Here is a 72089-nt window from a genome sequence, read left to right as displayed (position 1 = left end):
AGTTAGCAAGAAGCCTGCCACGGCCATACAGTTTGTAAGCAATATAAGTCTCTGTGTTTACTTGGTTGGGTCTGAGGGGCTGTGGGACTGACGGGTGACAAAGATTTGTCCTGACTGTGGGCAAGGCAGGAAAACTCTAGCTACAGTGTTAAGAGTTCATTTCTTTATACTGATGGGCAATGTTGTAGTACTAAATATATCAAAAGCCTCATTGCACTGATCTTTCAATAGGAATTATGTAATATTTGCAATATTATATTACAAACACTGTTTCCAAGAATATGCATGTGTGTGCACACACACACACACATATCTGGACATGCATCCACACATATATACATATATATTGTAGCATACGTGTAAGAGTTCCTGGTACAGACTCATGAAGAGAAGGATTATGCCATAGGGAATGTACAAGCTGGATATTTACTCAATACCTCCTTGTGACTATTTAGAGAAGAACTGGTTTGTTTTCCCTATTTTTTTTTCAGAGCAATGATTAGCTATAATCAGTGCCTCAAATTTCTCTTTGAATGATACAAATCTTTAATTACAATCACTCTTCTCCATATTAATGTAAGTACTGTTTGCATGTTTGATATTTTTCTTAGAATGTTTCTTCTATATTACTAAATCCCAGTAGTAGATCAGGATATTGGTGACTAATGGGCTCTCACTCCGGGCCTGTTGTTTTTTAAATGTGGTTTTTTTAATCAAGCTAGTAAGTCTTTTCTGGCCTCTCCCCATCAGAAAGTGAACCTGTTATTAGTAATGCTTTCACAAATTTGTTATGAGAATCAAACTATATTATACATGTACTTAAAAAAGTTCTAACACACAGAAATACATTAACCATCAGTTTTTAAGCATTTTATTTGTTAGCTTTTTATCCCTGGTGTATTCATTATAATTAGTGTTTTACACAATACTTGATTAGATTTATTATGCTAGCTGATTTCTCTGCTTATCATTGTTTCTTGCATCCTACTTCCTCATTAACATAAATTTTTAACCTCCTTCCTGAATTGTCTCCTAATCATTTCTTTGATAAGTATTTGTGAGTGGTAATTTAAAAAAAAAAACATGAACATGTTTTTCTTTTGCTTTGCTTCTGTGTTGTGATTTAGCTCTGCCTGGAATTTCAGATGGAATTTTTTTTTCCATATTTGCTTTCATCTTTAGTGTACATTAAATGATATATGTATATTTTTTATATATATCAAAGTTTTGTTTTAAAATTAATTTTCTTAAGAATTATATCAGTAAATGTTTGATTTGTATACCAACTTTATATACTTGTATATTTTTTTATTATTAATTGTTTAGGTGGAAAATTTTAACTCAACCCTTGAGAGCTCAACAGGCTCCTCCCTCATTTGTGCTTCATGATCAGTGTTCTAGCAAAAGTGCTTTTGTTTATTTTCCTATGACTTTGAATGAATTTAAAATAGATTCTCTGATCTGTACTTGATTATCTAATCTATTTATCTATCTATCTATCTATCTATCCATCCATCCTTCCATCTATCATCTATCTATCTATCTATCATCTATCTATCTATCTATCTATCTATTTTTAAATCTAAAACTTTATGCTTTTAAGTAATTGTAGACAATTTTCAGGCAATATTTTCGCCATATATTCCTGTAATGTATCATAACATACAGTTGTATAGTTTTAGCAGCTAATGAAACTGAACCCCAAGGATGAATGGCATTCCTATTGGCAATACTAACAAAAATTGTATCTTCAATGAATCAACAGATACATATTTTAGTGATTATGCCAGTAAAATAAAGCCTTCATCTTTCACTTCCTAAATGCCAAGCCATATGGAAAAAGTATTTGCAAGATAAGGGGGTGAGGTGGTTAGAATGAGAATGGCCTCCATAGGCTCATATGTTTGAATGCTTGGACATCAGAGAGGGTACTACTTCAGAGGGATTGGGAGGTGTAGCCTTTTTGGAGTAGGTGTGGCCTTGTTGTAAGAAGTCTGTCACTGGGGGTGGTTTCAAGGGTCCAAGCCAGGCTCAGGGTCTCTCTTCCTGCTGCCTGTGCATCCAGATGTAGAATTCTCAGATATTCCTCTAGCACCATGTCTACCTGTGTGTTGCCTTACTTTTTGCATGGAGCACAATGGACTAAACCTCTGAAATGGTAAACAAGCCCCATTTAAATGCTTTTCTTTATAGGAGTTGCTGTGGTCATGTTGTTGCTTCATAGCAAGAGAACACAACTGAGACAAAGGGTCTTGTAAAAAAGATTTATGGAATGCTATAAGGTTCTTACTGTGTCTTAGACCAGATTGCCATACTTATAATGGGGCAAAGATTGTTCCAGATATTGATTGTGGAGAGCTTTTTGAGGGTGTCAGTGGAAACTGAGTATCTCTAAGTTTATATGTGGGTGAGGGTTCTGGTTAAGGTCTTGTTACTTCCCATTAAGGATTCAAACTGTCTTCATCTCTATTGGTCTTAATAGTGAGACACCAAAAAATGTCTATGTCCTAATCTTTAGAACTTGTAACTATCAGATATAAACATATGATAAAGTAAAGGGTCCCAAGCGATTGTATGAGCAGACCTAGTTGTGATTACATGTATCTTACAACTGAGAGGCAGAAGAAAATTTTCTTAAAAAGAACAAGGCCAAGTCAAGTGACCATAGAAATAACAGCCACAAGCTCAGAACTGCCTGAATCCACCAGATTCTGACTTGTGATTTCTGGTATTCAAAACTGTGAGAGAACATTTCAGTTATTTTTCAGTCACTAAATCAGAAGTGATTTTCTATAGTAGCTACTAGTATATGATGCACCACCGAGCAGAGGTGTTATTTTAAATATTTGAAGGTGGTATTTTCTAGTTCTGCTGGAGTCTTTCAGCAGTTCACCATTGTCTCTGGTGCTACTGCTTCCACTTGGCACTTCCGAGCTTAGAGAACAGATGGAACACCTGATGGACAGAGTCTACAACCTGGGAGCTTGAGAGTGTGGCCTTCAGATATAGGAATGTTGGATTGGCATGAACAGAGAGCATCTTTTACTCATATTGACACAAGGCAATCAGGAATTTCATTGAGTAGCTAGAAGTGTATGCTGAATGGGTATAAGAGGTAGAGAAGACAGATGGGTGCTGTAGATAAGAGAAATGGAATACCACATAGTCACAACACATCTTGCTCTGTAGTTTCCACAAGCTTTGACACTTTTAATTGACTCATGAATGTTTGGGTGTTGTTTTTTTCATAGGCACAGTGGCTACACCTGAATCTACTGCTGTGTCAACCAATAACTGCGACTCTGCAGTTACTGGCCAGCTTCTCAAGAAGTGGCCCAGCAGGACCTCTACATTTGGCAGGATCTGCCTCCTGTCACTGCCACCAAATGTTGTTTTTAACTAAATCTCTATCATTCTATTTACCAGTGAAAACTCCGGAGTCAGAGACTAGGGTGAAAACCTGCTAGCTAGAGAGATTGAGGAACAACTAGCCTATCTTCCCTCTTTGTCAGCATCTCAGAAAAGAGCATCTCTTTCACAGCTCCAAACCAAAAAGAACCACCAACCTCAACATTCCTTCCTCCTACTTCCTATGTGTGTCTCTCTCCATTTTCCAGAAGCGCTCTGAGTCTCTATGATTACTTTCTGTCAACTAGTTGCTCCACCTCCTGACCCAAGGTTAATTTTTTTTTTAAATTAACACAAATACAAACTCGGGCGGGGTTCACAGTGTGATCATAAATCACACAACATTTGGGGACTCTCATATCACTGTCTCCTCTCAAGACTCTTCATAGAGTCTCATAGTTATACTAGGACAGAAAAAAACAACTGTTTCACATACAACTGGGGGAATTGGTACAAGGGCATTTGCTATTATGTGATTATGTCTTATGTAATATCTATATTGTGTAATATATTTTTAAATGTTCTCTACTTGTTAGAGTCACAATTGAAAAATGACAATAATTACTATTCCCCTTAGAAAAACAACTCATGTCCTTAAATAGGTTGTTTTCTATGCAGCACACTTTTACCAACAAGTATAATGGGTTATATTGAAAAAAAAAATTCCTGCACCCTCTACCATGCAGATCCCAGAGGTAGAGTGACACTTCAACTCCAATTTGTGATGTTGGAAGGTCTCCTTGGCCCACTCCTATAGTTATTAGGATGCTATCCCAGATTAGCTTCAAGAGAGTACAATGTGAAGCCATCACACGAGTTATCAGCCTGACCTATGTACCTATGCAAGCTAATTTCTATGGGGAAACTGAAAGCATGTTGTCACGCTGCTTGCAGAAGCACGTTCTGGACATACATGATGAAATATGATTTTACCTTCATACTTTAATTGTGAAAGACCGCTAACTTAAATAATAGCATAGAGTTTGTCAATATATAACTGCTTCTTCTGATCAGTACTGACAACCGTCTATGTTTTAGTTTCATTTCCTATTGCTGTGATAAAAATACCGTGAGTAAATGCAACTTAAGGGAGAAAGGGTTTATTTGACTCACAATTTCATGTTATATTCCATCATTGTGAGGTAATCAAGGTAATAGGGACTTGACACACTTAGCCACATTATATCCACAGTCAAGAACAGTGAACATTGAATTAATGCATGCATGCATACGTCCCAACCACAATTAATATGGTTCTTTCCTATCACTCACTTTGAATATAGGATACAGAGAAATCAACCTTACCCCGGTTTCGTACAGGAAATCTTTCCTTGCTGGCTAGTTTACATATTGCTAGAAGGTACTAGATAGGCTGTAGGGGAGAAAAGACATTGATGGTGTTATCTAACACTAGACATTATATTCTACAATTCAAAGCAGCCTGGCAAAAGTGTATGCTTATGAAACAGTGGTGTGGCACAGGAGGGATTTTCTAATTCATATGGTGACTGTCAGACTTCATAGTCTCACAACACTGGACTTGCTGAGTTCTGGTGGAATCTACCCTCAGCACAAAGAGCCCCTCCCCCACCATTAGCTTTGCCTCAGAAAATCTCAGTGTAGCAGGTCACTCCCCTCAGGCACGTCCTTTCAGATGCTGCCCTCTCCATCTTTCTGCAATGTCATTTAAGAGAATTTTTACTTTTACATTTCCTGTCCCTCATCGTTCAACTCCTTTTTATCATTCCTTCTCTATCCATATTTCCTGTATCTTGCTATTCTTCTCTGAAGCCCTTCTCCCTGCAATGCCTCCAAGCTTTCCTGATTTCTATGATTATCCCATTGTTGTGTACTCATATCTGAAGATCTGGAGCTAGGAACTGCAGATGAGAGGGATCTGGAAGTGTCTGTTTTCCTGGACCTGACTAATTTGACTCATATTTTTTTCCATTTCCATTTGTTCACCTGCAAATTTCACTTTCTTTTACAGCTTAGTAGTATTTCCCTGTATATATGTACCACATTTTCATTATCCATTTATGAATTGAAGAACAGTTAGGTTGTTTCTATTCCTAGCTACTGCCAATAGAGTAGCAGTAAACATGACTGAGCAAGTATCTGTGGAGTAGGATGTCAAGGTATATCTCTGGGCTGCATCAAGGCATTTATCATTATTCTTCTGCAGATATATCTTTTATCATTTCATGTATCTTCTGCAGATAACTTGAAAAGCACACATTCATTGAATTTTTAATTTAAATGACCAATTCTTAGTTTCAAAGCATTGTACTTTCCCCCAGTATTTGTTCATCCTTTAAGAGCATCTAAAACATCCTTTTCGGTCAAAGTTTTCTTAATTTCCATTCTGTACTGCCATACACCATGTACTTAACAATTTTTATTCTATGTATTCATTATTGTTCATTGTCCATTTCCTTTATTAAATTATGGACATTCCAACGATACTACATGTCTTGTTCAACTTTATCCGTCTTGGTATTACCTTTCTCACTTAACCACAAGTATTTCAGGCAGTCCACATATTTCTTCATGTTAAGTAAAAAATGATTTCTCTTTATATTTGCACAATATTAAGTGCAGAGTACAATTTAGTAACAAATTGCATTCCGTACTTCTTTTTACTCTGACACATTTTATAGAGATAAATCTCTAGGGTGAAATGTTTGAAAATGAAATTAGAAATTGAACCGTAACTTTGCATTTTCTAGGTTGCTAGATCTCTACTTTTGATAAATAGTCCATTGTGCTCATCAGTATTTCATCTGATCCTTGATGAGATACAAAATAATCTTTAAGCAAATACTTCACGCAAGATAGAATTTATTTTATTTAGCCAAACATTGTTAAGAATTCCTTTATAAACTTGAAAACTTGTAATATAAGTAATAATTACAAATTGTAGCTTCAAAACTTCTTAGATTACCAGGTAATATATATCAGTAAAATTGGGCTGTGCTCACTCTTTGCTTATCAGAACTGACTTTAATATTGCTTTACAACGATTGATATATTGGGGACACTGAGATTCTATTCAGTAGGTAAGAATCTCTAGATTTACATCATATACTTCTTACTTACTAAAAAATAGGTTTGGAGGTCTGGAGAGATGGCTAAGTAGCTAAGAGTGTATATTGCTCTTGCAGAGGACTTGAGTTTGGTTCCCAGAATGCACACTGGACAGCTCACCACTACCTATAACTCCAGCTTCAGTGAACCCAACCTTGGCAACTGAACACACACACACACACACACACACACACACACACACACACACACACGCACACACACACACGCACACGCACACACGCACACGCACATAAATAGAGAAAAAAGTAAAAATAAAAACAAATGTTTAAAAAACTAAAAAGCTAAAGATCAAATTATTTTCCTGTTGTTCACTGTTTATCTTTTTGAGGGCAGCTGATATCACCTGGATGACATCAAGTTAAGGATGAGAAATGTACTTGTATTCAGAGTATCTTCTCTGTCTGAAAATTCTTTTCTGAATTCAGTACTAAACATGATATGACTAGGAAGAAGTTTCCTGTGCAGTTTTAGAGAATTGGAACAGGCAGGTGCTGCTGAAAGATTATATGCAACCAATGTGTGTAAAATGTGAGACACGCATGCATTTTACACAGTCATTTGAACAAAGAATCACTGAGCATGTAGTAAAGGATAATTCAGTAAATTTACAGGAACAATGTAGGTATAAATAACAGATAACAGTTAAACTGGCTTCAAAGTAGGAATCATAGCATTCGTTCTTGGACACCAAGCTGAATGTTGACTCACAAAAAGAAAAAAAAATTAGATCTCTGAGTGGATGTTTTCATGTAAGCTGTCCCTCCAAGAGTATGGAAAATGGGAGTTGTTTCTTTCTCACAGTTTAATGATGTAACCACAGAAATGAGCTTCTGTGAAAAGGGTCTTTTCCACTGAGCAAAGAGAATTCAGGAGATGAACTCACTGCTGTTGTGGCTGCTTGTCAAACTTCACTGAGATGAGTGTGGCTGCTTATCAAAATGAAGGAGAGACGGATTTCTGAGCCCACTGCTCATTTCCTTCCTCTGGAACTGTCGCTGGTTTTCTTGGTGCTATAAATGATGCTGAAAGAATGCAGACCAGAAGCTAATGAATTTTATGCCACGCAATCACAGAAGAGCATACTTCCCACTGTCATCCTGTTTATGGAGGGCTTTTTAAAAAGTGTATTAATACAGGAAAGTCTATAGAATTCACAATGCTTGATGAAGCCTGGCAGGAAGAGGCTGTCTTTCAGAGTAGGGCATGCTCCAATTTCTGTATCTGTGTTTCAGCCGAGAGAGCTGGAAGTTATAGGGGGACTGTACACAAGGGAAGACTATTGCTAGACCATGTTTAGCATTATTTACTTAAGCATAAGCTACTGACCGGAGCTCAAATGACTTACTGCTCAGTGCAAAGATACAGTTACAGCTTTCACTCAGTCTTGCTGAAGAAGGAGGTGCCTCTTAGTTATCCAAAGGAATAAATCTCACTTTAATCATCTGGACACAAAAAGGGTTTAAACCCCAAATAGCTGTAGTTAAAGTCTGTGTTCAAGTATGATACCACACCCTGTGCATTTTGTATGGAGCCAATATCCCAGGTTTTTTTTTTTGTGTGTGATGTTATCCTAGAAACAGAAACTAAAAATGTCTCATGTATATTATTATCATTTTAACCAATACACCAGAAAAAAATTATTGGGTGACTATATGAGGACTAATAGAATAGTTATTTAAACTTAATGGGTTTTTTGGTAAATGCTGTGTTTGATTAGTATAGTAGAAGAGGCTGAAATTAAAATAACCCCTTAAAATATCAGTTTGATCTATTATTCAATTTCATTTCATTTATTTTTTTCCCTGTTTAGATTAGTGATACATAGAGAAAATAAGGCATGAGATATATGCAAGAAAATCAAAACAGGAAGAAAATTGTCCTGTCTTTGAAAAACTGTACTTTAATTGGAAAGAGTAAATAGAATGATTTTTCTTCATTTGGAAAATATGGCAAGGACGGGCAGGTGACTCATAAGGAGGGAAAGTAGATGCTGTACTGACAAATTCACCTACAGTATTTGGCTTTCAATATTTCAATTCATGAAGCAAACCACAGATGACTTTAAATGACAACTGATATTTTGAATTATTAAGTTATTAACATTGCACTATTTTTAAAGTACTTTTTTTTTGGATTCTTTTTTTTTATTAAGTAAATTTATTTTACAACATCATTTAGTTCAACATAATAGCCACAGATTCCCCTGTTCTCCCACTCTCGCCCCCCTCCCCTCCCCCACCCCACCCCCATTCCCACCTCCTCCAGATCAAGGTCTCCCCGAGGACCGGGATCGACCTGGTAGTCTCAGTCCAGCCAGGTCCAGTCCCCCCCTCCCAGACCGAGCCAAGTGTCCCTGCATAGGTCCCAGGATTCAAACAGCCAACTCATGCAACAAGCCAGGACCCGGCACCAATACACGGCTGCCTCCCAAACAGATCAAGCCAAATGACTGTCTCACCCGTTCAGGGGGCCTGATCCAGTTGGGGGCCCCTCAACCTTTGGTTCATAGATCCTGTGCTTCCATTCATTTGGTTATTTGTCCCTGTGCTTTATCCAACCCTGGCTTCAACAATTCTCGCTCATATAAATCCTCTTCTTTCTCACTAATTAGACTCCCAGTGCTCCACCAGGGCCCAGCCGTGGATGTCTGCATCCAGATTCCTCAGACCTTCCTTGGATGGGGTTTATGGCACAACTAACAGGGTGTCTGGCCATCCCATCACCGGAGTAGGTCAGTTCCTGCAGTCTCTCGACCATTGTCTTTTGTGGGGGTATCTTTGTGGATCTCCGTGGGCCTCCCTAGCTCTCTGCTTCCTCCCCTTCTCATGTGGTCTTCATTTACCATGGTCTCCTATTCGTTGTTCTCCCTCTCTTTTCTTGATCCAGCTAGGATCTCCCACTCTCTTTCCCTTGACCGTCGCTCTTCATTGTTCCCACTCATGACCAGGCTGTTCATGTAGATCTCATCCATTTCTCCGTGTCTTTTTTGGGGTCCCGTTTTCCAGGTAGCCTCACTGGTGATGTGAGTAGCAGTCCAGTCATCCTTGTTCCACATCTAGCATCTTCCTATGAGTGAGTACATACCATATTTGTCTTTCTGAGTCTGGGTCACCTCACTCAGGATGATTTTTTCTAGATCAATCCATTTGTCTGCAAACCGTATGATGTCATTGTTTTTCTCTGCTGAGTAGTATTCCATTGTGTATATGTGCCACAATTTATTTATCCATTCTTCAGTTGAAGGGCATCTAGGTTGTTTCCAGGATTTGGCTATTACAAACAATGCTGATATGAACATAGCTGAGCAAGTGCTCTTGTGGTATGATTGAGCATTTCTTGGGTATATGCCCAAAAGTGGTATAGCTGGATCTTGGGGGAGATTAATTCCCAATTTTCTAAGAAAGCACCATATTGATTTCCAAAGTGGTTGTACAAGCTTGCATTCCCACCAGCAGTGGAGGAGAGTTCCTCTAGCTCCACAACCTCTCCAGCATAAAGTGTCTTCAGTGTTTTTGATCTTAGCCATTCTGACAGGCGTAAGGTGGTATCTCAGAGTTGTTTTGATTTGCATTTCCCTGATGATTAGGGATGTTGAGCAATTCCTTAAATGTCTTTCAGCCATTTGGGTTTCCTCTGTTGAGAATTCTCTGTTTAATTCTAAAGCCCATTTCTCAATTGGACTGTTGGTCGTTTTGATGTCTAATTTCTTGAGTTCCTTATATATTCTGGATATCAGTCCTCTGTCACCTGTGGGGTTGGTGAAGATCTTTTCCCATTCGGTAGGCTGTCGCTTTGCCTTGTTGACCGTATCCTTTGCTCTACAAAAGCTTCTCAGTTTCAAGAGGTCCATTGATTGATTGTTTGTCTCAGTGTCTGCGCTACTGGTGTTATATTTAGGAAGTGATCTCCTATGCCAATGCGTTCAAGATTACTCCTACTTTCTCTTCTAGCAGGTTTAGAGTAGCTGGATTTATGTTGAGGTCTTTGATCCACTTGGACTTAAGTTTTGTGCACGGTGACAGATATGGATCTATTTGCAGCCTTCTACACGTTGATATCCAGTTATGCCAGCACCATTTGTTGAAGATGCTTTCTTTTTTCCATTGTACACTTTTGGCTTCTTTGTCAAAAATTATATGTCCATAGGTGTGTGGGTTAATGTCAGGGTCTTCAATTCGATTCCATTGGTCCACATGTCGGTTTTTATGCCAATACCAAGCTGTTTTTATTACTGTAGCTCTATAGTAGAGCTTGAAGTTAGGGATTGTGATGCATCCAGAAGTTGTTTTATTGTACAGGTTTCTTTTAGCTATTCTGGGTTTTTTGTTTTTCCATATGAAGTTGAGTATTATTCTTTCCAGGTCTGTGAAGAATTGTGTTGGTATTTTGATGGGGATTGCATTGAATCTGTAGATTGCTTTTGGTAAGATTGCCATTTTTACTATGTTAACCCTGCCTATCCATGAGCATGGGAGATCTTTCCATTTTCTGACATCTTCTTCAATTTCTTTTTTCAGGGACTTAAAGTTCTTGTCATATAGGTCCTTCACTTGCTTGGTTAGTGTTACCCCAAGGTATTTTATGTCATTTGTGGCTATTGTAAAGGGTGATGTATCTCTAATTGCCTTCTCAGCTTCTTTGTCCATTGTATATAGGAGGGCTACTGATGTTTTTTGAGTTGATCTTGTATCCTGCTATGTTGCTGAAGGTGTTTATAAGCTTTATCAATTCCTGGGTGGAATCTTTGGGGTCACTCAAGTATACTATCATGTCATCTGCAAATAGGGAAAGCTTGACTTCTTCCTTTCCAATTTGTATCCCCTTAATCTCCTTATGTTGACTTATTGCTCTGGCTAGAACTTCAAGTACTATATTGAATAAGTATGGGGAGAGTGGACAGCCTTGCCTCGTTCCTGACTTTAGTGGAATTGCTTTGAGTTTCTCTCCATTTAATTTGATGTTGGCTGTTGGTTTGCTATATATTGCCTTTATTATGTTTAGGTATGTTCCCCGTATTCCTGATCGCTCCAAGACTTTTATCATGAAGGGGTGCTGGATTTTGTCAAATGCCTTTTCTGCATCTAGTGAGATGATCATGTGGTTTTTTTCTTTGAGTTTGTTTATATGGTGTATTACGTTGATGGACTTTCGTATGTTGAACCACCCTTGCATCCCTGGGATGAAGCCTACTTGATCATGGTGGATAATTGTTCTGATGTGTTCTTGGAGTCTGTTTGCCAATATTTTATTGAGTATTTTTGCATCAATGTTCATGAGGGAGATCGGTCTGTAGTTCTCTTTCTTTGTTGTATCCTTGTTTGGTTTAGGAATCAGGGTAATTTTAGCCTCATAAAAGGAGTTTGGTAATGTTCCTTCTGTTTCTATTATGTGGAACAATTTAGAGAGTATTGGTATTAACTCTTCTTTGAAGATCTGGTAGAATTCTGCGCTGAAACCATCTGGTCCTGGGCTTTTTTTGGTTGGGAGACTTTTAATGACTGTTTCTATTTCCTTAGGGGTTATTGGGCTATTTAAATAGTTTATCTGGTCTTGATTTAGCTTAGGTATGTGGTACTTATCCAGAAAAATGTCCATTTCTTTTAGGTTTTCCAGTTTTGTGGAGTAGAGGTTTTTGAAATATGACCTTATAATTCTCTGGATTTCCTCAATGTCTGTTGTTATGTCCCCCTTTTCATTTCTGATTTTGTTGATTTGGATACTCTCTCTCTCTGTCTTTTGGTTAGTTTGGATAAGGGCTTGTCTATCTTGTTGATTTTCTCAAAGAACCAACTCTTTGTTTCATTAATTTTTTGTATTATTCTCTTAGTTTCTAATTTATTAATTTCACCTCTCACTTTGATAATTTCCTGGCGTCTATTCTTCCTGGGAGACTTTGCTTCTTCTTGTTCTAGAGCTTTCAGGTGTGCTGTTAAGTCACTAGTGTGAGATTTCTCCAACTTCTTTATGTGGGCATTTAGTGCTATGAATTTCCCTCTTAACACTGCTTTCATAGTGTCCCATAAGTTTGGGTATGTGGTGTCTTCATTTTCGTTGATCTCTAGGAAGTCTTTAATTTCTTTCTTTATTTCTTCCTTAACCCATTGGTGATTCAGTTGAGCATTATTCAGTTTCCATGAGATTGTAGGTTTTCTGTAGTTTTTGTTGTTGTTGAGATCTAACTTTAACCCATGGTGGTCTGATAGAACACAGGAGGTTATTCTAATTGTTTTGTATCTGTTGAGATTTGCTTTGTGGCCAAGTATGTGGTCGATTTTAGAGAAAGTTCCATGGGGTGCTGAGAAGAATGTATATTCTTTCTTGTTAGGATGGAATGTTCTGTAGATATCTATTAGGTCCAACTGGGTCATGACATCAGTTAAGTCCTTTATTTCTCTGTTAAGTTTCGATTTGGGAGATCTGTCCAGTGGTGAAAGTGGGGTGTTGAGATCTCCCACTATTAATGTGTGGGGTTTTATATGTGGTTTAAGCTTTAGTAATGTTTCTTTTACACATGTGGGTGCCCTTGTGTTTGGGGCATAAATGTTCAGAATTGAAACTTCATCTTGGTGGATCTTTCCTGTGATGAATATGTAATGTCCTTCTTTATCTCTTTTGATTGATTTTAGTTTGAAGTCTATTTTGTTGGATATCAGGATGGCTACCCCTGCTTGTTTCTTAAGACCATTTGATTGGAAAGTCTTTTCCCAGCCTTTTATTCTTAGGTAGTGTCTGTCTTTGAATTTGAGATGTGTTTCTTGTATGCAGCAGAAAGTTGGGTTCTGCTTTCGTATCCATTCTGTAAGTCTATGTCTTTTTATAGGTGAATTAAGTCCGTTGATATTAAGGGATATTAACGACCAGTGATTGTTCATCCCTGTTATTTTTGGTGGTTGTGTGTGTGTACTTCCCTTCTTTGGGGTTTACTGTTGTGGCTTTATCTATTGCCTGTGTTTTCGAGTGCGTATCTGACTTCTTTCGGTTGGAATTTTCCTTCTAGTGCTTTCTGTAGGGCTGGGTTTGTGGATAGGTATTGTTTAAATCTGGCTTTGTCTTCGAATGTCTTGTTCCTTCCGTCTATGATGATTGAAAGTTTTGCTGGGTATATTAGTCTGGGCTGACATCCATGGTTTCTTAGTGTCTGCATTACATCTGTCCAGGTCCTTCTGGCTTTCAAAGACTCCATTGAGAAATCGGGTGTTATTCTGATGGGTTTACCTTTATAGGTCACTTGGCCTTTTTCCTTGGCTGCTCTTAATATTCTTTCTTTATTCTGTACATTTAGTTGTTTAATTATTATGTGTCGAGGGGACTTTTTTTGGGGGTCTAGTCTGTTTGGTGTTCTATAGGCTTCTTGTATCTTCATAGGCATTTCCTTCTTTAAGTTGGGAAAGTTTTCTTCTATAATTTTGTTGAATATATTTTCTGTGCCTTTGAGTTGGTATTCTTCACCTTCTTCTATCCCTATAATTCGTAGGTTTGGTCTTTTCATGGTGTCCCAGATTTCTTGGACATTTTGGTTCATGACTTTGTTGGCTTTAGTGTTTCCTTCGACTGATGAAACTATTTCTTCTACTGTATCTTCAGTGCCAGAAATCCTCTCTTCCACCTCTTGCATTCTGTTGGTTATACTTGCATCTGAAGTTCCTGATCTTTTACTCAGGTTTTCTATTTCCAGCATTCCCTCTGTTTGTGTCTTCTTTATTTTTTCAATTTCCCTTTTCAGTTCTTGGACTGTTTCCTTTGTTTGTTTCATTGTTTTTTCATGATTTTCTTTCAGTGCTTTATTGTTTTCTTCCAGGACTTTATTGTTTTCTTCCAGGACTTTATTGTTTTCTTGGAGGGCTTTATTGTTTTCTTCTAATTTGTTTGCCCTTTCCTCTAGTTGTTTACAGCGTTCTTCCAATTTTCTTGTCTTTTTCTCTACACAAGCCTCTACCTTCTTCATGAAGTTACTCATAAGGCTACTTTCTTCTGCTTCTTCCAATTTTTGGTGTTCAGGTCTAGATGTTAGAGGCGGGCTAGGTTCTGGTGATGCTGTATTGCTCTTCATTTTGCTGTATGTACTTCTGCCTTGACGTCTGCCCATCTCCTTGTGGTTCCTTCTTCGTCTTATCAGTGTACTTGTTTCAGAAAGAGCTGACAGATTCAGGAAGACTCTCTCTCTTGTCCAAAAGGGAGTTCTCTTGTCCAACTCTCTGGTCCAGAAGGGAAGTCGGGGGCAGGCTCTGGTCCAGAATGGCAGTCGGGGCCAGGCTGGGAGCTGGGGGCCGGTCTCTAAGTCTCAGGAAGTGGCTGGAGTCTCGGGCAGTTGGGCGTGGGGTCAGGGCGCGGAGATTGCAGGGGCTGCCGGGGGGCTTGGAAAAGGGGATCCCTCCCGGTGGGGCTAGAAGGGGAGCTGTCCGGTGGTCAGAACCTGGTGCCAAGTTGGGCAGGTCTTCCCGGAGTGGCTGGTGTCCAGGGATGGGGTCCGGGTTGGACCCGGGTACTCACCTCTGGACCAGAAGGGAAGTCGGGGGCAGGCTGGGCAAAGTACTTAATACTTCTAGAACAAAGATCAATAATGTCTTTCTTTTTTAGATTAATTTTGGTATTATCAACACAAGGGCAAAACCTTTAATAGAGTTGTACATGAATATGCTACCAGAGTGCAAGGGAGTTGAGAATACTCCCTGTAAAAGCTTTCATTTCAGTGAAATATATACACCAGTCTACGTTCCTTCCTTTCCTAAGTTAATAGATTGAAAATAATATCTATGGAACTATTCATTTGGACATTTATGCACCTATTTTCCAGAATGTCCTTTAAATAGCAGAAAACAAGACACAGTCACACATGTATACATGTGATAGTACTTGCAAAATTGATTGGATATCTCTGGTTATCTTTGCAAGGAATAGCAGACGCTTAGGAACAATTATAATAACTAACTTTTATTTGATTTGCCAAATATAAATAGACTGGGTATTGTAACTGTAATTCTTGTGTGATGACTATTTTGTTATATGTAATTTTGCTGTGTGGGAGTTGAAACCCTCCTTTTTGAAAACAAAGAAAGGGGGTAAGTGCTGTGGATATCGCTCTGTATGCTGTGAATGTGTAGCTCTGATTGGTTGATAAATAAAACGCTGATTGGTCAGTAGCCAGGCAGGAAGTATAGGCAGGAAAAATAGACAAGGAGAATTCTGGGAAGAGGAAGGCTGGGTCAGGAAGGCTGGTAGAGGAGATGCCAGTCTGCTGTCCAGGCAGCAGCATGTAGTGGCACACAGGTAAAGCCATGGAACATGTGGCAACATATAGATTGACAGAAACGGGCTGTTTAAGTGTAAGAGTTAGTCAGTGGTAGGCCTGAGCTAATGGCCAAGCAGTTTTAAGTAATATAAGCCTGGGTGTATTTACTTGGGTCTGAGCAACTGCGGACTGTGAGGCTGCGGGAGCTGGACAGGACCAGGAAAACTTTCAGCTACATTTATTTTTGATTTTGATGCTGAAGATTGAATCCAGTCCTAGGAAAATACTGTTGTGAGATGATAACCATGGAGGTCAGATCCCTTTCTGTCCAGATTATTGGTCTTGTGGATAAAAGAATTTATAGAATGATATAGCAGACCAGCCATCAGAAAGTTTTATCAAACAAATGAAAGCACACATTGAGTAGGAGTTCAGGTAGCCCAATGCAGGCAGGGAGAACCACACTGGGGTCAGCTGGGGCAACCTCTTTGTGGGTTAGGAATGAGAACTGAGTGGGATTTTTTTTTTTTAACTTTTATTTTAAATTAGGTTCTGAGGCTATCCTGAGGTCTCATTAACAGAAATAATACCCCAATGACAGCTGTAGTCAAGAATCTGTCTCTTGGGACCAATATATTGGGACTGATTTTCCTTTAAATTCTTTCTTATTGGTTAAATGCCACCAGAGGAATTCTGTTTGTGGATTTGCAAGGCCTGTGTTTATTTTGGTAGCATTGTGGCTGGTTGTGGCTTTAAAGATTCAGGAAGAAAATGGCTCTTCCTTCCTTACTGACTAGGAGGAATAGGATATTCAAATGGTTTGCCTCAATATGATCAAAAAAGGGAAAGGGGATATAAATAAGAAGATATGGAGACTATACTTAGCTCCCTGTGCACAAACCCTTTCTTATTGGCACCGAGTTATAGCTGTGCTTATTTCTAAGAACAACATAACAAAATGTCTAGGATTAGTTATAGTAGGCATTGGGATTGAATAAGAAAATCTTCAGCAACTTAAAGAATTAAGTTGCTTTTAAACACGAAATGACTAAAGGCATAGAAAAAATTTCCAAAACTTAAAAAAGAAAATTTAGATTTTTATGGTTTCATTATTCTATAACAAGGAACTACTTTTAAATATCATGGAAGAAGGAAGCAGTTGTCATTTGCTCTTATTATATCCCCCTTTAGACCATTGGCTTTTATGGATGAGGCTCTGGAAATGGAGACATATTTTATTTAGAGAGGTAGAATTTTAGGATTAAGAAAAAAAGGCCTCTTGATATTGAAAAACAGCAGTGAAAATGATAAAATGGAAAGTCTACATTATAATTTTAATCCATTATTTTTCTCTAATAACCACCTATGTACTATTCATTTTTTCCCTAGAAAATTAATATTGACTATTCACAGACTACCTTTATCATTTGGGGTTATTTGTTCTGAAAAATTGGTTGAAAATGCTTTGAAGTCAGCTCCTACTGATATATGAAGCATCTGCCTTGAATTGTAAAAACCCATCATTTTGGTTAAGTAAAGCTCAGTATACATCCAAGTGGCTCATTGCAAATAATGTGAAGTTTTAATTTTTTATATTTAACATCATCATGCCTTAAGTAATGTTTGGATTATGAAACTTAAAGCTTCCTCCTATATTTGGCTTAAAAATCTAAAGTTTAGTTTTGAACATTTAAGTCATGAACGCATATGAATGGATTTTGTGTGTGGAAGACTGTCGCCATTACTTGGATAGAATCTTAATCATGGGAGTTCTGAGATGCTAGTCCCTCACGCATTGCCTCTATTTGTGTGTAAAGCTTTTTACAAGCTCCCTCAGTCTGTCCCACTGAGCCCTGGTTAGTCTCCAACTTCACATCACGTCGTCTCGATTTGTCTTAGCCTGAGAAAAGAAATGCATTTGGCGTTCAAAAATTCTGGTGAGTAGAAAGTGTGAATGGCCCATGACTGTCACCTTGGCAAGAGCCGCTTGGCTGTGCAGCAGTGCAGTTGAGAACGGTTAAATGAACCAGCTAAAAGCAGGAGGCCCAAACACCTGGGTGCCTTTGCTTTACAGACCCTATCATGAGAACTAATCCAGAAGTGCCTGCTCCCACAAACCAGCATGAATCCCCATGCACCTGCAAACCTCATGACCTAAGATTACCTTCTGCCTCATCTCAATTTTAAAGTTCTACCACCACACTGGAGGTACGTGTCTAGCAAATGAAACTGGGGAACACATCACACCAAACTATAGTATAACACATCCAGCAGCACATGGTCTGCTAAGTTCTTTTTCTTCATTGGTGCCTTGAATATACTTCCTCTTTGATCTTCTATAAACATTTTTGAATAGCTTGTCAAAATTTCAACCAAATCCTATGGTGATTTTGACTGGGAATGCAGTGATTATCAATAGGGAAAGGATGAGGGTTTAAAGTAAGTGCTGGTGTTTCCACTAGTTTATCATCTGGATGGTCCTTTAATAATTGCATATTGTTCTCTGTATGGGTTTTGAAATGAAAGAACTCTCCCCAGGAACCTTACAACATTTCCTGTTGCATAAATATAGTATTTTACAAGCTTTTTCTCCTAATTGTTTATTGATGAGACATAAAAAAAATCACAATATTTTTTCCATATTAACCTTAAAACCTTCAATCTAGGTATAATTTCATCAGTTCCTTTGAATTTTAGGTAGGTCATTTGAGTCTTTTCAATTAGAACATCTTTAAATAATGAAAAATTTTAGGTTCCTTTTATTTTATTTATCTTTCATTCTTTTTTTTCTGATTTTAAACTGTGAGTTAGATATTCCATTGAGTATTTAGTTGAAGAAATCAAATCATTATTATATTTATCTTGCTTTCAAAGAAATACTTCCAACACCTCATCAATAATACTTTCTATAGACTATTAGGACAGCTGTGCTTCAGCAGGTCTAAGAAAGTTGACTTCTTGAATTTTGGTAAGAGATTTTATCTTAAACCAAGGCCTACCTTCTCTCTCTCTTTTTTCTATACCAGCTGAATTAGTAATATTTTCCCTTCCAATTACTATAATTTTTGTTAAGATCAATATTCTTGTTTCTCAAGGATAAGTATAAACTGTATCTTATATATTTTAATAGTTGAAAATGTGGGATCTTTTATGGAATGCACTGAGCATTAGTGGTGTTAGCTCTTTCAAGGCCTGGCAAAATTCAGAGGTTGGATTTTACAATTTATTGGAGTATATTCAAAATACCCCCTTGTGTTGCTCCGGGTTTCCATAATATCTGACCTTTTGCTATCCTGTTTCTCACTCTTGCCATCCTGTCTCTTACTTGGTCAGTTTTGCTATGACTTATCGATCACATTTACTCTTCAAATGTCATTTTTTATCTTGTGGTTCAGTGAATTGCTCTTCCAGCTAGCATTTCATTAATTTCTGCTCTTTGTTATTCTCTTCTACTAATCTTGAAATGTCCTTATTTTTTGAAGATCTTGAAATACATCATTAGGATATTTATTTGAGATTCTCTGAAAGTAGGCATTCATATCTATAAACTTCCATCTCAGAATACTTTCAGTTTTTAATATAAAAATTTTATTCTTTGAGAATGTCAAAGAGTATATTTTTGATCACAGTAACCCTCATTCCTCCTCTTAACTCTTCCCATATTCACACTCATTCTCCACATCTCCTCCCTTGTGTGCTCTCTCTCTCTTTTTTAAAATAACCCAGCAAATCCAGTTTGTGCTGACTGCATACTCCTATATACTCCTGGTAGTGGCTCCATCCACTGAAGTATCATCTACCTTCCAGAGGTCTTAGTCTTAAAGTTCTCTCTCTCTCTCTCTCTCTCTCTCTCTCTCTCTCTCTCTCTCTCTCTCCTCTCTCTCTCTCCCCCTCCCTCCCCTCCCCCCTCCCCTCCCCCTCCCCCTCTCCCTCTGATGAATGTGTGTTAGTTTGGATGTTGTGTGTGCATATTCCTGTATATGAATGTTCGTATGTGAGAATGTGGATGAACACATGCCATGGTGTGCATGTGGAAGACAATCCTGGGATGTTGTCCCTGTCTTTGCCCCTTGTTCACCCGTGGGGCACCAGGCTAGCTGACCCATGAAGCTTGAGGGAGGGAAATTCTGTCTTTACTTTGTCTTATAGTTACACTGGAATTACAGGTGCATGCCATTACATCTGTCTTTGTGGGTTTTGAAGATGAGAATGCCAGGCTTCATGCTTACGAGCGTTTACCTACTAACTGATCTCCCTAGCCCTTTTCTGGCCTTTGTGTCATTTGAATGCCAGTGATCTAAATTTAGGTCTTCATGATTATAAACTCTTTCTGACTAATTAAACTCTCAACTACAACTGGTTTGTTTTTATTTCATGTTGTGTAACATCGGCTTTTTAATATTCATAATATTTACATATGGGTCAGGAAAGGACTTCTGAAATGGTTGTCCTCTGAAATGATTGCTGATAGATATTACTCAGTTGCCATCTTGCTTAAGGCATTGGTTGGTTTTTGTTAAGTTGACAGAAACTAGATTTCACTTTGAAAGAGGGAAATCTGAGTAATTGCCTCCATCAGTTTGGCTTATGAGAATATCTGTGGGGAATGTTTTGATTAATACTTACTGTTGGAGGGTCCAGCCCACTACTGGTGGTGCCATCCCTAGGAAGCTGTGCCTCAGTTGTATAAGAAAGCAGGTCAAGCAAACCATGGAAAGAAAGCCAGTAAATACTATTCCTCAGTGGTCTCACTTCAGTTCCTGCCTCCAGGTTCCCACTGAAGTTCTTGTCTTGGTTTCTCTTGATGATGGGCTGTAAACTATTAGCCAAATAATCCCCTTTCTTTTCCACTTGTTTTTGGTCATGTTTATCTACCGCAACAGAAGCAAAACTAGAAGACTGTCTGTAATAGCTCTTTTCTCTTGTTTGGTTTTCTTTGCTTGGCTTAGTTTTTGCTGCTTCAGCAGTAACTCATTTTATGCACAGTTCAGAGATTTATTTTGCATTCTACCTTAAGGAGAATTTTTTTTTTCTCTTTCTGTTTTCATTCTTATTAGGTAGACTGCTCGTGGCTACTCCTGGATTTTCTTCTTAAAAGGGGATTAATAGCAGCAATTATTTTTCCTTTTTTTTTTTTTTTGGAAGACTTTTTGATGTATCAAACATTGTATCTCAGATTTTTTGCCATTATAATGATTACCTGAAGTAACTATCTCATGAAGAGGAAAGGCTCATATTGGTACAAATTTGGAGGTTCCAAGGATTGGCATGTGCACCAGCTACATTCTGATGAGGGTGACTGATAGTGGCATGTTTGACAGAAATCTATGTAGCTGCAAAAAGTCATATTGATGCCTTAGGTAGAGGAAGGAAGAGAATGAGGAATGAGTAGGCTTCACATTTCTTTTTGAGAACATGTTATATATGACCTATGAATGTACAGTAAGATTCCGCCTATATAGGTCTATAGATATTCTATATTGCAGCATCTAGGAGGCCAAGCCTTTACCATAGACACGTTGAGAAGACACATAATTTAAGCACATCTGAACCGTATACAGTGAGTAGCTTCAGTTTGAAGTTAGGTGCTGTCTTGTCCAGTGGCTAACTTCATTTGGATAATGACTTTATTAAGCTCTGTGTGTCACACCTTCAGTCTTTCTCCAGGTACCTGTAGGCAATTGTAGCCCAGTTCCAAGCTATAAAGTCTGGTAAGTTTTCCTTTCTTGCTTTGTCATTTTTTATTATCTCATACCTATACCTGGTTTGGGCCTGAAGCAAGCAAGTCTATAAATTTAGATGCATATACTACATAGTATTTTTCTACTCACAAACATATTTTCTTCATTTTCATAAAATAACTTTTCCTCACATCCTGGACTGTGTATAAATAAAATATTTTATAGCAAATGTATTTATTTATTTTTCTAATTTTTAAATATATTTTTTGAGATTAGAGTTTTATTTCATAGTCCAGGCTGGTCACAAACTCATGATAGTCTTCCATTCTCAGCATCCTCCACACTAAAATTATAGTTGTGAGCCACCACTTCCAACTTAGAACTTGCTGTTTTCAGTAGCAAGTTCAAACTACATGCACTTTCAAAATTTGAAAATGTTCTTCTTCAAAAACTCATCTCTAGCAGTATCTCATTACACAGCTCTGGCTAACCTTCTAGAGTTATCTAAATGCTGTGATTTCACACAGTAAAGGCTGTATAGATTCTAGTGTTATCACAAGAAGTGTTTCTCAATGCTAATAGAATTGAGGAAACAAAATTCAATTTTCTTTCTAAAGATTTTTCATATGAATAGAGAATTAGTGAACTTGCTGTATAATTCAATGTTACTCATACACAAGGCACAAATTACTGAGTTCTTAGATGTTACCTGATCCTTCTTGGCATCATGGCTGATCTTTATTAGTGAAGCTTTCCAGTTTCTGTCTCAGTCACAGTCTAGCTACAGTACTCTCAGTGACAATCTCCCAGCAATCTATGAGGATGACATCGCTGAAATTCTGCATGTGATTTCAGTCCTAAAACCTGCCTGTTATCTTTTCCTTTGTTGCTGATAGGTATCTAGTAAAGACATTCAGCCTTAGATCTAGGACAGTGTTAATATCTCATATGGTTTCATTTTAGATTTTTCCATCTTTCTTATGAGCCCTGGGATATAGGATATGTTTCCTCCTGGAATACATTCTGTTTGGGTGGTAATAGCTATCAAGTGAAAGAGAAGGGAATGGATTAGAAGTGGCTGGGCTATGTCAATTTAGCACGCAAGCCTTCAAGGAATATTTGCAAATTATATTCTACAGGCAATGAGTAGGTGTTACCAGACAGAGGAAATAAGTTTTTATGAGAAAATCATTTCCCAATAAAATAAAACTTTGGATTTAATCAAGATGAGACTGTTTTTTTTTTTTTTTTTTTTTTTTTTTTTTTTTTTTTTTTTTTTTTTTTTTTTCCTGACAAGCATTCTCACAAAGAATAAGTGGTACACATTAAAAATCAGTTTGGGAAATTTTCTCCAGTTCATTTCACCAAGAATAACTAAAAACCCTGAACTTTATATATATATATATATATATATATATATATATATATATATATATATATGAGGAGCTGTATTTAAAGGGTCACAGCATTAGGAAAGTTGAGAACCACTGCCCTAGAGGAAAGTCCTTTTCCAGCCTCTACAGGCTTTCTGTATGACTTGCATTTATTTTTCTCTTTCTTTGTGTGTGTGTGTGTGTGTGTGTGTGTGTGTGTGTGTGTGTGTGTGTGTGTGTGACTCTGGTCTTTCTGTTACCCTTTTACAAGAGGGTATACATTCTGTATTTACTGTGTTAGTTACTTTTCTGTTGCTGGGATAAAAACATAATCCCCAAGGGGAATTCATGGAAGAAAGAGTTGATTTTGGCTCAGGGTTCTGGAGAGTTCGAGTCTATAATGGTGGGAACACCATGGCAACAAGAGCAGGGAGCTGACACATCAGTAATTTTCAGCTGCGAACACGAACCAGAGAGCAAACTGAAATCAGGGCAAGGTTATTGATGCTCAGAAGCCACCTTCATTGGTGTGCTTTCTCCAGCAAGGGTTCACCATCTCTTAAATCTCTCCAAATAGTGTTGTTAAATGGGAACCTAGTGTTCAAATGCTGAAGTCAATGGGAACTTGTCTCATTCAAACCACCATATTGAGATAACAATCCAGTAAAACATGACATCTCAGGATCTTTAACTTAATCATACACCCCCCAAAATTCCTTTGCCATACATTGTGTTATATCCTTCCCCTTTGGGCATTGGTACATGAATATCTTTTGGCTACCATTGTTTTTCTTATCAAATATAGCATTATTTCTTTGGATTCTGTAATGCTATCTTGTTCTGTTTCTATTTCTTGACTATGTGGCCATTTTTTTTTCTCAAGCCCCTTTTCTGATTTTACTCCCCTCCTCTTTTCAATTACCAGGGCTCCTCGGGTTTTCTTCTTAGCAGTTGGGTCCATTCTCAAGGGGAAAGCTAGAAATTTCTATTACAAGTTTTATTATGTGATTGAATTTTTACACAAATTACCTAAAGACATCTCAAATATTACTGTGTGCCAACCTTTGCACCGTTTATTTAGTGTCACATTCCTGTGTCCTCTGCTAAAGTGAAGGGCCATATGTGATTCTCTCTTCTTCCCAAATCAGTAAATATACAAATTAAATTAACTTCAATTCTCCTATAAATACCCTCCCTCCCACATGCACAGACAATCTGCAAGGTAGGCCACTTTTTATTCTTGTTCCATAGATTTTGACAGCAGACTACAAAACAGTCTTTACCCTAGGACTGCTCCCGACTAAGCCATTCTCCACATGGCAGCTAGACGAAAAGCCCCAAAGCATCTATATCCTTCCTTTGTAAACAGCAAACTGAATCCCATCACACCTATCCAAAGCTTCCCAGTCTCTTTGTGGATGTCTGGATAAAATGAGAGCATTTTCCAAACACAGCAGAAAGTTCCTGCACACTGAGATAGAGCGGACCCTGGCTTCCGCTTCAGCCTGCCTCTCAGTTGCTTTCCACATCCAGGGGTGTCCTTCCTCCTTCCTTGGGCTTTCCTGTAGGCAGTTTCTGTGATTCTCTGCTTGGAAGTTTTTTTTTTTTTTTCCTCTTAGCATCTTAGCTAACTCCTGTTCTCTTTGCAGATTCCTATCCTCTCCCTGAATTCAGGTTAAATGTACCTATAATACCTTCTGTAACTCATTGAAGCAGGTGTGCTCTCACTCTAGTCTGGTTGAAGCCTCTCCCTATCTTAGAAGTAGGGGTGTCAGCACCAATGAATGACATTTGCTGTGAAGGCTGCCAACATGAAGATGTTAATTCTTTCATAAGTAAATTATTTAATATGAGAATAACCATGAATCAGGCTTAAAGCCTGAAGGTATATGAACTTGGTTAGTGTTAGATTCCTCTCCCAGATACTCCCTGGGAATTTCATAAGCAAGACTATTAATTCTGTTTGCAATGGAGATATCCTAACTTCCTGCATCCTTGTGATCTAGCATTTGAATTGATAAATTTAAATCTTATTGGGTGCTGATCAATAATCATACTGTAATCTCAATTAAATTTCTCAGCAACCAATTGAAGATAATAACCTCTACCTGTGACTATTGCAAAGGCAATGAAATGGGACACTCCTTTGAGAAAGCCACATCCACTCTCTGGAATGAGTCTCTTTTTCTGAGCATCTCTCTTGCATTTAACCCTTTGCCTATGATATATATTAAAATCTCTTTTAATAAACTCATGCTTAGCTTTCTACTGGCTTGTCTTTAAATTATTATTTTTTTGCATCAAAGCTAAGAATTGTCTGGTGGCCTGTGTGGAGGTCTCTGATAAAATCTATTTAGGAAGCATCAGGGACCATCATAGAGCTGTCTGTCCACCTCTGCCACTGTTGACATATTTACAGTGGTGTAGAATGAGAATGGCCGCCATAGCCTCAAATATCTGAAAGTCCTCTAAAAATGTAAGCCAGCTCCCAATGAAATGCTTTCTTCTACATGTTGCCTTCTTCATGGTGTCTCTTCATAGCAGTGGGACATTAACTAAGACAGCTGTTGAGTATCAGCCCCCCTCATTCTCTAACTGCCATCACCAGCACTAAACTACAAGCACTTTGAGGGAAGACACAGTGTTTATATCACAGATTCCTATTAATTATTTAATGAAAGATGATAGAAAAAGTATAATATTTTGTTGAACAGAAATTGAGTGTGAAGGGTTGCAAACTGTATTTTTCTTTGAACAACAGAAATATCCCTTGGAGAATACCTCATGTTTTCTTAATAAGAGATGAAGAAAGAAGAGAAATAGCAGTCTCTATGTAATATCTGTTGGTAACATACTTAAAAATTGTCTTCAGTAAAACAAAATATGAAATGATGTGATTTATTGGTAATATATATTGATCCCTTATTGAGCCACTGATATGTTTAACAGATAATTTCTTGATATTTTTATAGTACCACTTAAAATTATTTATTATTGCAAACAAAATCCCATAATGCTTTCAGAATTGACATTTTGACTTTTTGACTTTGTCAATGCGACTACATGTAAGCTGAGTGTTAAACACTCATTGAACTTAGTTTTAATTAATTTCTGTAGGAGTAGGGCCATCACAATAACCACTGATTCTTTAATGACAAAATATCCTGATAGAAGTAATTCAAGAAAGAGATGGTCAGCTCTCTCTGTGGGTTCTTCCCTCAAAGGCTCCTAGCAGTAAGATCAGGACCCTATCCCTGGCACTTAGCTGGCTTTTGGAAACCTGTTCCCCATGCTGGATTACCTTGCCCAGCCTTTATGCAGGGGGAGGAGTTTGGTCCTACCTCAACTTGATGTGCCCTACTGTGATGAAGCCCATGGGAGGCCTGCCCCTTTCTGAATGGAGATGAAGGAGGAATGGGTAGATGGGGAGGGGGTACATGGCAGTTGGGTGGAGGTAATGGGAAGAGCGGAGGAAGGGGAAACTGTAGTTGGTATGTAAAATAAAGAAAAAAATTTTAATTTTAAAAAAAAGAATAATGTGCCTGCTTTCTGAAAAAGTAGTTGCTCCTACTTCCTCTTCTTCTGAAAATTACATTGTCAGTGATATGCAGATCTGAACAGTATAAAAAAAGAGACGATTTATTTTAAATTACAGATCTGGGGTATAGGCTATCATGGCAGAGAAGTCAAAGAATTAAGAGCCTTTGGTCAAATTGCACCCACAATTAGGAGGCAGAAAACAATGAATGCCTATATAGATCCCTTTCTCTTCTTTATCCAGTCCAAGATTTTTGCCCAAGAGATGGTCTTGTCCACACTTAAAATGTGAAATAGCCCAATAAACATGAATTTCTCACAGACATTCTCAAGGGCTAACCTGAATCTAAAGACATTCACAGGTCTTCCTGAAGGCCTCAGTGATTCTAGACTGTGTTCTGTTGACCATCAACACTAACTGTTACAGTATCCTTAGTCCACAAGTCTTCAACATATAGTGAAATATCTGAGCAAAATGTGAGTGTTTTCAATAATCAGAAAATAGTGTGCATGTTCAAACTGTTCAGTCATAAACATCTGTGTTTTTAAGTTCTTGATTTTCCTTGATTTGGAGTTTAGAATGAAAGATACTAAGTTACTAATTCAAAACAAGAAACTGTAGAAAAATATGCTGCAATGTAGAAATAGTTCAAAAACAGTAATTATTTTTACAACCATATAATACGCACACAAACACACACATACCCCAACTGCTTTAAGATGACTTATGTACTTCTTTGTATAATCACATATCCTTTTCCTACACTGTCAGAATTTGATCGTTTCCATGAGGCAATAAAGAAATACAGAACTCCTGTCAATCCAAAAACATTTGCTTCAGGGGAATTATAGACACCTCAAAACTTTCCTTACTAAGGACTTTTAAAAATGTAAATATGAAACAAGACGAAGAGTGGTGTCAGTCACTGGCTTTTGATTACATATTTAAACCAACATTCTTCACATAAGTTGAATGATGCTCTTAAGAATGTTATTTTTTTATGACAATCACCCAACCTTATAAATATTCAAGCCAGAAATAGAATTTGGTAGACACAGATAAGAAGACAATGAATAGGCCAGAATTAGAATTTGGTATACACAGATAAGAAGAAAATGAATAGGAGAATTCAAGACAGAAAAAGTCCTATGAAACTACAAGGCAGAGAGAAATTAATTTGACTTGATAGCACAGAGAAAAAACATCATAGTTTTAATCAAAACCTATGCTATCAATCTTAAAGAAGTAGCTTCCAGTTTTAAAAATAGTTTACTCAACTATAAAAAAAAGTTTTTTCTTTCTTTCTTTTTTTTTTTTTTTTTTTCTTTTTTTTTTTTTTTTTTGCCTAGAGATTCACTAGTGATGACAGTTTCCCATTACAGTGAGTATTGCATTTCTGACATATTTTGAGTCAAAGTATCAAGGAGAGAAGAAATGAGGATGGTGATTTCTCCCTGAGAGGCAGTGAGAACTTTGTACATTTCAGTGGTAATAGTCAAGGACGTGAGTTCTTCCAGCTTTGCTTATAGCCATGAGAAAGCAATGGAATTAATGACAGCCCTTATGAGCAAGTGTTGGTCACCTCATTACCATCTAGGGTTCAACTTTAACATCTGGACTATTTGCATCTATGATTATTTTGCAGGTAAACATATGTTGAATTACAAAATAATTAACAATGCATCAAAAATAGATGGGAAACAAAAAACAAATGCTTAAAAGGTAATAGATGTTAAAAGATTTAATAATGGTGCATTGAGCAGGCTCTGTTTGGTGATATTTTGCTTAAATATCAAAGTTTTCTCCTAGTTTGAAATGCTCAGGACAAATATCTTTGAAATGTCACTGATGACAGCCTTGTAAAACGGTGTGAACCTATCGTCCTTGAGAAATGTTAAACATTGATGGCTCTCAAGAAAGTGAATGCAATTCTCTTGAATTTAATAGGATACTTGTTGATTTTTTTCTTTTACCTAAATGCTTCACCACAGAAAGGCCACACATTTTTCAAATGAAAGCAAGTAGGAGTAGCATTCCAGATTGACTCTGAAAAGAGAAAGAAGTGGCAAATCAAGATACCTGCACAAACAACAAAAACAGTCAGACACTAGTGACCAGATGACCAGAAATAGGAGACAATTAGAGGACAAAGTTGAGAACAGACAGGCATGAAAGTTGACTAGTCATTGTCTTAGAAAACATGAGGGATTATATGGTTATGTTTGACAGCTATGAAACCAACACTTTTTTTTGCTTGATATTATTATATAAACTTATTTTGCTTGGTTTTATATACACTTATTTTTTTGTTGAAAATAAATTTTAAACAATATGTTCTCATCAGGGCTGCTCACCACTCCTCCCAAATCCTCCCCACCTCCCCATTATTGTGCCTTCCTTCTCTCTCTCTAGAAACCAAAAACAGCTCCCTCAGACACAGACACCTCTTGCACTTATTGGAGGGATAGATAATTAGCTGCCAGTGCAAAAATACATATAACAACATAAAGAGCAATATGGCACCACCAGAACTTAGTGGTTCTACAACAGCAAGACATGAATATCATAACGTAGAAGAAACAGAAGAAAGCGACCTTAAATATAACTTTATGAAGATGATAGAGGTCTTTAAATATAAAACAAAAAATTTCCTTAAATAACTTGAGGAGAAGACAAATAAAAAATTAATGAATACCTTAAAGAAATCCAAGAAAATCAAGAAAAAAATAATTAAACAGGTGAAGGAAGCAGTTCAAGACCTGAAATTGAAATAGAAAAAATGAAGAAGACACAAACAGAGGGAATGCTGGAAATAGAAAATCTGAATAAACAAACAGGAACTACAGACACAAGCATAACCAACAGAATACAAGAGATGGAAGAGAGACTCTCTGGCATGGAAGATACAGTAGAGGAAGTAGATTCACCAGTCAAAGAAAACACTAAAGCCAAAAAAGTCATACCACAAAATTTCCAGGAAATCTGGGACACCATGGTGTAGTAGATGGTGGTTTGAGCCATGCCCTGAAGCACCACCCCAAGTAACATTTACACTTGCCTATGGCCTTGAGGTATATGCTTCTGGGACATGGCTGCACGGAGACCCTTAAGACCTGGGATGCACTTAAGCCGCTCTTTCTTGGCTACTTCGTGGTTTGGATGCTGAGATCTTCACAAAGCCACTCAGTGTGGGACATAGCTCAGCTTTTCCAGATCCTACGATAAATCTCCTGTGGTTGTGAGTTTACTCCCATATAAAGTCCTTTGATCATTAAGCTGATTTCATGGGTTGCTAGCGATTTAATTCCAATATTTGGCTGCCCAATGTGGAGCAAGAGTTTCCATTAAAACTTGAGAGAATTTAAACTGAGCTTCTAAAATTGACCTTCCTACTTCAGGTCTCATGCAAGACTGTGGTACAGAGACACATCCACTGGCTGGGGCAAGCTTCAGTGCCAACAAGGCAGACTCCCACTGTCTCTGATGAGCCAGGCTGTGAGACAAAGAGGCTTCTTTCAGTTAATGACTATGGGACTGGGAGCACAGCCACAGACTTAAAAACACAGTAGAGTCATACTATTTAATACCGCTTCCCAGAATTAAGGAGGTAAGTGCAATTCAGTACCTGTGCCATGTTGAAAAACCAAGTGGGCCGGAGTCAGCAGCCAAGGCTGCTGCTTTTTGTCCTAGCCATGCAGTTTAAGAATTTAACTTCTCTCCTGGTCAGAGAAGAGTTATAGATACACAAAAGACAGATTCAGATGGAATAAACCTCTAAACGGTTTGCAATATGTGTAAAAAGGTATGTAGGTCTGAAAGAGAGAGGAAAAGGAGGACAGACAGTTGTATAAAGAAATCGATAGTTTTGAAAAATAAAGTCTTTAAAGAGACAGTAAAAGTAATATAAAAATTAAGCCACGGAAAGATGGAAATTACACAGAGAGTTTGATTATATTGTCTTTGGGATTTTTAACTGCAGAAAGACATTTGTTTGTAAAGGCTGCTAAGTTAAAACTTGTATATTAAATATTAAATTACACACACACACACACACACACACACACACACACACATATATTAAAGGTACCTTGACTTTAAAATTTATATCCAAGGATACATTGCTTTGGAAAAGAAGTTTTGCTTTTGTTTCCACAGAAGATGAGAACCTGTGGATTGCTTCCAGTCTAATATTGTTTGATCAAACAAGACCTCCTGAAAGGCCTCTGTTGACAGCCATGGCCCAGATGATCTAACGTCCAAAATCAGCTTCAAAACAAATGGATGAGATGATCCATTTTCACAGACTACTACAGCCAAAGTTTACCTATAATTCTTAATTTTCTCAGAATCTCCATAAGATTACCAACACCCCCAATCAGCAGTAAGTAGTAGGAAAAGTTATGCCCAAATTTCCAAAATACTGTTTATAAATATTTATTTTTATTTAAAGAGGGTTGATTATAAATGCACTCACTTTCTAAAGAAGAAAAGGGGATAGTATAGGTATGATAGGATAAAAGGGTAGATTATTAAATCTACTTTTAAAGAGCAACAACTTGTTTAAAATGTTTTATATTGCTGTGGATTTTAGTTTATTGATACAAATTTAAAGTTAATTTTGTTATAGTGTATTTATATTTCTACTTTTGTTTAAAATGTGATTAAGGTATTATGGTATTATGTTTGTAAAGCTCATTTGAAATTGTAATACATAATTAAATATAGATTAATAATTAGTCATCTATGATAATCATACTTAGAATCATATTAGTTAAGTTTTCTAGGTACACATAGATATATTTCAATTAGTTAGGTAATCTTCAAACACTTCAAAGACTTACAGAATATGGCATTTAAAATGTATTAAAAAACATAGACTTTGTGAACAGTGAGACATGCCTGCTCCTGGCAGCACTGATTTACTTCAAAGAAGATGATGGGCATTGAAGAAACTCCATATGGAGTTTGATTTCCTTCTGGCAAAAGTTAGCCATTTGGGCAAGAAACTGTTCTTGCCTGGACTGCTTGAAAGAAATGTATCGACTGGGCATGCAGGACCCATGAAAAAATGACCACTAAATTTTGCCAAAACAAGGCGAGATGGTCCTTCATGTTCCTGCTTTGCAGAGGAGACTGCCAGACATTCTGCAGGAAACAGGGAGAAGTGACTGAGAAACTCTAGGCCTATAGGCTGAAGATAGATGCCTCAATATTACAGAGGAACTTTGGTTGACTGTCCATGCAGCCAGCTGTCTTTGTCATTCTAGATTTTTAGAAGTTTCTTACAATGCTCTTCCTATTTGCTTAGGTAATAGTATATCCTTCTGGGGTCTTTGATGGAGTTGAAAACTAGATAGTTATAATTATAATTTTCCTTGGTAAAATTCCTTATGTTTTGCAGTGTGGCACGCTTTAATCCAGCATCGGGAGGCAGAGGCAGGTGGATCTCTGTGAGTTCGAGCAGCCTGGGCTACCAATGAGTTCCAGGAAAAGGCACAAAGCTACACAGAGAAACCCTGTCTCGAAAAACAAAAAAAAAAAAATTCCTTATGTTAAAAGATAAATTAGATATAAAACTTTAGACTCAAAAATATAGGATAGATGACAAAATATTTTCTTTAATTTTGCCAAATATAGACTACATATTGTAACTGTAATTCTTGCTTGATAACTATTTGTTGTATATAATTTCACTATATTAAAGCTAAAACCTTCCTTTTTGATTAGATAGAAAAGGGAAAGTGCTGGGGAATGTCCTTCTGTATGCTATGAATATGTGTTGTTCCCATTGGTTAATAAATAAACTGCTTTGATCTATGGCAAGGCAGTTTAGAGGTGGGCACAAAATGATAGAAGAGAGACAGGAAAGAGAAAGGCAGAGTGAGGGAGACTCCAGACTGCCTTCCTATGAGCAACATGTAATGGGATGTAGGTAAAGCCATGGATCACATGGTAATACATAGATTAATAGTTATGAGTTGAGTTAACTCTAAGAGCTAGCCAGCAAGAGGCCTGCCATAGGCCATATAGTTGATAATTAATATTAAGTCTCTGAATGAGGCTTATTTTATAAGTGGCTTTGGGACTGTGGGGCTGGATAGGACCTGAGAAAACTTATGGCTACAACCACAAAAAGGCCAAACCTAAGAAGAATAGGGATAGAAGAAGGAGAAGAATACCAACTCAAAGGCACAGAAAATATATTCAACAAAATCATAGAAGAAAAGTTTCCCAAATTAAAGAAGGAAATATGTATGAAGATACAAGAAAGTTATAGAACACCAAATAGACTAGAAAAAGTCCCTTTGCTACAAAATAATCAAAACACTAAACATGCACAATAAAGAAAGAATATTAAGTGCAGAAAAGGAAAAAGGTTAAGTGACTTATAAAGTCAGACCCATCAGAATAACACCTGACTTCTCAATGGAGACTCTGAAAGCCAGAAGTTCCTGGACAGACATAATGCAGACACTAAGAGACCATGGATGCCAGCCCAGACTACTATACCTAGCATCCACCATAGATGGAATGCCCAAGACATTCCAAGACAAAACCAGATTTAAACAATATGTATCCACAAATCCAGCCCTACAGAAAACACTAGAAGGAAAACTCCAACCTAAGGAAGTTAGGTGCACCACAAAAACATAGGCAATAGATAACCCCACAGCAGTAAATCTCAAAGAAGGAAAACACACACATATTACCACCAAAAGATAACAGGAATTAACAATCACTGGTCATTAATATCTCTTAATATCAATGGATGCAATTCATTTATAAAAAGACACAGGCTAATAGAATGGATATGAAAACAGGATCCATCCTTCTGCTGCATACAAGAAACATACCTCAACTTCAAAGAAAGACACTACCTCAGATTAAAAGGCTGGGAAAAGACTTTCTAATCAAATGGACTTAAGAAGCAAGCTGGCGTAGCTATCCTAATATCTAACAAAATAGACTTCAAACTAAAATCAATCAAAAGAGCTTTTGGGAAGGACATTACATATTCATCACAGGAAAAATCCACCAAAATGAAGTCTCAACTATGAACATTTATGTCCCAAATTCAAGGACACAAACATATGTAAAAGAAATATTACTAAAGCTTAAACTACACATCAAATCCCACACACTAATAGCGGGAGACTTCAACACCCTACTCTCACCAGTGGACAGGTCTGCCAGACAGAAACTTAATAGAGAAATAAGGGATCTAACAGATGTTATGACTCAAATGGACTTAATAGATATCTACAGAACATTCCACCCTAACACAAAAGAATATACCTTCTTCTCAGCACCCCATGGAATCTTCTCTAAAACCAACCACATATTCGGTTACAAAGCAGATCTCATCAGATACAAAAAAAAAAAAAAAATTGGAATAACCTCCAGTATTTTATCAGACTACCAGGGCTTAAAGTTAGATATCAACAACAACAAAAATTACCAAAAGCTTATAATCTCATGAAAGCTGAATAATTCTCAAGTGAATCACCAATGAGTCAAGGAAGAAATAAAGACAGAAATGAAAGCCTTCCTAGAATTCAATGAAAATGAATGTACAATATACCCAAATTTAGGGGACACCATGAAAGCAATGCTAAGAGGGAAATTCATAGCACTAAATGCCCACATAATGCGACTTAACAGCACACCTGACATTTCTAAAACAAGAAGAAGCAAAGTAACCCAGGAGGAATAGATGCCAGGAAATAATCAAATTGTGGGCTGAAATCAATAAAGTAGAAACATAGAGAACAATAAAAAGAATCAATGAAGCAAAGAGTTCGTTCTTTGAGAAAATCAACAAGATAGACAAGTCCTTATCCAAACTAACCAAACGCAAAGAGAGAACATCCAAATTAATAAAATCAGAAATGAAAAAGGAGACATAATAACAGTCAATGAGGAAATCCAGAGAATCATCAGGTCATACCTCAAAAACCTGTACTCTACAAAACTGGAAAATCTAAAAAAAATGGACAATTTTCTGGATAGGTGCCACATACCAAAATTAAATCAGGACCAGACAAACAATTTAAATAGACTTACAACTCCTAAGGAAATAGAAATAGTCATTAAAAGTCTCATAATAAAAAAAAGCCCAGGACTAGATTGTTTCAGTGCAAAATTCAACCAGAATTTCAAAGAAGAGCTAATATCAATACTCTTTAAACTGTTCCACACAATCAGAACATAAGTAATACTGCCAAACTCTTTTTATGAAGCTACAATTACCCTGATACCCAAAACACAAAGATGATAGTATATATAAGTGACCTCAAAAATTCTACCAGGGAACTCCTACAGCAGATAAACACCTTCAGCAATGTGGCAGGATACAAGATTAACTTAAAAAAAATCAGTAGCCCTCCTATATACAAATGATAAATGGCATGAGAAAGAAATTAGAGAAACATCACCATTTACAATAGCCACAAATAATATAAAATAACCTGGATAACTCTAACTAAGCAAGTGAAAGAACTGTGTGACAAGAACTTTAAGTCTTTAAAGAAAGAAACTGAAGAAGATATCAGAAAATGGAAAGATCTCTCACGTTCATGGATATGTAGATTCATAATAAAAATGGCAATCTTACCAAAAGTAATCTACTGATCCAATGCATTCCCCATTAAGATTCCAACACAATTATTCACAGACCTCAAAAAAACAATATTCAATTTCATATGGAAAAACAAAACAACATCAAAAAATACCAGGAAAGCCAAAACAATCCTGTATAATAAAACAATCTCCGGAGGCATCACCATCCCTGACCTCAAACTCAACCATAGAGCTATAGTAATAAAAACAGCTTGGTATTGACATAAAAACCAACGTGTGGACCAATGGAATTAAATTAAATTAAATTAAATAAATTAATAAATTAAATAAATTAAAGGTCCTTACATTAATCCGCACACATATGAACACCTAATTTTTGACTAAGAAGCCAAGACTGTACAATGGAAAAAGGAAAGCATCTTCCACAAATGGTGCTGACATAACCGGATTTCAATATGTAGAATATGCAAGTAGATCCATATTTATCACTATGCACAAAACTCAAGTCCAAGTGGATCAAAGACCTCAACATAAATCTAGTTACACTGAACCCGATAGAAGAGAAAGTAGGAAGTAGCCTTGGATGCATTGGCACAGGAGACTATTTCTTAAACATAACACTAGTAGTATAGACACTGAGAGCAACAATTAGTAAATGGGATCTCCTGAAACCGAGAAGTTTCTGTAAGGCAAAGGACATGATAAAGAAGACAAAAATGACAGCCTACAGAATGGGAAAGATCTTTGTTGCTGGGGGGCTTCTCTCCAGGTTCCCCAAGCCCCGGAGTCCCACAATCCACATATAAAATAATCACTCAGACGCTTATATCACTTATAAACTGTATGGCATACAGGTTCTTGCTAACTGTTCTTTTATTTAATTAACCATTTTTATAAATTTATACCTTGCCACATGGCCGGTGGCTTACCAGAGTCTTTACATGCTGCTTGTCCTGGGTGCTGAAGTGTCTCCTCAGCTCCACTTCCCAGAATTCTCCTCTCCTTGTCCACCTACTTCCTGCCTGGCAACCTACTTCCTGCCTGGTCACTGGCTATCAGTGTTTTATTTATATAGAGCAATATCCACAGCAGATCTTCACCAACCCCACATCAGACAGAGGGCTAATCTCCAAAATATGTAAAAACTCAAGAAACTAGACTTCAAAATAATGAACAATCCAATTAAAACATAGGCTACAAGAGCTAAACATAGAATTCTCAACAGAAGAATCTCAAATGGCCAAAAGACTTTTAAGGAATTGCTCAACATCCTTAGTCATCAGGGAAATGCAAATCAAAATGACTCTGAGATACCATGTATACCTGTCAGAATGGCTATGATCAAAAACACTGATGACGGCTTATGTTGGGGAGGATGTGGAGCAAGGGGAAAACGCCTCTACTACTGGTGGGAGTGCAAACTTGTACAGATAGTTTAGAGAATCAATCTTCCTCAAAACCCAGGTATACCACTCTTGGGCATATACCCAAGGAATGCTCAATCATACCACAAAGACACTTGCTCAACTATGTTCATAGCAGCATTATTCATAATAGCCAGAACCTGGAAATGACCTAGATGCTCCTCAACTGAAAAATGGATAAAGAAAATGAGGTATATTTACACAATGGAGTATTACTTAGTGGTAAAAAAAACAATGACATCATGAAATTTGCAGGCAAATGGAGGAACTAGAAAATATCATCCTGAGTGAAGTAACTCAGACTCAGAAGAACAAACATGGTGTGCACTCACTCATAAGTGGCACTGGATGTAAAACAAAGGATAACCAGACTACAACCCAGAGCTCCAGAGAAGCTTTGTAACAAGTAAGAATCTAAGAGGAAAACATGGATTGTCCTTGGAAGGGGAAATAGATTAGACTTCCTGAATAAACTAGGGGTGAGGAAGGACAATTGAGGGTAGGGCATGGGGTATAGGATCATGGGGGAATGGGAGAGTCAGCTGGAACAGATGTGGTGAGGGAAATATTGTGATAGAGGGAGACTTTGTGATAGAGGGAGACATCATGGGGATAGGAGAAATCTGGTATGAGGGAAGTTCCCAGGAATCCACAGTGATGACCCCAGCTTAGACTACTGTAAGTGGTGGAGGGAGGGCCTGAGCTGGTCTACCCTGGTGAACAGATTGGAGAATGCCCTAACTCATCATAGACACTTCATCCAATAACTGATAGAAGCAGATGCAGAGAGCCATAGCCAAGCACCAGGGTGAGCTCCAGATGTCCAGTTGAAGACAGGGAAGAGGGAATTTGTGAGCAAGGGGCATCAAGACCATGATGAGGAAACTTACAGACACAACCAAACCAAGCCAATGAGAACTCATGAACTTTGGACCAACAGCTGTGGAGCCTGTATGGGACTGGACTGGGCCCTCTGAATGGGGGAGATAGTGTATAGCTTGGTCTGTTTGAGGGGCCCCTGACAGTGGGAATAGGATTTATTGCTGGTCCATGAATGGACTTTTTGGAGCCCTTTGCCTACAGTAGAACACTTTGTACAGCCTTGATGCTAGGGGAGATGCTTGGACCTGTCTCAGCTGAATATGCTGGGCTTTGCTGACTCTCCATAGGAGGCCATACCTTTTTGGAAGATGGGCTGGGAGTGTGCTGGAGGAGGGGGGAACACTGGGAGGAGGAGGGAGGAGGGAGGAGGGATGAGGGGGAAATCTGTGGTTGGTATGTGGAATGAATAAAAAATTTCTTAATTAAAAAAAAAACTAAAGAGACAATGAAAACAAACAAACCATAATAAAACATTAAAAATAAAAAAACGCAAAGCACAAGAAATCAAAATATAAAATAATAAAAAATAATATTAATAATATAAAATCATAAAAAGAAAAATTAAAAGTAAAAAACCAGAAAGCACACCACACACACACACACACACACACACACACACACACACACACATTATAAAACCCAAAGTCAGAAGCCATAATATATAAGGAAAAACCAGTAAGACAAAAGATGCCTAAACAAAGCAATATGAGATAAAATGTCTACAAAAATAATATAGAGTCCATTTTGTGTTGGCCGTATATTTATTGGTGGGCATGGGGCCTGCCCTTAAGTATGGTTTGTATAGCCAATGAGACTACATTAGAGGAAACCATTTTTTTTTTTTTTTTGCATGAGGTTATCAATTGGAACTAGCTTCTTCGTTAGGTTTAGGAGCTCATGTTCACTTCCCCCTCTTAGCACTGTGACCCTGTCTGGCTTGAACCAAAGCAGGCCCTGTGCATGCTTACACAATTTCTTAGGTTTCATGTGTGTCAATTGTGTTGTGTCTGAAAGACACTATTTCTTTGGTGTCATTCATGCCCTCTGGCTCTTAAAATATGCTCCCTCTTTTCCACAGTTTCCTGAGCCCGAGAAGAGGGTTTTAGTAAACACATCCCATTTTGGACTGAGTGTTAGACAGTATCTCACTCTCTGCACAGTGTCCTGTTGTGGATCTCTGTATTAGTTGCATTACTGCAAGAGGAAGCTTCTCTGATGATGGCTGAGTAAGGCATTGATCAATGGGTATTGCAGAATGTAGTCAAGAGTCACCTTTTAATACACCATATAAACAAACTGAAAGCATAACATTTTCATTATGCATTCTTCTCTTAGTAGACATATATGTTGTTTCCAGTTTCTGGCTATTATGAGTAGAGCAGCAATGAACATAGATGGTCAACTATCTGTGGTAGGATGAAGCATCCTTTCAATATGCACAAGAGTGATGTACCTGGATCTTGAGGTAGATCTATTCCCTGCTTCCTAAAGACCTGATACACTGATTTGCATTGTGACTGTACAAGTTTACACTCTCACCAGCAATGGAAGAAGTGTTTCCCTGACTCCACATCTTTGACAACAGTTGCTGTCATTTCTTTTATGGATCTTAGCCACTCTGACTGGTTTAAACTGTAATCTCGAGTAGTTTTAATTTTCATTTCCCTAATGACTAAGGATGTTGAATATTTCTTTAAGTGGTTCTTAGCCATTTAGTCTTTCATCTTTTGTGAACTCTTTGTTTAGTTTTGTATCCCACTTTTTAATTGGGTTATTTGTTTTCTTGGTGTCTAGTTTTCTTTTTAGTACTCTCTAATTTTTAGATACTAATCATCTATCAGATGTACAAGATCTTGGTAAAGATATTTTCCCTTTCTGTATGCTGCCTCTTTTTATGAATGATGGTGTGTGTACTTTTCCATGCAGAAGCTTTTCTGTTTATTAACTGTTGATCTTAGTGTGTGTACTGTCAGTGTTCTGTTCAGAAAGTCTCTTTCTGTGGCAATGAGTTCCAGACTATTTCCCACTTTCTCCTCAGTCAGATTTAGTGTATCTGTTTTTAAGTTGAAGTCCTTGATCTGTCCGGAGATGAGTTTTGTGCAAGGTGATAACTATGGATCTATTTGGATTCTTCTACATGCAGCCATCCAGTATGACCAGCACCATTTGTTGAACATTGTGTCTTTTCCCCAGTATACATTTCTAGCTTCTTTGTCAAAAATATCTTGTCCAAAGGTGTGTGGACATATGTCTATTTCTTCAGTTCAATTTCACTAAACAATCTGTCAGTTTTTATGCAATAATACTATTTTTATTACTATTGCTCTGTAGTACCACTTGAGATTGGGGATTGTGATACCTCCAGCAGTTCTTTTATTATTTAGGATTTAGCTATCCTGGTTTTTATTTACGTTTCCACATAAAGATGAAAAGTCTTTTCAGTTTTTGTAAAGAATTGTGTTAGTATTTTGATGGGCATTGCATTGAATTTGTAGATCGCTTTGGTTAAGGTGGGCCTTTTCACTATATTAAACCTTATATACCAGCACACATTTAAATTCAGATATAAAAGAATAGACTGAGACAAAACTTTTGGATTCTTATCATTATGATTGGACTTGGTGTAATGATTTTATCCTTTTTGTATTATCTCAGTGACTTTTGTTTGGCTTGTGAAACACACTGCATGATTTAACATCACTTTCTTATTGTCAGTTTCAGTCTTGAGATGGTTTTGAACCACATAAATCAAAGACCTTGAACAAAATCAATCTCAAACTTCTTTTTTGGTCTTATTTCTACATCTTTGAATACACCTGCTCATTTCAGAAAGTAAATGGAGTTTCAATTTAGTATTTCTTTGTTTTCAGTATAACCATCAAAGGCATTAAGCTAAGTTTCCATTTTAGTAAAAATGAATTTACCCTGTTTTTTCTCCATCATTGAAATAGTTCTGTGGAATATTGATCTTAATTTAGGATATGGCCTTAGTTATGAAATAGCACCAATTCTAGCCTTTTTGGAAATAAGGAGTAAAGATACCACTTTGAAGGACATTGAGGTTGTCAGCATCATAACAATTTCTAATCCTTAATATATTGCACCTAATTAAATCACCAACTAGACATATCCTGTTTATAGCTCCTTTGAATTAAAATAAATTAAATCAGAAAGGAAATACAAGCTAATTGGCCTTAGATAGGTTGTTATACTGTTACTACAACAGTTCTCTTGGAATTTAGTAATCATAATTATGCAAATCTTAATTAGGTAATTATTGCTATGCAGTTTTTTTCCTAAAGGGGGAAATCCATTGGCACAATCAACCATAGCATGCTGTGTCAGAAACTATACATTGGAAAATAATTTCAAAATCAGTTGTGGAATGCTTTCTTATTTAGGAGAGTATAATTCTCAAAGCATCCAGACAAGGGAAGCTCCAGAAATAAGCTCCCCTTGCTTCAGTATTTTCTCTTTGTAGTTGTTAAGTTCTGCTCTGATTTGTAAGACAGGAGGAGGGAAACAAGTCAATATGTGTGGGTGATCTTCCATCAGTGTAGACACCAGGGGAAAGGTGCACATGGGTTATTGATTCTTCTGTGAACAAACTTTGAGTACATCCTTTTTCTTAGTCCATCAAATAATGGGTTTGGACATTTTGTTTCTGACTTTCATATGTAAGAATAACAGAAGAGAAGCAAAGTGTCCTACTATACCATGGCATATGCATTCTCTGAAATTTATGTAGCCTGCCTAACAGAAGACTGCACATCCTGAGAAAATTAGAGCGGCACAGAAGTTAAGAAGGAACCAAAGCACTAACAAAAGCAAGGACACGTGTTTCAGGAATTAAGTCCAAGAAGCCAGGAATGCAGCCCAGCAAGGCTGAGTTCAGTGAGTTCAGAAGATGAGCAGGGTGGTTGAAGCATGGACACAGTGGGTCTCTGTGCCAACACGTTCCTTAAGATGGGGACAGAGGATGCACAATTGGCTCTGATGCTGAACATAGCAAGGAAGAAAGCTTCCTCTAGGGAAGAGACTTCTGGGCTAAGCCATTTGCTTTTAATTTACAAATATAATGCAAATCAGCCTTTATGCCTTCCTGGTTCCTTAATCAATGATATAAATAAATAAAAATTTTCATAAGTCAATTTCAATTCGGATTTTTACTATTTAAATTGCATTTTTGATAGTCTGGCATATATCTAAATATCCATGATACCCTAGCTACACAGTTTTATCAACGCTGGACAGTACCTATGGTCTGAGAAGCCAAAATGTCTTCTTGGTGCTAGCAGCAAATTCTAGATGGGAATGGAACTTTATCTTTGCTAAACTTTTAAATGTTTTTCTAATATTTGAAAGAGGATCTCACTTGTTAGCCCAGGCTGACTTCAAATTCAATGTGTAGCCCAGGCTCTCTTCAGCTCACAGCAGTCAAAGCACACCTCAGCCTTCCAAGTGCTGGGATTACAGGAAAAAGTCACCATGTCTAGCCTGCTGACTCTTTCCATTGTTTCCCAAGTTTTCTGACTTTGTACTTTTGTTCATTTCTATTTTTTTTCATATCACTTATAAGTTTATTTATTCTTCCCGTCTCCATCCTCTCCTCCCTTCCTTCCTTCCTTCCTCCCTCCCTCCCTCCCTCCCTCCCTCCCTCCTTCCCTCCCTTCCTCCCTCCTTCCCCTCCTTCCCCCTCTTCCTTCCTCTCTCCTTCCCTACCCCCTCTGACTCTTCCTGTATCTCTGTCTTCCTGTCTCTGTCTCTGTCTCTCTCCTCTTCTTTTTCTTGGAAGTCAAGGTCTTGCTGGTCTCAAACACAGTATTAGCTCAAACTGGATTAGAACTCTCAATTTTTCTGCTTTAGCTTCCCAGGTGCTGAGAAAACAGGCATGCATCACTGTACTTGACTACAAATCTTTATTTTTTCTTTTATTGAAAATACATTTTTTTCACATAATATATCCTGATTACAGTTTCCTTTCCCTCTACTCCTCCAAGTTTTCCAACTTCCCTCCAGTCTGTATCCACTCTCTCTGCGTCTTTCATTACAAAATAAAGCTTTTAAGTGATAATAATGAAAAATATAATATAATAAGATAAAACAAAACACAAAACATTGGAATTGGACAAGTAAGCAAACAGAAGGAAAAGAGGCCTAGAAAAACCTCAAGAATCAGAGACCCACTTGTTCCCACACTCAGGCATGCCATAAAAACACTAACCTGGAAGCCATAATATGTATGTAGACAGCCTTTTGCAGACCCATGCTGGACTTTTGCAGGCTGCTTCAGTCTCTGTGACTTCATATGAGCATTGATTATATTGATTTATAGGGCCTTGTTTCCTTGGTGTCCTCCAACTCCTCCGACTCTTACATGGCAATGTTTGTGAATTTTGTTTTAGGCCCTGACTATCTTCTTATCTTTTCTAGGTAGAGACCTATTCTGTTTGGTGACAGATGACAGATTATTTCCCCTAATAATAGACTGACAAAGGAGACTTGGTGTTTGAAATTTAGATTTGTTAGTCTATGTTTATTTGAATCCATGACCAAAAGACTCTACCTGTTATTGTGAACTTGAGATATCATTCTGTCTCTGGGGAGTAAGTATGATTATAAAAATCTTTTAAAAGAAGGAATGTCATTTTGATTGGACTACATGAAACTCATATAAAATACTAGTAAAAAAGGGACATAATATCTCTTTAAAGGAATTTGCACTCATGTACACATGTACATGCATACATATGCAAACACACACACACACCACAGTTTCTGCAATTAAGGTGCATCCTTGACAATTCTGGCTGGATTGACACCTTTATATTAAAACACCTGTAAAGTTTTCTTCTGAATTTTATATTTGTGAGTTTTATTAAAACTTCTTATACTAATATGCTCTTCAGAAAAGTAACATTATTCTAACAATTTTTAAAGAATTAAAATAATAAGATGTGTTTAACTAAATTAAGAAACACTCTTAACAATTTCATATAAACAGGAATTATCTTCTAGGTGTGATAAGTGAATTATAATTTTCAGGATCTTTGGGAAAACTAAGAGTCTCAAACTTATATTGAATCATGTTATTAAAAAATAATCTTTCTACGTTTTCTTCTAGCAGACTGACTTTCATAACCTCAGAAGGTGCTATGCAGGGCACCTTTCTCCCTCTCCACCTATGTGGGAGAAAGGCATCATTGATATTACCTAGCTGTAAATCCTATGCACTATGAGACCAACCTGCCAGCAAGGTGTGTACCTATTTGTTCAATAGCAACAGTATTGTTATTGGTGAGTAACCCACTGCTTTGATTGGATTTTGAGACCCATTCCACAGGAGGGAATCATAGTCTGTAATTCTGGTCAAAAGTCTATGGTCGGGGGGTGGGTTGTTATTCCTAGGGTGAACTGAATATTGTTGTTTTGCTAAATTGACATAGCATCAAACTTCCTTTTAGATACTTATGGTTATATGCATAAACAAATGATACTCACAGCTTTAATAAGAGAAGCCTCTCTTTCTCATGAGTGGTAGTAAATGTAGAAATTCACAGTTTCACAAGTAGAAAAGAAGTTGGAAAAAAATGACAGACAGAAGATAGGGAGAAGGGATGTGAAATTCTATCATTTGGCCAATACACAGCGATTGCAGCCATAGCCTCTCAACAACTAATGGACACACTGGGTCTGCACAAGAATGGGCTTATCAACACCCAGGCATTGATCGATGAAAGGCTCAGGGAATCCCACCCCTCAATACTGGACTATTTACTACTGATAGATTCAGACCCCACTAGTTTCAGTGGATAACTACAATCTAGTAGTCACACAGGTGGCCCTGGTTGTACTTAGTGGGTCACAAAACAAACCCTAAAGTCATGAAACTGAGAAAGGGACTAGTAGCAGTGAGAGAACAGGGTGGTTGATATCAGTGATGAGAGGGAGCTAAGAAAATGTGAGCAGGAGAGGGGAACCAGAATGCATTCTATTCATATATGAAATTGGCAAAGAATAAAATCAATAGAGAATAAAAATTATTCTGGCACACAGGACTAAAGTATGATAACTTACTGGAATGATTTGTGAGATTTTCAACACCCAATACACTCTAGCACTGTCTAGGTCATTATCTAATTTCTTTCTAATGGACAGTCTTTTGGAACAATTTATATGTGGAAAATTTTAGTTGAAGTTCATTGTCAATGTGGCCAATTTTGTAAGTTTGCGTAAGTTCATAGATACTTCTCTTTTTGCAAAAATAGACAATAAAAGTTGAATTGGAAAGAAAATTGGAGAAGCTAGAGAAAAAAGATTTTGGAAATTTTTATCACAGAAAACTGATAAACATTTGACAAGATGAATGTATTTACCTTTATTTAAACATTATGTGTGTACAAATGTATTGATCCTTAGATGGTATTTCCTAATACATACAATTTTTAGTTTTTTAAAATCAATTTAAATATAAAAATAAATAATCTCTGCTTTCTTTAAAAAGATAATATTTTGGAGTTGGGGAAAGAGCTTGGTCTGTAAGTTTGTGCCTTGTGAGAATCTGAGTTTTTTCACCAGAACCCATATTTAAAACAACAACAACAACAACAAAACCAACAACCATAGTCCTGGTGCTACATGCTTTCAATTCCAGCACCAGTAAGACCAAAACAGAAAGATCAGGGACTATGTGGCGGGTCAGCCTGACCTCCTTGACAAGTCCCAGGCCCTTGAGAGACTGTGTCTTAAAAATATAAGCAAAAAGGTGGACGGTGTTTGAACAAGGACACTCATGGTTGTGCTGTGGGCTACATATGCATATCACATAGGTGCATATGCACCAGCTTATACATGCACCCATAGATACATGCATATATACACACACATACAAAAGATCGTTTTCAATGCTTGTATAAATAATACATGGACAGGATAAAACACTAACACTCTAAATGCTTTATCTTTTAATTTATATATACATATTAATATAGATGTTCTATAGATATACACATATGTAAGTGTTATAGATATATATGCTCTATTGTGTTATTTATCTTTATTTCATGGTTACCCTGTCTTTATGTAGTAAATTCTGTGATGTGTCACCCAGATCCTCTTTTAGCCACAAATTACTTAATCAGAGAGTTGAGTATGCCACTAGAAGAAAGTTGTTAGCTTATTAAGAAGACAAATCACTCACAAACATATGTGAAATTCATATGTTTATATATGTATGCACGTGTGTGTGATAGTGAGTTCTCAATTTCACTCTCTCCAGTTCTGTGCAAGATTAGTGTCCTTACTAAAAGTGAAAATGTACATTATTGTATATTTATAGGGATCCATACTGATGGTGGGATTTGACCAATTATGCCAGATATGAGCTGAGCTAATTGATTTCATAGAAATATACACTAATGGAGGCTCGTTTGAGACCGGTCTTGACAGCATCAGGAAGAATTCCACTGAAGAAACTGATCATTAATGTGAGGGAGATCCTTGGTAGCAACTACTGAAAACAGGGTGAAGGCAGAAATTTTGATACTTTAGTAACAATTCAGAAAGAGTGATTCCCATTAATGACTAGTAAGTAAATCATTCTTATTTCAAAAGATAAGAAAGAAATGGCCCCTGGCTTTGGCTCTGTCTGTTATTCATCTAGTACCTTTGCAAGCTTCATAGGAACCCAGCATCTTATACATACTCCCTTATGGACTTGGATCATTAGCAATTGTTTCATATACTCTGTAAATCCATTTCTTTTTGTCCTGGTTCCTGCGTATTGCTCTTGCCTCCTTGGCCTCTTTCTGTCATACCTTGTCACTCAGCCCACAAACTATGTATGCAGATCCTAAGGCAGGACTGTGTGTCCAAGAGACATCAAATGGTTAATTGAATAGAGTGCAGCACAGCAGTCCCCTCCCCCGCTTATGAGGCTCCTCCCAAACTGTGTGGCCAGCAGCGAGTACTTTATTTCTTTGTGCCCCAGTTTCCTGATCAGTAAATTGAGATCATTGTAAGTATTTAATATTCTTCTGACAAGGGATATTTAATTTAAAGTGAATCGTAGCTTTGAAATATTCTCTGGGGTTGTAATATACATTTAAGGGCTCTTCTGATCCATTTTGCATTTTGAATTCATTGCTATATTAATAAGCATATTAAACACACATTTAAACAGCTTCTACCTTATGCATATGTATGATAAAAGATAGTCATTTGATAGAGTACTTGAACGTGCAGATTATTCTATAACTTCTGAAATAATTAATAAAACATTTATACAAAATGTTTCTGTTTCCTAGAGACAGCATGGATGTCTACCAATTATCATACACCAGCACATGGGAACTGGTTTCTTTGAGAAAAATAAAACCCTAAATGTGGCTGGAGCATAGTAAAGTAAGGTCAGTTTCTGTGCAATGAGGACCTGAGTTCAGTTCCTACCACCAATGTAGTGTCAGGTGTGATAGTGTGTACACCTGTAAGTTCATCTCTGTGAAAAGTTGAGCAGAAGTGTCACTGGGCTTGTTGGCTACCAACCCAGCTTCAGGATTAAGTGCGAGACCCTGCCTCAAAGGAGCAGGATGTAGAATGTCACCAAGACACCAGACATCCTCTGGAATTCTCTGGTGATTATTCCTAGTGGAGCATGGAAGGACCGCCTGTGTGAGACCCTGAAATGCCATTCAATATGTAGTGTCTTACGGAGGCTTTCACCACAAAGAAGGGGGGGCTTCATGTTCTCAGCTGCTTCTCTGTCTCCGTTGTTCATAACTCTAGAAGGATGCAAAGGCTTTAAAAATATAGATAATTGTTTTTCCAAGGATTAATGACACCTTTGTCCCCGCAGTAGACTTCCCATTGTGTATCTTAGACCTTCTGAGCACTGATTTGCTGCTGTAATACAGGCTGAAATGTGAAGAGAGCTAATTTCTGTTATCCGATTAACTGGTTACCAGCTGTACTTTTACCCCCTACACATTCAAAGTAAGATCTCCTGAGACTCCCCCAATACACACACTACATAATCCAGTTGCCACAGCCAAGATGAAATTATTTGTTCAAGGATTTTATTTGCATTTCAATATTCGACAGTTGTGGTGAATAGCAACAAAAACAAATGAGGGAGAATATTTTAGAATGCAGTTTTTCCTCTTTTGATACTTAATTTGTTGTCACACGTGGATTTCAAACCCCTTAGTGCGGGGGTTGAGGGGGGGGGAGGGGGAAGCACAGAATCCCAAAACATTCCCTGTGTTTGTTTTCCTTGATTCTTCTTGAGTTTTCCCTGACTTCCCACAGACATGACACTCTGTACTTTTTCTTCACAGCTAAATCTTTGTTGCCGTAATCCATTAGGGAAAAAGCTAACCAGCCAACAAAACGTGCATCAGTTAACTAAATGACCACCCATATTTAAATATATACTTACTTATATGTGAATGTGTATAAAATAAACAAAACTCAGCAATCTGACTTGGTGTTTTTCTGTTCATTCAGCAAATCAGTTAGTACCTGCTATGGCGTCATCTCACTTGTTTCCCTATTAACTTGGTCAGGGCCTTATTATTCTGTCCATGTTACTATAATGCTTTGTCAGGTTTCTGTGTCTCTGGGTTCTAACTCTCATTCTTCTGTTTAGCATGGCTGACTGAATTCCTCACTCTCATCTCAGCCATTTCTTTGTTTAAAAAACTGACAGTGCCTATTTCATCTTGAGAAAAACAAACAAGCAAACAAACAAACCCTTCAGCCAGTATAAAATCAAAGACAGTTTCAGCAAGTGGAATGTGGACAGAGATGGCATGCTAATCTTTATGCCTGGATCCCGACCTCCCATATGAACCACAAGTAACATGTGAAAATACTGTCTCCTTAATTGTTTATGCATTCTATATGCAATACTTACTTAGTGTCTGTGATGTCTAGGTGCTCTGATTACAAAAAGGAGAGGAATAAGTCCTTCTCTCTTCTTCCACGTGCTGGCTACAAATGATCAGAGTGGCCGAAGATGGAAAAACCAATAAAGTCTTAGCAGTAGTGCCCTTGTTTAGCTTCCCAATACAGGACTTCCTGTCCCTCTAATCTACTGATGCAGTGGGATTCACGCATAAGAAAGAAAACTCTACTTTATGAATAGTGAAAGAATTTGGAGAATATTAGCTGAGACAGTTAGCCAATAGCCTACAAGAGTGGGAGAATCAAGGGCCAGAGGGGTGGCTCAGTGGTTGAGAGTGTGCATTGCTATCCAAGAGGACATGAGGTCAGTTTTCAGCATCCACCTCAGACATCTCACAATGGTCTGTAACTCTAGCTCCAGAGTATCTGTCAGCACTAGCCTTGAGGGCACCCCATACCTATGACATACTCACACAGACAAATATAAATAGTATTGTTTTTATGATTAAAAATAAATCTTAAAAGAAAATGGGAAAAGTCTTCCCCAGGGATGAGTCCCTTGGTGGGTTACGCAATCCCAAGCTCTCACTCTTGAACAGTACACATGTGAACAATATTAAATGGGATTAGCAGGTTTTATTTGTATATGTATATAATATATATGCATATATAACATATATATGTGTGTAACAATAATAAAGAAGTCATAAATTCAAGGGAAGTGTAGTGATATGGGGGAATGTGGAAAGGAAGGCTGGAAATGATGTAGATAAAATACTCATGTCTAAAATTCATGAAAAATTATTAATTTTTATTAATTATAATATCAATAGAAACCATTATTAACAAATATGTTTTATGTGGCCAATATGTCGATATTACACAATTAGTATATAGTTTCTGTTAGTTTTCTGCTTATATCTTTTTAGTCTAATGATTTTTTATAACAATCTAAATAAATAATTCTTAATTTTGTTTTGGGACATTTGAAAATGATGTCTCATTCATTGTTCATTCTGCATAAAACACTTACGAGATTAAAACAGGTGTTGACTAATTCATCAATTCAGTGGTACACTTTGAAAAGACATTTCCGATTCTGCTTTGCTCCTGTATTGCATTAGCTCTTTGTCTTCTGTGCTTAAAGGAAAGGACTATGTGAGGTGTGACTTTGGGTCCCCACAAGAAGTCATTTACTACACACTTTGTGATTAAGAGAGTGAATTGATGAAACAACATATACATTTGACTATTACTTTGAAAAAGAATAGGTCAAAATAATTGAGGTATAGATGTAATTGCTGTATAAGGCTCAATTTATTTTCCAGACATTTATAAAATAAGAAAAGGAAGAAAATTAATAATGAGAAAAAGAATGGAAGGATGGGGGTGGGTGGGTGTAAAAGTCAATCATTAAATAAAGAGAGAGGAGGAACTTGGAAAGTGAGGGGAATTGGATTTATAGTGGGAATAAAGCAAGAGCTATGGAAGACATTAAATGTTACTGGAATCAGCCAGTAAACAACCAAGATTGTAGTCAAGTGGCTTCCTGCCTGAGGAACAGGATGTTGTAAGGATGTAGTACAGTAAACCACAGAGTTTCTCAGAGGGAAGCTGCTCTCTTGATAAGGAAGCACCATTATTACATATTATTATTTTCCTTTCATGTTGGGTGGATGTTCCAGTGACAGTTGGAGACTCCTTTCAGCCAAATCACTCCCATATGTTACATAATGTTGCTGCTGATTAAAATCCTGCACAAGATTCGGCTGTATCTGGAACAATAGCGGCTTGCATTCGATTTATCAGTCTTCTGGGCAGGCAAAGATAATCAAATTTCCCCCGTTCAGCAACTTTGGGACCAAGCCATTTGCTGAGATGACAATGGATGTGAGTTGCACACTTTTAGCTTGTACGCCTGCTGCCTGTTAATCACACATTTCTGATGTTCTGTGAGGGTTTTCTTCCCCTTCTTATTCACATCTTATGGATCCTGCCATCTAAAGGCATGTGCACTTCTGAAAAAACTAGTTATAGAAACATGCATGAAAAATTAGGGAGATCTGTAGGGAGAAAAAAGTTCTGGGTGATGTGAGGAAATACACGATCTTTAATCAGAAATCTGGGTTCCAATATGCTTTTTAATTTTTCAGTATATGGCCCAGACAAGTCATTTAAGTCATTTAAGAGCTTTGATTTTTTTAAATCTGTAAGATGAATAATGATAACAACCTCAGAGAGGTGCCTGTGGATTAAATTATACAATTTATGTTTGGCTCTGCATTCTGGAAAAATCAAGATAGTGAGAACTGAAATGAACTTTTGGCAAAAACCCATTATTCAGCCCCCTGCATTAGGATTTGATTCTGCTGCACCATGCTTCCTGGCAGCCGGAGGTACTGCCCCTGGGACAACCTGACCCCCTTTGGGAAGGTTTGAAAACAAGTCTGAAAAACTAGCTATGAACACAACAAACTGAACTAACCGTATTGACCACCGATGAATGATGATAGGTCTCTTTCTTTGAGAGTACTCAAAAGACTTAAATGGTCCTTTCTCTGACCATTCGAGATTTGTGTGTCTTCTGTACTGCAGGAGGGTCTGATCCAAGGATCTGAAGGCCATTTATAGGAAATGTAATTTTTAGGAAGGACAGGGTCCTGTCACTAGACTCCCAACTTCTAGAATTGCCAGGGGGCAGCCACAGATTATAGCACTTACAGTTGACACCTTGGCAAGTTTTCATCAAGCTCTAGGCTGCCTTGCCTTCTCTTGGCTAATGAGAATGAGACTCAGCTCCTTCCCCTACTGTCCTGTTAGCAGCTAATGAGGAAAAATGTGTTTTGACTACTTTGATGTTTATATTTTATTATTGTTTATAGTAGAGATTAGTTTTGTGGCGACTCCTGTCAACCCACTGCACCGCTGACCCAGATCTCTTTTTACTGTAAGGATGTGTGAATTTGCATGTTTGTGTGTATACAGCTGGAAGGCAGGATTAGCTTGATTCTTGTCAGGAAAGGTCATGAGAAGAAATTGGGAAAATAGGAAATAAATTGTTTATTTTCTGACCATGGTTATGGGGAAAAGGCTGAAGGCTTGATTCTGATCATTAATCTGAAAGATCAGAGACAGAACTTAAATATTGTCCCCGTTCTTCTAGCTTAAACAAAAGCAAAATGTAAACAGATGGAAGAAAAAGTTAGAACTTGGTTTCTGTTTCTCCCACCGTGATGTTGAAGAAATACAAAGTGTGGAGACAGCAATATTGAATTACCCAATAAAATAGTCAGCTCACTACTGAGTACTTGAGATGTAATAGCTACCAAGGAATGTTTTAAGATAATCTGAGTGTATTCAAATATACAGAATGACATGGGACTATTTTTCTGGAGACAAAACCTCAGAATTATACCATGCTTCTTCTTGGTTCTTCCCTCAGACAGGCTAGTGGTAGTAGTAGCAAGATGGCTTCTGGAAACTTTCAGCTTATTTGTGTCCTTAGAAGTTACCTCAGAGTGACAGAGAGACCCTGTTTTCTTTACCAGCATCATGAACCCAGGACAACGATCCTGATTGGCTTTGTTTAGTAGCTCACAGTGTGGAAGAGGGTGAACAACTGTTGGACCACTTATGCTAGAGAGAAACAGTTACTAAACAGTGATTAAAACAGAAACTGATTTTGTGAGAAACAGCTGTTAAATAAAAATTAGAGGAGGTCATTGTTTTGGACTGAACTTCTGAGTTAGTTCTCAGGAAATCATGTTACACACTCACACAGAGCTACTCACACTGAAGTGCCACATGATTACCAAACAAACTAATTTGCCATTTGTCCTCCTGGGAAATAAGGAGGAGAGAGATAACAGCAAAAATTTCCAAATAGGCCATTTTTTAAACCATTATTACAATGAAAGATTTTTTTCCCTGCTTTTAACTTTGTAAAATGCTAATCTAAGTAGCATGAGAGTAGCCAATTGTTACATTTTGTCCAGCTTTATACAAAGCAAGAAAGTTTGACATGACCAGTTTATTTATCTGCTCTGTTTCTACTTCCTTAGTTCTTCTTGGGCTAGGGAATGACTTTATCCTGTTGTACTCATCTGGGCATGTACTCCATTTCAAGGGATTTTATGTTGCTGATTCCAGAACCACCAATAAAGCCAAAGCAATATTTTTGAATTTGTTGTAACTTTGCCTTTTGGCTGTTTAAAAGGAGTGACATTTCATGGTGTAGATAAAAAATAGTACACGGGTGAATAATTGGAATCTTGTTCCTACAGCACAGGTGATTCAGCACCTGGAGTCCTGGTCGGGCACTGACTGTAATCAGGAAGATAAAGAATTCTGTGCTCACAGCATCAGCCACAGCAGCACTGAGGCACATGGAAGGGTCACTAAGTAGGCGAAGAGTCTGAGATCATGGGCCATGGTGGATGTCACATGACTCATACAGCTGATGTTCGTGAAAACACAACACATTACAGGAACTTAAAAAAATGTAGGAGGTGGGGGCTGGAGAGATGGCTCAGAGGTTAAGAGCACCGACTGCTCTTCCAAAGGTCCTGAGTTCAATTCCCAGCAACCACATGATGGCTCACAACCATCTGTAATGAGATCTGGCGCCCTCTCCTGTATACATAATAAATAAATAAATCTTAAAAAAATGTAGGAGGCTGAGGAGGAAAAGGAACAAGTAAAGGTAGGAGTTCATGCAGGAAATAATTATCTACTATGGACATGAAAAATTCTGTACTCAGAATATGTCTCCTAAAGTTGAGGAATAATTTGGATTATACACTCAAGCACTTAAAATTTTAAGCTGTCTTTTAGCATGCACATGAACATGTGAATGCACACACACATATACATGTGCATTTGTGTGCATGTACATAGTCACATATCTTTGAGTCATAATCAGACTTTTCTGGTCATTGCTGATATTGATGGTATGAAGAGCCATGATAGACTTCATTTTAGGGTTTAGAGTATTCTTTAGAACTAGGAACTTACATTATTTGAAGCCTCAGAAGTTGGGAAAACTCATTATTAGGAATTTTAGAATGTTACAAGCAAATCTATGGACCTAGATTAATATTCAGCTACTATAAAACAGCACAGCATGCCAAACGTTAATGAATGTTAATGATTTTGTACCAGCTTTGTGCCTCAAGTTTCCTGAATTTCACATTTTCTTAGGTCTTATCACTTCATTTCTATATCTCACCACAATCCAGTGATTTAAAAAAGCTTAATTTTCAACACGGGCAGGGACCTCAGTTCATAAGATGTGCTTTTAAATTAGCTATGTTTTCATAGGCTAAGGCTAGGAAGTTCAGCTTTTCTAAAAATCCTAATTACATTTCATGTTCTACAAGCATTTCAGTTTTCATACGCCCATTAACTGACCTTAATTGTTATTTATCAGATGATTACATACTCTTTAAAAAAAGTCCTTACAGTAATGGAATGTCTAAAATATGTTGTCTGGCTTAAGGAGTGCATAAGATCTTTGCTTCATAAAGGGTGAGTATAGTAAAAAGACCGGCTTAAAATTTGATCTTGGTGTGATGCAATCCTGAATATTTATTGTAAGGAAGACCATAAATATGCTAGCAGATCAAAGTATTATCTAAAGAGAATTGCTCTTGGTTGTTGAACATTGGATGACTGCTGTGGGATGGTCTGTATGTCAAATGTGTTGCTCTGATTGGTCAATAAATAAAACACTAATTGGCCAGTGACCAGGCAGGAAGTATAGACTGGACTAACAGAGAGGAGAATTGAGAGAACAGGAAGGCAGAGGGAGACACTGCCAGCCCCCGCCATGACAAGCAGCATGTGAAGATGCCGGTAAGCCACAAGCCACGTGGCAAAGTATAGATTTATAGAAATGGATTAATTTAAGATATAAGAACAGTTAGCAAGAAGCCTGCCATGGCCATACAGTTTGTAAACAATATAAGTCTCTGTGTTTACTTGGTTGGGCCTGAGCAGCTGTGGGACTGGCGGGTGACAAAGATTTGTGGTGATAGAGATGTGTCCTTGACTGTGACTTAAGCTACAAATGACCATGTTCAAAAGGTGTAGGTGGATAGGAGGTTCAAGCAACTTTAAAAAAAAAAAATCAGTGATTAATAGAGTATGTATTTCCAATCTAGTATCCCCACATCTTCCTCTTACAGCTAAGCATGAGGATTATAGGTAGACAAATTGTAGTATGACTGGCTAGGTGTATATATCCTTCCAGTGATCTGCTTATACAGTTCAATTGAGTTAGGTTTTACTAAAGCTGTTTTGGAGATTCTAGTGGAAGCTGATGGAAGCTGAGTAATTAAAAGGCCTGAAGAAATGGTATGGTTTCAACTAAAGCCTGTTTGGATCAATAATTCTGAAGCACAACGTGTAGCTGTTAGCAAGCCTAAATAAAACCTTGAGAGAAACAATTTTGCGGCTGTAGGCCAGTGGGATTAAGACTACATTACTCTGCAATGTTCTGGTAGCTGAAATATTGGAGGACTGCTGCAGTGTAAGGACATTTGACACATGATGGATTTAAATAGGATTCCGGCTTCATTTTTTAGAGCATTTCCCTCTTCCCTCAGATACAAACCAAAGCTGAGGGAAATGGCTTTTTGTCTTCTCCACCCCATTACCCTAAAATCATGAAGAGAAATTTTAAATTGTAAACTCGCTGTGCACATTCTCAGGGATCAAATGTGTCTAAGGCAGAGTCACACCACAGGATACTAACACACGAGCCAGACTCTGAGATCACGGTTCCTTTTCTTAGATTTGTTTGCTAAGGGAAAACGACAGCGATTGCCATGACTTCTGGAAAGCCAAGCTCAGCATTTGAGAGCATTTAGTATTTCGCCAAGTGGCAGAGCAGCAAACTCATTTTGAGTAAGATATTTAAGGAAGTAAGAAGTGCCATATGTCATCAGCTGGCGACATTTAACTTGCAAATCACATGTTGGGGATAGCTGGCTGGAAGCAGATGGCTTAACTCTTCGAGGCTGCAGACCCTGAAACTATCCTTCCCCATTTTGTGCTAAAAAAAAATCTAATTAAATCTTTTTTCATCGTCATCAAACTAATTATAAACAAGTCTTTTATCTCACATGAAACTGATCCGTGTTTAACAAGCCCATTGCCCCCTACTCCCTCTGTTTTCAAAAAAGCCTTTCCACAGATATTTATTCAAACTAAACATTCCTAGCTTTTAATCTTAGGTTTCATGAGATTCTATTTAGGAAAGCTATTTTATTTACCATTTAGGACAGTGGTTCTCAACCGTCGTAATTCTGTAACCCTGTAATACAATTCCTCATGTTGTGGTGACCCCCCCAACCATAAAATTATTTTGTTGCTACTTCACAACTGTAATTTTGCTACTGTTATTAATTATAACGTAAATATCTGTGTTTTCTATGGTCTTAGACAGCCCCTGTGAAAGGGTTGTTCTTTCATGACCCGCAGGATGATTTAGGATATCAAGTGTCCTCAATAGCATGACTACTACCATACAATTACCTTGTAACTTGATTTCACTACTGTAACATGAATTGCTAAATGGTCTTTTTATAAAAAATCTGGAGCCTGATACTGGGATGAATGCTAAAAGAACAGAGAGACAAAGGAACAAGCCACCTCTGACCTCTATGCGAGGCAGAATCCAGTTAGTTCTTTTTATAAGTTTAATTCTATCACTTTTGGGATATTTGTTGGTAATCTCTCCCAAAAAATTACTGCAAGCTCTTTGCCAAGGTTCACTTTGTGCCCATAATTTGTCAATTTCATCATTAGTTAAAGGTACTACAATCTCTGCTGGGTCTATTCCTACTAATTGACAAAGTCTCAATTTTCCTTTTAAAAATCAACTGAGATCTTTTCCACATAAGTTTTTAATTTTTTACTCTGTTTATTTGGTAGAAATATCCATTCCAATATGATATCTTCCCTTTGCATTAAAATTCCTGAAGGATAAATTTGCAGTAATTTTTTTGTGAGAGATTAACAACAAATATCCCAAAAGCAATAGAATTAAACTTGTTAAGAGAACTAATTGGATCCTGCCTCACATTATATGGGAAACACCAATATCTGCAACCCCTTTTGGCTAGAGGTCTTTCTGCTATGGAAAACCTTTCAGGCTGAGGAGTTCTAGAGGTAAGAGGTGGCTTGTTCCTTTGCTTCTCTGATCTTTTAGCATTCATCCCAATATCAGGCTCCAGGTTTTTTATAAAAAGACCATTTAGCAATTCATGTTACATACTACTTTAGCTAATTTGGTGAAATCTGTGAAAGACAACTTTCTCCAACAGTTACCACTACAAACATGATCTTACAATGTCTAATTTTAAAGTCTTCTATTATATAGTAACACAATTAATGTCAGAATAGACACTGATTTCATGAATTTGCCATTCCACGAGTAGCCTGTTCTATTGTATATATCTATAATCATTGTATATCATGTGGGATGATTAATCCAAGTACCATACTCCTCACCTCTAACACTTACATATTTGTGGTGAAAGAAAACCCTCAAAAAGTAAAAGAATTATCTTCTGGCTTCTAGCTGGGACATAAAAACTGAAAAGAACATCATTTCTTTCCTCTCAATAAATAGACAGAGAATCTGCAAATTCACAGTTGTCCTTAGACTCATCAGAATTGAGACATCCAACCAAATTAAAATATAAAGAAAGATGTTCACATGAAAAAGAGAAAGTAGCATTTTTTTCTCCTGATGTTGACTCCAGTCCCACTAAAATCCCGTCAGAAGAATTCAATTAAATTTTTTGAGAGAGTACTAAAAGCTGACTTTGATTCCTACATGAGTATGCAGAATTGCAGAGCTGCGAGAGGAGGCGAGTATCTTGCTCTCCATTCACAACTTCACCAGATGCTTAGAGTTCAGGAGAAAAATAGGACTGGAGTATCTGTATAGCATGGGCAAAGATAGTCATAGTAGAAAGGGAAAACATAAAGCTGCATCTACAACTGCCTCTCTTACCTTCTCTGTGGAGTGAAACATTTAAGCTTCTCTAGGAAGGGCACTGTCAAGCAAGTGCAGACATGAAGAAAATAACACTCTCTGCCTATGGATGAGGGACAGACAGCATGTTGAGGCCAGAGTGTCTAGAGCATAGCCTGATCACCGCAAAAATCACATGGTTCCCATGAACTGAAACGACGATGCCCACTTCCAGCTGAGGCAGACCCATAACTACAATGGCCTTTCTGTCATCCTCCTCCCATTCCGTTCTACTAGGCTAGCAAGTGACCTAGGATAGCTGACAGGCATGAAAGGATGGAAGAGGGGAAGTGAGGGAGTGCTTTCCTTAGGCAAAACAAGCAAACAAACAAACAGCAGGAAGGTGAAACACTGGGGAGTGCAACATTGAGAAAAAAAAAATCACCTGGAACATTGTGAAACACATGATGCCCAAGACACCAATAGAGGAATGCCGGAGGGCACCCGCAGCAAACAAAGGGAGATGTGAGATCAGCTAACTTCCTCATTGAACAAGCATAAGTCTTCAGAATAAGCAGGAAAAAGCCGTGCACAGTCCCCTAGCACATAGACAAGTTGTACTAATATTGTTCTCATCATCATAAGATATACATGTTCCATTTAAAATATAGGTACTTAGAGAAGAAAAAGCAATATTAAAATATGAACACCATGAAGAATAAAAATAGTAATCAGGCCGGGCGGTGGTGGCACACACACCTTTAATCTCAGCACTCGGGAGGCAGAGCCAGGCGGATCTCTGTAGCCTGGGCTACAGAGTGAGTTCCAGGAAAGGTGCCAAAGCTACATAGAGAAATCCTGTCTCTCCAAACCAAAAAATACAAAAAAAAATAGTAATCAGAATTGTATTGAATATGAACTGGATGCTGGGGTTATCAGAAAGGGATCTTAAAATAGCCCAAGCATCTGAGCAAGACTGGAGGGGAATCTGGATAACCCTACTAAATGGAGGATGATTCAAATGAAAATGTGGAGATCAGGTCATACTCAAACCCAGGTCCTCTGGTGTCTTAGTAAGACTGTCTACCCACTGAACTACAGCCCCAGCACCAAACTCCCGATCATCCTGCAGGGATAACAGGCCTGTGTGCCATTCACTGTTTAGGTTAGGGGAGTGAAGAGAATCCAACCAGGCCCTTTGTTATGCTAATCTAGCATTCTACCCACTGAGTTTCTTCACATTGTATAGAATAGTATTTTTTTCTTACTGTGCTTTTCAACTAATTCCTATTTAGCTTTTTATTCTCCATCGCTTAATCAGACACAGCAGTCTGAAGTCCACCAGGATCTGACCTACTTTTTTGGACCTCCCTCCTTTTTGGGGATTGAGAATCTTTATGTCCTAGATATATTCACAGTCTCAATTTTTGTGTGTCTTTTGTCTCGCTAGAGACAAAAGAACACTGTTTGCTTCTCTGCTGCTTAACAGAAGCCAAGGCTCTTCTGAGTCAGACACAAAGGACAGCAATAGCCTGCTGTGTCACCTTCCCTGGGAAGATGTGAATGAATGTCTGTTCACCTCAGATAGGACGCCAGTGATAGACTAAAGAGAGCTTTACACCCAGTGACAGACAGAGTTATAATTCCTCCCAAATCTTTTCTCAGTGACCAGTGCGTTCACTGGGGTAACTGGCAGGAGTGTGGGTGAATATCTACTTACATGACTGATACGAAGGCAGTCACCTCACAGGAAAGCCCACCCCCTCACGAAGAATGATGCAGGGAATCTGAATCCTAGGTGTTCATTGCCCAACTTGCAGATTGTTCCGCTACAGAGGGTTTTCTCCCTAGCAACTGTTTGCAGCTTTCATGAACACGGGGGAGAGCCTTGTGAATCTTGTAGCTTTCTGAGCTTCATAAGTGTCCTAAATCTCATTAGCTCTCAGAGTCTTAGGAACCTCCCTCCACCAGAAATGCTTCCATCTGGAGGAAAAATAACTACATGATACAGGCAATAGTGAGAATATTCTAATTTTCTAGTGCCTGTTGTTCGGACCAAAACACCCAGAGAACCAGGGCCTGTCTTCATACATAAAAGATATGTGCAACTCACTGCTTGACTTCCAGAATTGCTCTGCAATAACAAATGGCCAACACTTGTCTGTCAGTTCTCTGTGGCGCCATTGTCTCTGTGATCTGGGTGCAGCCGTCCTCAAATCAAAGAATATTTTATTTACTTTGTGCTTCATCTGGATTTTCTAGTTGTTGCTTGAGAGCACTGTTGTTTTTTTTTCCCAAGTAACTTCATTTTAGCTGTGTATGAGACGATACCTCAGCTTGTAGTTCTTGCCACATCTAGAACTACACTGTGCCTTTGCCTTTTGTTTTATTTTTATCTCCTTCTTTAAGACTGTAAGCTGAGTGAAATCATATATTGGATGATTCTCTAATAAATTCCCAATGCCTTGAGAAGCACATGACAACTGGTAAGGACTAATAATGTTAAGTAAACAGCTCAATTCAGATAACTGAAAACAATAAAAGCACAATTTAAAGATTTTTGTTTCCTCTCCAGATGCCTACTGACACATCTTATAATTTCCATGTCAGCCCACATATTTGTGGGTAAATATTTCTCAGTAAAAGCTTTTCCGAGTTTCAGTAGATGGTTTTTTAAAAGTACAGGTATGTCTTCAGCTCTAGTTAGAAGGAGATGCGTGGGTGCTTTGTGTTCAAAAATAGTTTATTTTCTTAAGTTAAAAAAAGATAGACTATTTGTACTTACATGCATTTTTTTCTTCCTCTTCTTGTCCAGTGCTGTGATGCTTGTACATTCTTCCTGTGATCAAAAAGAGGGCTCTTTTACAACTAGCTATAAAGTCACCTTTTATAGGCAGTCTCTCCCGTGACTTTTTCCTAGTGGCTTAGTCTTACTGTGTCTCTAGCTCTGAGTAGCTTCTTCTACCACAACACTGTTGACAATGCCCTTAATTGCTTATTTGCACATTTTTGTTCCTAAATGACCAGTGAGCTCTTTCCATAAACAACTCTTAATCTCTTCTATTTAGTGCATGAGCAGGCACACAAAGGCACCTCAGTAATGGTGCTTGGGTGCTATATTAAGCCTAGAATGTTATCTACCTTAGAAGGTGTGTATTCAAGAAAGACACCAATATTACAGTCTGTAATTTTGGAATTTTAGTTAGCAGTTTTCTGTGCATACAGAACAACAGAACAATGGAAAGGCCCACCCAGAGCCACTGGAGTCTAATCTGTTTATTCTGAGACTTACACACTTGAAATCGTTTTATGTCACAGACTTCTTGGAATCAGCTGTAGCTTTCAAAGGTGTCACCAACAGGTCAACATCTTCCTTTTCCTAAATCTTCTGTGGCTGTGCTTAGGTTCCATATATCTGTTTGCTAGCTTTTAGCTCTCCAGCTATGACAGGGATAGGTAATGTCTGGACCAACAGCTGTTGGTCCGTTCATCACAGCCCCAAATGTGATATGAAACTTGAATTTACTATCATTCTAACTTCTTTCTCTTTGCTTTCCTGATAGAACATAGGCTGAGGGTGTTGACAACACTCACAACAGAGGAGGTAAGCATTCAGAAATGCCAACTCCAGGCTTTGGTTCTTTATAATAGTGTAACTGGCAGTAGAAGACCTACTTCCTGTATTCCATACACTCATTTGCAAAACTGAAGTTTTTAAATGATGCCTATCTTGAATGGCTGTGTTGACTATTACATTACATATTTGTGCTGGCTAGTCTTTATCAATCTACACATGTTAGAGTCATATGGGAAGAGAGAACCTTAGCTGAAAAAAAAAATGCTTCCATTAGATAGGCCTGTATTCAAGTCTCTTGGATATCTTCTCAATAAGTGATTGATGTAGAAGGGCCCAGCCCATTGTGGGTGGTACCACCCCTGGACAGGCGGTTCTGGGTTCGATAAGAAAGCAGGCTGAGCAAGCCATGGAAACAAGAAGGAAACAGCCTTCCTCCATGGCTTCTGCTTCAGTTCCCGCCTCTAGGTTCCTGCTTTTAGTTTCTGCCTTGACTTTCTTCAGTGATGGACTGTGATGTCGAAGTATAATATAAAGTATTATACTCTCCCCATAAGCTGCTTCTGGTCATGATGTTTATCACAGTGATAGAAAAGTAACTGAGATAATACTGCACACAAATCACAGCATTATCAGGCAACAAAAATTCAATAAATACTGGTTACTACTGTTCATTTTAACGTTATTACAGCTCATCTAATAGCATCCCTTACCCCTATTATTTTCTCCAAAGTGGACAGAATTAATGCTGTTCTATACTGGAGAAAAGTCTATAGTGGGTTAAGGCAAAACTCTTTTTCTTTCTATGTTTACTCTTGGCCATGAGTGAGGGAGGGGTAATTTATTAGTAGCATTTAATTCCTAGTGTGCATAGCCTGGCTTCTTCACACTTTTAAGATCAGGTTTGCTCACAGAGCTTACGATTTTATCATTCTGCTTTTCAACCTACTTCTGTGAATAAGACTTGCAGTAGCCTAGCCATGCTAATGTTTAATTTCGAGTGAGATGTAAACAATAAGCTGCAATAAGTTTTATGAGTATTGAGATAATTTTGTTCCCATGTGTTTTGTTCTCATCTATTTCTTTTAAAGGTTAAGTGACAAAGATAAAAAAAGCTCTTTATTTGCCCTCCAACTCCTCTGATTTTTTTGAAATCACTGGTATGTCCTTCAGCCCTATTAACTTCAGTTATCACAATGGAATTCCTTTACATTTTGAGGCTCAGATATTTTTCTCCATATGCCGGCAGCTCCCTTTCTAGAAAGGGGCCATTGTCCCTGCTGGACAACTTCCACAAATGCCTTTGGCTCTTTTCCCATCACAGCTGCCAGGCTGGTATGAAATATCATGCTGTCCAAGACAAATTCTCAGGGTTTGCTACCATCCCTTCCACGGTTGCCATGGCAGCCATAGATGGCCAGCAACAGGGAGACACATGCCTCTTTAAGATGTGGTGTCTTGCAGTTCTAGGACTGTGACTGGACCTGGTGAGCTCTGCTCTGCCACAGGATGGAGATACATTTGCAAATATTCAGGGCATGATATGTCTCATCTACCCACATCACAGGTATGCTCATTTCCATCCCCATGTAGATTCCCCCCCAACTGGACTTCCTTCTTGAGAGCAGTGCCTTTATTGTGTGTGCCCATAACCTTCAACTCGAGGTTGAACTGACAGCTGTTGAAATAAATACGTTGGTCAGGGATGTTGAAATGGAGAGGAAAAAACATATTGTCAGCCATGAAGGAATTCATTGGCACATGTTTTGTGCAAACAGCTGGTGCATTTTCAGTTTTGAACTTGGCAGACCTTATATTAAATGTGCTTTGCCAGAAACTATGGCTCATTTGCCATGTTTTTCTTCACTATCAGTTTGAAAAGAAGGAAGAGTCAAGTGAGAAGCTAAAAAAGGGCCAGCATGGAGTTGAACCTCTAGGAAACAATACTAATTATTCAGCAGCATCAGGTGTGCTTTGGAGATCTTTGTGGCTAGTTCTACTTAGGTATATAAGGATGTGTGTGTGTGTGTGTGTGTGTGTGTGTGTGTGTGTGTGTGTGTGTTAGCTCAACCAGCCATAAGTGTAACGGTAGAAAATCATGAACTTGATGGTTTATGATGGCTCACTAATCCCCAGTGGGATTTCTGGTTGAGTGACATGATTCTACACATGCCTGCTATTTTATAACTGCTATGCCATTTATTTCTTTTTCTTGAATTTCATATCAAATAAAATCTTTTTAAATATTTTTTTTGAAAAACTGTTATCGTTATTCTTCTTAATTTTAAAGTTGATGTTTATGGTTATGTTTGGGACTAAGAATACCTATTCATTCTTGTGATAATTTATTTTGTTGAAATGACCTGATGTGTGTATAATTCTGGTGGTCTGTTTCACTAAGCTGACTTTCTATGTCAGTCTCTCCCCTCCATGTCACTTTCCATTTACCACAGGTGAAATATAGGTCAAGATACATATTGACTGTATGCACTCTTCTGTTTTCATTCCTGTGGCTGAATAGTTTCCTAGAGTCTGAATTGCTTCCTCCATGTTGGTCTAAAAGGAAGGCCTTAACTCTAGAGTGTAAAACTCCAGTCTTCCATCATGAGGCACATGTTTATCACTTCCTTCTTACTTCTTCTTCATTACTCCTTTACAGGAGTCCATGGTTATACTTAAATGTGATTTTTGGAGCATATTATGCATTTTAATGTCTATGAGAATTCATTCAGTGTACTTGTATAAGATTTAACTTTTAAAATTCTCCTTTGTCAGCTAGTTGTGAACTCACTGCACATCACACCTCCTTATGAAGTCTTTGAGCAAAGTATACAATGTTTCTCTGCATGTTTGATTTGCCACCTAGTTTAAGGGAGAGATACTAACTTATTTATCAAATTACCGATGATGGATGTGAGAGGAGGCAGAGGAAACTGATGCTAGTCTTCATGCTTCTTCATGACTTTTCCTTGCTGATCAGAGCTCTAGATTGTGCTCTCTGCTTCTGGTTGTCACATATCGATCAGCGCTCAGGCTCATAGATTTATCTGTGCTGCATACTCATGCAAGCATACTGACTGTTGTGGTGACTTCCATCATGACACAGCCATAGAGTTCAGCTCAGAGCTACTCACCGGCTGCGCTTCAGTTGCTCTATTCCTGTCTGTGAAAAGTACTGCCTTTATGGTTCTCACGGCTGCTCTCATACTCATTGTCTTTAAAGCTAAGCTATATCCTGAACAAGATATCTATGGATATGCAGGGCATGGTCTGCTGAACTAATAACATGGCAAGCTCCACAACTGTGATACATGAGCTAACTGTTTACACTACAGGAACCCTCTACAGTTATTGAAGGCTGGGATTTAAGGCAGCTTTCTGTCCTTTTTTAAAACTTCTTAGAACCTTAAGCTCCCTCTACTCAGTGAAAAGGAGTAATTTCATTCCATCTTCCTTTGTGATTACTCTATGCAGTGCATCCTAATATCCTTATTTCATAGGTGAGGACTGAGTCACAAATGCAACAAAAAGTCAATAGAGCCTAGCTCCAAACTTGAGTGTTTTTGTTTCAGAGTCAATGTTCTCCACCAAGTGGAGACTGCTTTAGAATAAACCTCAGGCTTGAATTGGATAAAAAACATTTAATCATTGTCTAGGATATGATAGTCCATCAATGTATCTATCACGTGTATAAACAAACATATTACACGGATCAGTGGATTATTAAGGAAAATTGTGGAGCTTGGATTTTTAGGATTCCAATGTAAATGATCATTTTGCTAAATACAATTCTTTTTTTTTTTTTTTTTTTTTTTTTTTTTTTTTTTTTTTTTTTTTTTTTGGTTTTTGGAGACAGGATTTCTCTGTGTAGCTAAATACAATTCTATTTACAGTTTTGTTGCCCAAAGTTGTTTATGAAGACACATTTTTAAAGGAGTAACCATTTCCCACTTTATAAAAGCATCCATAATAAAGGTAAACTAGAGTAAAGATGAGTAATTCGAGGCTCTGAAAGGTTCTGCTGTACACTGACATTTTCTTTTCTTTTCAACCTGTGTTACCAAAAGCCTGACTTAAGGGGGGAAAGTCAGAAGAAGATGGAAAGCACCAGAACTTTATTCCACTGACTCAAACCCCATTGTATTAAGCAGAGTGGAATGAATAAATGGCTTTGCGTATTCAGCACCTCAGCTGTTAACCACATCAACAGAAACCTATTCTGTCAGATGAACTGGATGCTGTGGCTCTGCATGTATGTGTATTTAGTTATCTGGTTCTTCACTTTTAAACAGAGCATCAGTAAAGCAACATCAATGGTTGCCATCCGTGTTTGAATAATGCACAACTGTGTATGCTTTAATTATTTATATTAACTATATTTCTCACTCAGCATTTCAAAAGCAACTTATTGAAATTAAAATCACGATGTTACTGTAATTGCATCAGAATGTGGTTGTGTAGCTGTTAGCGTCTAATAATAGAGAGTGTTATTTTTGTTTTTCTTAATTTATAAGCCCACTTCTTTTGTTCTCTTATTTTCCTGTAAAAGTGCATTGAGTTATAGCATTAACAGTGACTAGAATATCTTGTTTTTTTTTTTTTTTGTATGCTAGTTGCTGTTTTTCTGCCGGCCTTGCAGGGAACACAGACTCCAGCCAGCAAATGCAGACTGATGTTTTTCCTTCCGGTTTCCAGGTTTGGCTTCACTGCCTTATGAGGAGGAGAAAAGGAACTGGGCTTTTGGCAAGGCTGCCTTTGGTATTGAGAATGAACATTGTCCCGAGTGCTGTGGTGGCAAGATGCTAGAATCTCAAGGAGGCTTTGTGGAGAGGTGAATTCAGTGAGGGAAATAAAACCTCTGACAAGACTCTACAGCAGAGTCGTTCCAGCATCTGCTGTGACTTGAAACTCAAAGGAACCTCCTTTTTGAGTTCTATGGTTCATGTGCATTGTGGTGGTTTGAATGAAAACGGCCTTCGTAGGTTCACACGGAGCAGCCTATTAGGCTCACATGGAGTGGCCTATTAGGATTTGTTGGAGTGGGTGTGGCCTTGTTGAAGGAAGTGCGTCACTGGAGGTGGGCTCTGGGGTCTCAGATGCTCAAGCCAGGCCATCTGCCACTCTTTTTCCTGCTCTGTGCTGATGCCGATGTAGAACTCTCAACTTACCTCTCTGCACCAGGTTTGCCTCCTCTGAACTGTAAGGCAGGCACAATGAAGTGTTTTCTTTATAAGGCTGCCATCCAAGGTCATGGTGTTTCTTCATAGCAATAGAACAGTAACTAAGACATGTAGTCAAAAGCTTTCTGTAAGGAAATGTGACAACTGGATTCACCAGCTGCAGTAAAATTAACTGCTGGTTTCTGTCCACACGTTATCATAGCTGAGCTCTGCATATCACCTAGTTGTCCCGTGGTGCACTCAGCCAGGTCAGGTCATTGCGCCCTGTCTGTGAGGCAATCACAAGAGTTCCATCTGGACAGAGATAAAACAAATTATTGTCACAATGATTTTTATATTTGAAAAAAAAAAGTCTAAAGATAAAGACAGTTGGTATTGGCTTTTAAGCGACACATCTGGTTTGTTTTGGGCTCAAAGCCAGGTATTTCCACTATTGAATATTTGTATCATTTTGCAGGCTTTGATATTTTGAAATTACTATGCATTGGGTAAAACTGACTTTTGAAAAGTTTTAGGATGAATTTTTGGCTGAAATGCAGTTTGGTATTTTTGGCCCAGTATTGCAGATGACATCATAGAGAAAAGAAGAGGGATGTAGCTAATTGGAGGATGCACACTCCTTCTCTAACAACCTTTCATCTGTTACCCCTTCCTTCACATAACAATGACCTCAAGAATGCTGAAGATATTTTCACGTAAAATTGTTATATTATTCCACTTAAAACAGAAGATAGTACAAGCTGTCTTTAAATACATATTATCATTTTCTTCTTTAGTAATAGAAGCCCTCATTTTAACTTGACATGTGGCTACCCAGAATTAAGACTAAATATCCCCGTGTCCCTTTCAGTTAAGTGCAACTGAAATCAAGTCTCCTAGGGTTGCAGAGAAGATACGTACACCCTGATTCCAGGGGAGGCATAACCTTCCACTTCCCTTTCCTATTCCTTGCTCATGTCAGTGTCTATAATACCATGATTTATTTTGGACAAGAGAAAAATTCTGAAATGGAAAAAAAGTAAGAAGAGGATGTAGACCCTGATATAATAGAATGATTTCACACTCTGTTTTTTTTCCTATCTAGACTTTTACACAAAACATAAGCAACTATTTATACTGTTTTACTACCGATATTTAGCTCTCAGTTAACAGCCACTGAACATACAATACTATTTAATTGTTTACAAATTTTATGCTGCAAGTTAATATTTTATAACTACCAAATTTACATGCAATAAATGTACACTCTGCTGTGTGTCTGGTGGACTTGGTATTAATCACTGCTACTGTATGTTGTAGGAGATGACTTTCTTCTCATTCAGAGTCCATATTATATCCTATACTACCTGACTCCTCCTCCCCCATGACAGTGTCTCCATAACCTCCCTCAAATTCTGTTCTGGTAGCTGTTGTCAGCTGTAATGGCTTCTTAGCTTATCTTTAATAGTCCAGATATGTGTGGTACCTCTTCTGTTTTGTTTATATATTCTGCAACAAATATCTTTGCCTGGTAATCTGCATATGTTATCTTGTTTCCACAAATTAAAAATTCTACTTATTTGTTTTCTTTCAATTTAGTCCTCCAAGACTACTTTAATAAATTCCATTTTCCACTGCCTGGCACATGCATATTGCTTGTGTTCTTCATTGCTTTCAGTCCATCACTTTTTTTCTCCTTACTGAGATCGTAGCTCCCTGTGAGCCTCACTTTGCCTGCTCACTCTTTTGCTGTGTCCTCAGCACACTGTCTGGCACATACACCTGACAAGCTCTTTCTGAATGGGCATATGACTTGACATGTTATAAATGGCTGTGAGGAAGGTCATAACTATTTAAGATAATTATATTTTGCTGATAATTCACTATACAGGAAAAAACGCTCTTTCCTCTAGTGGTAAAATATTTTCAGTGAAACTTTATAACTATTAAAAGTCCACATTACTAGTAGGTGAAGCTCATTCATTTATCAGCATGTTTACATTTCCTAGCATATTTCTGACCTCTTAATTTTGCATTTTCATTATTTCTTTAGACTTTTGCACAATGCATTTTGGTCATATCTACCCTTTCTCACAATTTCTCCCTCCCAGGACTTCCCCTCCCCACCTTCTAAGGTCGTATCCTCTTCTTCAAATCTGTCAGGTTCATTTTGTGTTGTCCACATACTCTTGGATTTGTGGATGTGGCTGGTAGTGGCTGACCTGCCAGGAGCTATACCCTTAAAACCAAACAAACAAAACAAAACACAGCACAACACAACTGGCTCTTCTTCTCCCAGAAGACAGTGGAGCCTCAGGGTGAGAATTCAGACCCACTTCCCTTCTCTGTGCCGGGGTTTTGTCTGGTTTGAGCTTATAAAGCCCTTGTGCATGTTGTTATAACCACTGTGAGTTTATATGTGCAACTGCCCTGCTGCATTCAGAAGACAGTTTCCTTGAAGTTTCTAATAATTCTCTGCATTTTGGCCATTTGTGGTTCTGTGTTAACTAAATTATGCTATTAACTATTCTTTTCTTTTTATTATTAAGAAAATTTTTATTCATTTTAGATACCAACCACAGATCCCCCTCTCCTCCCTCCTCCTACCCCCAAGCATTCTCCTCCAACCCATCCCCATTCCAACCTCCTCCAAGGCAAGGCCTCCTGTAGGGAGTCAGCAAAGTCTGGGATATTCAGTTGAGGCAGGTCCAAGACCCTCCCCCTGCACCAAGGCTGTGTAAGGTGTCCCACCATAGGCACTGGGCTCCAAAAAACCCACTCATGCACCAGGGACAGATCCTGATCCCACTTCCAGAGTTGTCCCTTAAATAGTTCAAGCTAAACAACTACCTATGCAGAAGGCCTAGTCAGTCCCATGGGGGCTCCATAGCTATTGGTCAACAGTTCATGAGTTCCCACTAGTTTGGTTGTCTCTGTACATTTCCTCATCTTGAGACTGAGTGAGGTCCCTTGCTCATAGAATCCCTTTTCTCTCTCATTGACTGTTCTCCTGGAGCTTGGCCTGGTGCTTGGCTGTGGATCTCTGCATCTGCATCCATTAGTTACTGGATGAAGGCTCTATGATGATATTTAGGGTATTCATCAATCTGATTACTGGAGTAGGCCACTTCAGGCATTCTCTCCACTGTTGATAGTAGTCTAAGGTGGGGTCATCCTTGTGGATTCCATAAGTGGACACTAGATGTAAAGCAATGGATAATCAGACTACAACCCTCAGCTCCAGAGAAGATAGCTAAGAGGGAAGACCCTAAGAGGGATACATGGATTGCCCTGTGAAGGAGAAATAGATAAGACCTCCATGAGCAGACTGGGGGTGAGGAGGGCAAAGGAGGTTAGAGGATGGAGTGTGAGAACATAAGGGAACAGGATGTTTGAGCTGGAACAGGGGCAGAGTGGAAGATCAAGGAAAGGGATACTGTGATAGATGGAGACATCATGGGAATAGGGAGAAACAGGGTGCTATTAACTAAATTTTTAGTGGAAACCAATAATTTTATATCACATTAGTGCTTCAGAAAAGCTATGTTGCTTTGACTTTACAAATCAAATTATAGCCAGCACTTGAATAGTCAGTGCTGGGTTAGATGAGAAGTTAGGAGCAGGCACGCTTAGGCTGGAATCCTTCATGTAGAATCTCTGGTTTTACAAAGTTCAGAAATTTTGAATAGAGTCACTTTCTAGCCTATAGGAGCTGAAACTCACTCTGCCAAATGTTGGGTGTTACAGAAATATCAAAGCTGGTTGCTGCCATATCTGCATGCTGCCCTGCATGGGGTCACGCTGTCTATTGTCGCCATGCTCCTTGATGTATGTGACACATACACCCCCAGGGGCCCCTTGTGTCCATGCTCAGCATCATGCTGTTAAGTTTCCTCCTCCCTCAATGTCGTCTACTTTGCCCTGGAAACCTTGGCTTTTGTCCCTAATGGAATCTCCCCCAATCTTGTCCTTTTTCTTACATACAGGAAATTACTTCACTCCTGCAACAAATGCAGTAACCTTGCTAACCCTCAAATGTCATCCTACTACCACCAAGAGTCTTGGTAAGCTAAAGATGAGTTTTTCTCATGAAATGAGTCAGAAGAATTTCAGAAAAGTTTTAAGGAGTTCTGTTAGTGTTAGGACATTTAAAAAAATATTTTGAAGTGGGCGAAAAGATTATTAGGTTTTATGGTTGGTACAAGCTTGTATCAGTTATTTTTCTATTGTTGTGATTAAAACACCATGAACAAGGCAACTTATGGAATAAATAGTTTATTTGAGCTTTGGGTCCCGAAGGTCAGAGTCTGTCATGGAAGGGAGTCCTGGTAGCAAACAGCAGGCAGTAGGCATGGTGGGAGGAGCAGGAAGCTGAGGGCTCATATCTCAGTTACTAACACAAAGCAGAGAGAACAACTGGAAATAGCAGGAGTCTTTAAACACTCAAAGCCCCCCTCCAATGGTGTACTTCCAATGGTGTACTTTCTCCAACAAGACCACAGCTCCTAATCCTCACCCAAACCGCACCACCAACTGGGACAAGTGTTCAAATGCATGAGCCTATAGAGGACATTCTCAAACCACTATAAACCCAGGTTTCTTTCTTTCTTCTTTCTTTCTTTCTTTCTTTCTTTCTTTCTTTCTTTCTTTCTTTCTTTCTTTCTTTCTTTCTTTCTCTCCTTCTTTATTTCTTTCTCTTTCTCCCTCTCTTTTATTTTTCCTTGTGAGCTGTTAGAAAAACACTTGATAATAAGGCAAAATGACTTAAGTATACAAAAGACAAATCAATGTGTCGAATAAAATAAAATTGATTATTGCTTTGTTGATATTGACCAGTTTTGTTTGCACCTATTTATATATTCATTTCAGAATCAGTTTTTAGTATATGAGAGAACATTTAAAAATTTTTGATGTTTCATTAGCATACATTAGTTATGACATTTTCATGTATGTACACAATATATTTCTATTATATTTACCAATTTCTTGTCTTCCCTCCACTTAGGCTGAACCTAACCTTTTCACAGCTAGCTCTTTTCCTACCTGCATGTCTTCTCCCCTTTTTTGGCCCAATGAGTTTCATTAGAATTGCTTATAGAAGTGTGAGTGAGGATTTATTTACAAGAGACTAGTGTCTTATGAGTGGCTGCATTACTGAAGAAGATTTCTCTATAACTCCTTATAAACAATCAACTATGCAAAAATCTTCATGGTTTGGGTCCCACAAGCTTCTACCATGTCAATGACAGGATGTTTAGGAAGCTCAGTTTTGTGCAGGTCTTATGCATGTAGTAGTCCCAGCTGCTGTGATTTCAGGCCATGCTCAGAAGTCGAGGTTCCCTGCCACTCACTCTCCTTCCTTTAGTTCTTACGTTCTTCCTACCCTCTATATTATCCCTTAAGCCTTGGAGCAGTGGTGTAGATCAGTTTAGTGTTTAGGTTTAAATGTTTCCAGACTTAGCCTAGGACACACAGTTCCTGTACTAGCTTTGCCGGGTGAGCTTCCCAGAACTTCATGTCCAGTTTCATCCCGACACTCGTAGGCCTAGCTCAGGTTGCACAGTTCCTGTGCTGACCCAGGCTAGGCCATCTAAAGTCACATATCAGGCCCATAATCAACATGAGAAGATCATATGCCCAGATTACATAAAAAGTGCAAATAATGGGAAAGGCCAACACAGTATGCACCCTGACCCACTAGTCCTTTAGAAATGTTCTTGAGTGTGAATAATTAGATAAACCTCAGGATACAGAATTTAAGAGAACAATTATATTCATCTCCAAAGATCTCAATGCATTTGAAGAAGACAAAAGCCCAGCAAACTTACAGAGAATGTCAGCAAACTCCTGAGTAATGTCAAAGTAAACATAAATATATAACAACGAAATGATGAAAATTGTACAGGATTTGAAAACCGAATTCATTGAAGAGGTAGAAATATTGAAAATAACTCAAGCTGAAACAAAGGTGGAGTTGAAAAACTCAATAAACTAATTAGGAAACCCAGAAGGAAAGCTTTGTAAGCAGAATGGATCAAGTAGAAGGTTGAGTATCAGGACTTGAACGTAAGTAAAGGAACTGGACCACTGAAGCAAAGAATATGGAAAAAACTAAAACACGTGCAAGGAACATGAGGAATTATGGGATATCATGAAAAGAATATATCTTAAGATTATAGGCATAGACAAAGGAGAAACCCAGGTCCACGGCATAGACCACATCTTCAACAAAATTAAAAAAGAAAACC

Source organism: Peromyscus leucopus, chromosome 12, assembly GCF_004664715.2.
Source record: "Peromyscus leucopus breed LL Stock chromosome 12, UCI_PerLeu_2.1, whole genome shotgun sequence".
Classification (NCBI taxonomy): domain Eukaryota; kingdom Metazoa; phylum Chordata; class Mammalia; order Rodentia; family Cricetidae; genus Peromyscus; species Peromyscus leucopus.
This window is presented reverse-complemented; position numbering follows the sequence as displayed.